Genomic DNA, 72,089 nt, shown 5'->3' with positions numbered 1-72,089 from the left:
TCAATAAACTTCTTATTACCCTCAAGAATGTTCTTAAAGTGATGACACATAATTTCAGTTGAGTTTTGGGTAGCCTTTGTCTCTCAATAATCTCTATATCTTTTTGTATTGTATTTGTCCATCAAGGAACTCTAATTGAGTTAAAATAGTTTTCCAGTTAGCAAGCTTGAAAGCTTCATCAAAGGCAATCAGGAAAAAAGTTAAACACCTAGAAACTTGGATTTAAGTTCAGTACATTTAATTATATAGAAAACTAATTATTTTCCCCTTAATATAAAATTTCCCTCTTGACAGTTTCCTGTCTTCTTTGAGATTGGACTTTTGAATGTTTTGATTGGAGTTCTGGAAAATTGAATGAAAAAAAAAATCTTCTCAGGTAAAATGTAGTTTATATTAGACCTGAAGACCCAGATATTAAGAAGTTACCAAAGGGGTCAGCCATTTCTCATGGCTTTGAATTATGCATAACCCAAAATTATTGCTAAGTGTATCGGTGCTAAAACAATATCCACTGGACCTGCATTTAAAGAAATGTCCCATATTCCCTGTGCACTCTTGACATGCTAATAATCCAAAAGAAAATGCTCAGAAGCAGATGGTTTCCTTGATACTGTACCTTCAATCAGTCAAGAAAAATTATCATTTGTAATGAAGTTTACTTTCTGATGAATTAGAACATAGAGCTCCTATTATTATTATTTCATGGATAGTTCATTCTAAATAGGCTGAGATCTGGTAGTATAACATTCAGTCCTGGATAACATTAGTATTTTAGCCAGGGCAATGCTGGTAAATGTTTAACCACTGGATCATTCTCAAAAAAAAAAGGTAAGCATAAAATATTGTTAAGTTCAAGCAACATTATTAACATTTTCTTCATCACTTTACTAAGTCTAGACAACTGGTAAAATGATAAATTGAGCCCTGATGTATAGCATTTACTCATTTCAGAGATAAAATGCTCACTGAAAATTTAACAATTAGACTCTAGAATTCTAGCTGGCTCCAGCACACCACTGATTTCAGCCTATTGTGCTAGAATAGAGAGCTTGACCCTGGGGTGAGTACACTTGAATACTAGTTCCAGATTTTGTAAATTAGCTTGGGAAAATTATTTCCCTTTCCTACTTCTACTCCACCCATACCTTCCCCATTTCTGTTTCCTTTTCATTAAAATATAGTTATTCAATTGCATCTGAGTTGATCCTTCATTTGAGATTTTCTTGTCAAAGATACTGGAGTAGTTTGCCATTTCCTCCTGTAGCTCATTTTAAAAATGAGGAAACTGAGGCAACAGGGTTAAGTGACGGGTATAGGGTCACGAGACTAGCAAGTGTCTAAGGCTGGATTGGAACTCAAGTTTTCCTGACTCTATGCCTCATTATCTACCAATTGGGACTTTTAAAATGGTGGTGGGGTAGTGGAGGTTAAAGCAAATGATCTCCCAAGTCCCAGCTCTGAAATTCTATGGCTCCAGTCCAAATGCTTTTGCCTCCTAAGTGTTTCAGTTTATTGCTCTGAGTCCTTTGAGAAGGCCTCCTGCTTTTTGTTATGCCATTCATTATTTACAATTTGTTTCTTTGACAAAGCTAGGCTCTCAGCTCTCATTGACATATTAGCCAGTGAATTGTAGCCATCCAAAAGGAATTTATTTCTTTAGGAAAGGCATTCCTTTGAGTTCAGAAGAAAGTCACACTTGGGTGATGCTATATATAACAAGGTAGAAAAAAAGCAGTGAAATGGAGGGGGGGAGTTCTTGTCTTTGTACATTGCTACTTAATAGAATATAATAGTTTGTTGTTGATTTTTTAAAATGCAACATTATAACAATATTATTCTTATGTGGAAGCTTCCTTTTCTTATTCAACTCATCTTTTTTCTCTTGCCCTTTCATGAAAAGGAAAGAATCCCTCATCCTGGAAACAGAAATGCAGCTACCTTATCACTGAACATGACATTTGGGTTGCTGTCCACTTTCTAGAGCAGCATTAAGTATAGGCTTAATCCAAGGTAGTGTATTTTGCAATGAATCTGCAAACATTAGCAAAATGGCTGGGTTAGTGTCTTTCTGTAATAGGACATACAAGAGAATGATAAATTCTGGGTCTTGGGCATATCCATTTCTCATACCGAATGACAGTGTGTGTGTCAGTGGAATGACCGAGGCTTTTAAGTACTTTGTGTTCACTCCATTAATAATGATTAAACATAGATTTACTAACACAAGATAAGATAACATTCTAGGATGTCAGAGAAAATGTGCATGGATTTATTTTGTTCTCAGGTAAAGAACTTTTTTTTTAATTTTTATTTAAAGATTCATGCCTGAAGCTCTTGTCATTAGGCTCCTATGACATATGTATTTTATGTCACATAGAGATCAATACACACTGAAAATCACCTTGTAATTTATTCATCAGGTACTTTTTGCATAGTGATGGGATATTAACACACTAGAGGGAAGAGAAAAGAGATCTGGACACAGTGTTGATTCATATCTTTTTTTTTTTCATAAGTGTAGTAAATCTGTGAAAAGAACTCACTAATCCAGAAGACTGGGGGAAACAAAGCTTACTCCAGCAGTCGCCATGCAAAAGTGGAAACCCTAATGAAGTGTAAATCAGAAGGTGTTTGGGGTGAACACTTAAAATGATTTAATGCTTTAAAATGGGCTAGCTGCAATTCCAAATGCATTTCGGAATGCTTTTGGTGATCAAGACATTTCTCAGTTTAATCAGTTGTTGAATTTGAGCAAATGACCTAATCAGAGACCCAGAGTTTGGGGTTCTTATCACACGCTTTGAAGCTAAACTGTGTGGACAGTGTTACTGTGAGCTTTCCCTTAAGTTATTTACTTACACTTTGAGAAGCACAGAAAGAGAATTCTGATGGGACTTCATGGGAAGCATTTTAGCTCCATTATGATTGAGTACAGAAAAGGAACTTTATTAAGAGAAAAGGGGGTGGGGTGGGTAGATAAAATAAATGACTTTTTCTTGATGGGTACAAAATAATACACATGGAGAACAAATGTTCTGTTTTCAAAGCTTCCGGCCAAATTAATTTTTCACAAAGCCAAACTCTTTTGCTCTTTATTCTTGTACCATTATTCTTACCAGTGGTGATTCGTCATCCATTGGAGAGCTCACAGTGTGACTTGAGGGCCTCTAGATGCTCCCTCCCGCCCCAAACCACCCAGAACAACAGTTGTTGAACTTTTCAGTTGTTTTTTTCTATTAGGTGAACTGATAAGTTGGAGGCAGCAGCCGAATTCCTCAAAGCTCTTGTCTACCCTTCACCAGAGAAAATGACACAATAAAGAAGATTGATATCAAGGTCTTTTAGATACTTATGCAGGGAGAAGCTTCAGCTAGTATCCATCACATCCACAATATTTGTCAACAGTTGTGCTAAGTGAGCCAGGGGAAGTCATTCAAAAGAGAAGAGCTCTCCATTTATTTTAACACCAGTACTGATAATAGTATTAAACACTAGACTGGTTTTTGTTCTTTTATTAGCAGGTTATATTTTATGTGGAATGTTTGTGATGATCACAGAAAAGGAATTTTAAGAACATGATACAAAAAAAGAGCAAGTGCATGTTAGTTCATTTTATCCATTAACTTGTCATACCCATACATAAACTCAAAATAGGAGCGAATTTAATTTAGAACAAAAAAAAAGAAGAAACCTAAGTCCCTGGCTATACAATGTCAGGCAGCAGATGTTTCCTAATATTAGATCTATACAGAACTATCATTTACTACTTTTATAACCTTGGGCAAGTCACATATTCTTCGGGTCTCAGTGTTCTCATTAGTGAAATGATAGGGTAAAATTAGATTATCTCTAAGGTCACTTTCCATTCTCAACTTATATTCTTCCTGTCTATACTGATGCTTGTAAGTGAGAGAAAGACTTGAAATGTTATTGGCTGGCAAAACACCAGCAAGTTCTAGGTGCTTTTTGACCTATCTGCATGCAGGTTTGATATGACTGGAACTCTTCATTTTGCTTAGATACCTAGGTTTGCCATTTCATCATGAGTCTAAATAACTGACTCCAGTTTTTGAGATTTTTAAAAAGAAAGTATGCACATCTAATGGGTGACCCATAAAGGTATTTGGGTACTATTTACAAAAAAGTAGGTGTTACACAGAATGATCAACTACTTAAATGAGTGTGTGGCAAGTATAATTTAACTTTTAAAAAGTTGCTATGTTTAGCCAACCGCTTCAAATGTTCATAGAGTTGATAGAGACCATGTCTATGGGCTACCAAAAATTCTAGGGAAAATGTTCACATGGATTTGACTATTACTTCCCTTACCATTCTCTTATCTCTTATCTCCAGTCACCTTCCCTCATCACCATTATCCTATTCAGTTGATTGGTTTGGGGATCAAGATTTATACACACTACACTATCTAACCCAAACTTTGTCAAATGGGATGAGACTCAGATTCTGGCAGACATATTTAAAATTCCCCTGTCTCTTTTGCTTATTCTTCCTCCATAATGCCCAAGTCTCACCTAGGCTACCCTCTCTTTTTATTCTATGTGCTATCATTCAATGACTTGCTAGGTTCTTTTCCTGACTCTCTGAACTTTTCCTACTATGCTAGACTGCATATATTTGCTCTTCCCATCCCACTTTTAGCTTCCTTCTTTCCTGGGTTCTGTCCTATAGAATGTAAACTATTTGAGGGCAAGGAATATTTTTTCCTGATTATATTTGTATTTGCAGTGCTCAGCACAGTTTCTAGCACACAATTCTTAATGAATGCTTGGTGTCTGAATGGTTGATATGAGCATATTTTGTTCCTGAATTGTTTTAGTCATGTCCAACTCTTTGACTCCACTTGGGTTTTTCTTGGCAAAGAAAGACACTGGAATAGTCTGATATTTTCTTTTCCAGCTCATTTTACAGATGAGGAAACTGAGGCAAACAGACTTAAGTGACTTGCCCAGGGTCACATAGCTAGGAAGGGTCTGAGACAAGATTTGATTTCAGGAAGATGAGTCTTTTTTACTCCAGGGTAGGCACTTTATGTAGTTGCCCCAGATTTGAACCTAGATTCATCAAAATCATGAGACCTATGGTAACATTTCCTTATTTTTACCTTCAGGACAATCAAGCAGTATCTTCAGTACCTATGTGATATTCTGAGAAATAATTATAGTAGATTGATTGGAACTTTTCTGAGGGCATCAACATTTAGGGGATAATAACACTGGGAGCAACTGAACTTAGAACATATTTAGGAAGCAGAAAAGAGTAAACTACAAGATAATGGACTTCTTCTCCCTGTTTTCTACAACTGAGATGAACTCTTTAGCCCTACCTATCCAGCTATGTCTGCCATTTTTCATATAGTTGATCTCCACAGGAGCACCCTTATAGTATCCTGGGTTATCTCCCCTATCTTCTACCACAGATCTATTTCAAAGTCCTCCTCTCTACTTCAAATTAATTTAGTTTACAAGGTAGATTTAGTAGTTCATCTCATAAAGTTTATCCCAGGGACTCTCCCTTGGAGAGTTCATAAAGTTTATTCCAGGAACTCTCCTTCACAATACTTTGTGAAACTCTCCCTAGACTTCAAAAGTTCTAGTTTAATGCCTCCATATGATCCAAGAAAACTAGAATTAGAAAGAGCTTTAGAGAACATTTTGTTTAAATTTTTATCCTAGGAAGGAACATACTCAATAATATTCATTATATATGCAGTTATTTGACATACTTTTAAAGGAATAAGCAAAATTCCTCATTTTTAATTACCAAATTAACTTTGGTGGTGGGGTACTCTGCAGAGGGTCTATCTAATGTTAAATTATTGGCATAACTAAATAGTTAAATTTGTAAAGAGTTATGTCCATGTTCAATCATTTTTGTTACCATCTGATGCATGATGAATAGGTTATCTGGCAGATGTGCTTTGATGGCAAGGAGTTCTTTAGAAACTCAAAATACTATTGATAATGTAAGGAGAGCAAAAGCTACAATGGATGGGCAAGCAGACTCCTTTCAATACTGTCATTGTCTTTTAGCAGGTGGCCCTTGAACTTGCTTCTCAGCCAGCTGGGTTATTTACTAATGCTCCGTAGGAAAGATTTCTCTCTGATGCATTCTTGGCAATAGGTGTGTGTGCTCACTACACTTGGCCTCTCTGATTAAAGAGAAGTGTGATGTATGTATTCTGTCTTGCCTAGAAATATTTGCTAAGGGCAGGGTTATTTCATCAATGTTCCTTATTGAGTAAAATTTCTTCAAGGCATCCTGTTTGTCCTTCTGTACTGGAAGCACAGATAAGACAAACCTAATGGGTAACCCTGAAAGCAGAACTATACAGCAAAGGCTATTGTGTCTGCCAGTGTAGGTCAGGAACTTCAACCAACACTTCTGACAGACTTCTTGCTGCCTGGACTGAAGAGCTTAGCTCTCCATAAAGAGTGGGCACATTCTAAAGAGGGCAACTGTTTGCTAATGAACACTCATATCTGTTGTCTCTGCTGTGATAGCTAGAGAAACAATAAGAAATATAGAAGCTTAGGTCAAGCCCTAGTTTTGTAGCCCTGGGAGATTCTTTATCTTAAAGTTCTTTCCTTTGATGAGCTAGTCCTAGATAGATGACATGACTGGGTCACACATTTTTTTCTTTATTCAGATCTGTCAGTAGGAGAAAATCAACATCAGTCTGAAGAATTATGAAGTTTGAGTATGCCACCAAACCTTGCACATAAGCAAAAATTATTAGCAATATTGAGCTAGAAGCTATAACTCACTCTTGTTTACAGACTATAGTGCCCAGGAGCACATAGATGAGTTGTTATGAAATTGGATAAGAAAGATTGCAGGACACATAAGGCAGAAAATATTTTATCAAGGTGACTTCTCTGCAGTCTGCCCACCTTTCATTAAAGTGGGTTTATTCTCCATTGCTTCCTCCTGCTTTACGAGTTGGCAAGAAAATTGGTGGGTTCACAGATCTACTTGAGTATATAGGTGACTACATGGTATCACATTCCAGACTTAGTGAGAGGTATAAAGAATGAAGGGTGCTTTACTCTATGGCCCCAGGAATCAATTCAGTTTAACCCATAAATTAAAGGGTATTGATTGAGTATCTACTATGGGGCTATGCTAGTCAATGAGAAGGAAACAAGAAATATAAGTAGAAATTTCAACAGCAGGGAGCAGCTAAGGCTTTGCCTAATAGTGTTGAAATCAGTGGAAGGGAAGGAGGCATGCTTCCTCTCTGCAGAAGGTATGCATACCTCAGGGTCTTTTCTTTTCCTATTCTTTTCTCACTCAACTGATTTTTATCTCAGGTGCCAGTTTCTTAGTCAGATGTGTGTGTGTGTGTGTGTGTGTGTGTGTGTGTGTTAGGCATAATGTTTAAGAGCTGGACCCAGAGTGAAGGAGATCTGAGTTAAAAACAAACAAATAAACAAAAAGAAACAGCTGCTTATTATTTGTGAGACCATGGGCCAAGTACTTAATTTTTGTCTGCCTCAGATTTCTCATCTATAAAATGGGGCTGCTGCCGTTGCTGCTGGCAACTATCTTTCCAAGTTGTAAGATTGTAAGATTCAGAAAAGAAAATATTTGTAAAGCACTTTGAAAACTCAAAGAGCTATATAAATACTATCTATTATTATTATACCTACCAATAACACAAGGCAGCCTAAGGTAAGTGTCAAATGGATAGTAAAAAAGACAGGTTGTTTTGTAAAATCTCACCATTTGAGAAAGAGAAGGGCATCCTAGTTCAACTCATTACTTAAAGGAATCCTAGTTGTAACATGCCATATGAGTGCTTCATTAAGCCTTCACTTGAAGGAAATCAGAAAAAGGAGAGATCAAGGTGGACAGAGATTGTCAAGAAAGGGTTATTGCAAGACTGATCTTGAAAAAAAAGGATAGAATTTCAGCCACAAAGAGTACAGGGTCATTCTGGATAGGGAGAATGCCAGTTTAAAAGATGCTCTGCTCAGGGTAAGTACCTCATATAGCATTTTTAACTTTGTAAGGACAAATATGATCAGTCCTGATATATAGTTAGCTCCCTGGCCCTGAAACCATGCTCAAGTTTATTCTGCTTGACATGTTCCAAAAATGGATGTTAACTAGATTCCTAGTCAACAGATTTATGGGTAGTTGACAGGGAGGAATAGCAAGTTAGGCAGGTAGAAAGAATGATGATGACTACAGGTGGAAACCTCATTTGAAACATTATAGCCTAGCTATTGATAATCTCTTGTCAAGAAAGTTGAGCATAGTGTTGATCTTCTTGGTATGTATTTGTGATGTGAGTGACAGTAGAATTACATTTTTATAAAGCAAATGTGAGATGCATGATGTATTTTCAAATAATTTTCTTCTATCTGCTCTTTTTTTCCCCTTTCCCCTCACTCATAACATATCCCTAAGAGGATAAGGAATAGTTATGAAAGAGATATTTTTATATTTTTCATTCTCCCAATGTGAAAAAAACATATGACAAAATGGTGCTATACTTGAATATATCACCTCTATTATTAACATTTGGATACCCGATAAATTATTCTTAAAATTTGACATTTTTGAAACATTTCAATTATGTCTTCATGTTGTATAATTTTATTTAGGTGGCTAGGTTTCTCTTATTTACTCCCCTTCCCAATTTTGGTAGAGTGCATTTTTTGTGGAATGACTACAATGGAGTTCTTATCATGAGATTAAATCCCATTTCATTTTAGGAAAAGATATCTGGGTCTCAGATACAAAAAAATCTCATCATTGGCATTGAGAGAGATGGTGAACTTGATATTTTCTGTGATGGAGGAGGATATGTAATTCATTTATATTAGTTTATGTAAATGGAAGTTTTAAAAGATAAAAGAACAATAAACAATTTATTTTCATATTGTTTAGAATTAAAATTTTATTTATCTAAAAAAAAACATTTTACCTACCCATTCTAGCAGTTATAATATTGTGAGACGCTTTGAAGATGCATTCCTGGTCTGGGATCTATACTGGGATTATACAGTTTTGTCCTTGAACCATCTATGGAATCAAAGGCTCCTGAGAGATCGATTAAGACTGTGAAAGATCACATGTTGTTCTTTACTGTTTTCTGAGGAAAATAAGATTTAGACCAGCAGTGATCAATTAGGGAATCATTGGCAGCTTACTTTTTAAGTTTAAGCTTACATCTTGACTCACAATTGGTCAAGAAAAAATCTGATATAATTTCTAAGGAAAGCTAGTACAAGTGAAAATCTAGTAGTTGAAGGTTAATTAATTCCTCCCACTAGATTCCATAGGAAAACTCATCAGCAGAAGACCCTTGATTCTCTCCATAGTCAGAGAGCAAAAGTGGGAGTGGGAGTATGTTTCTCTACATTTCCCTTTTTGTTATCAATGTGAAAAGAGATGAGTCATTCTCTTCCTATTTGGTAGTTCCCACCACTGCCGGGCCACTCCACTTGTACTTTTCAAACGTCAGTGCTTGGTAAATAAATTAATTTTGATCAGTTTTTTTAGAAGTTACCTTTACTCATTTCTGTATCACACTAGAGTCATGGTACAATCTAACCAAATGATCATAAAATTTGTCAGGCCACAATGTCCATTTCCTTCCTTCATTGCATAGAATTCTAGAGTTTTCTCTGTACCTTTTCAAAATGATATCACAAAATATTGGCACTTTAATAATTCAATAAAGAATAAAGCCATGAATTGAATTTCTTTCAATCTGTTGCTTTCTAAAAACTTTCTTAATATATCTACACTTGAGATAGACTAATGGATTATATCACCTCTCCATGTAGGTTTTTTTAAGCTTTCCTTGTCTCAAAGTAACTCATTGAGAAGTGCTGTAGCTGGACCTTATTTTCTTGGCTTTCCAGATATGCCTTCCCTGAATGAAAATTGGATGGTCATGTTTATAGGAAAGCCATATGAGAACTCTCCATCTGGAGAACATTTCTGCCACTTTCACCAAACTCTAAAGACATTTTTAGTGATTTTATGGAATGACTAGAGGTACATATGATAAAATTCCTCATAGAACTGAACACCATGACAAAATTTTCTCTGCATATAAACTCTCTCTGTGTGTGTATGGTATAGAGCTTATGTATAATAAAATTTCCATGCAAGTTTTAAGCTGGGTCTCTCAAAAATCTTAGGGATATAAAAGCTTACAATTACACTAAGATATCTCTCTATAAATATGTAACTATAAATTTTAAATCATGTATATGTAAATATATACATAAATATGCTTATAATACATATGTGTGTGTTTCCTTCTTTGATTTAGGAAGCTTGTGGCAAAATTTATTTCTCAACAGCAGAAATAAAATCATTCCAAGAGCCCGTGCCATCTATTTCTCTTTTTCTTTGAAGTAGGTTATGGTTTTTGCTTTTTGGGGGGTGTGGTGGTTGCATGTGTGTATATGTGTGTGTGTTTAAATATATGTCAATACTTTAAGTAAGCAGACAGGGTAAATAAAGAAAAATTAACTTATTGCATGTCCATTTGGTTTCTCTGATTTCACAGAATATGGGCTCATAAGAGAAATTTATTTCAAAATGTTTGAAAAATGGAATCTTAAAATATATGGCATTAGTTAGTAAGATCTAGATGCTTTTAGGTAAATTTCAAGGTTACTTTTGAAGTATTAACATAAATATTGATACTTCAGAATGTCAGGCATCTGTATGTTGGTATTGGTGATCCTTCCCCTAAGTAGTTTACTTTACTCTTTACCTTAATCCAGTCTTCATGACATGTTGTGGTTTTATCATCTTGCAACCAACTTTCAGACAAATCTCTCTGAACTTAATTATGTGAGTTGGTGAATAACACACAATCTATTCTGGAATATATCTTAAAAATTTACATTTTGATTGAGTCTGCATGGGCTCATGCACTGTTGCTCTATCCTTGAGGACACAGCATGGCCCTTGTGCCACAATGAAATTGGCATTGTGATTTAGGACATCTTAATATGAACTTCTTCCCTATTCAAAACACTCTTCCCTGGGTACAACTCTTTCTAATGTGTTGCATTCTACTAATTGAAGAATTTCAACTGGATCTGTCAACCTTTTAAAAATATTTTTAGGAAATATTTTAAATATTAAAAAAGCTGAAAACTAGGTCAATATAAGTGGTTTCCTCCTATGCATCTACTTTTATGAATTTGAAATTTATTCTTAGAAGCTATTACATAGATGTTACCAGGTTGATAAAGAAGTACTATCATGGAGAGAGCACTGGACCCGAAGTCTGGAAGACCTGAATTCAAGTCCAGCCTCTGAAACTTACTAGCTGTGTGTCTCTTTATCAAATTCACTCATCTTCTATTTCTTCAACTTCATTGGGGAAAATAATTATGCCCATCTCCCAAGTTTGTTGTGGGGTTCAAATGAGATATGTGGAAAGTACTTCAAAACATCTTAAAGTGCTATTTAAATGCTATCTAGTTATTATTAAGAATCCTGTTCTATTGGGCTCTAAGCTCCTTGAAGGTGTTAGTTGTTTTAATATACAAATATTACTTATATTTGTATTTTCAGTTTTTGGCATAGCCTGAGATGTTATAAATGCTTCATTCACACATACATGCGTTTATCTAATTCTATAAAGTCCTCTTTTTGGCATTTAAAGTTCTTTACAACCTTGTCGTCTATATTAATTGCTTCCATCTTGTCCAATTCTTTATGATTTGGGATTTTCTTAGCAAAAATACTGGAGTGTTTTGTCATTTTCCTTCTCCAGATCATTTTACAGATAATGAAACTGAGGCCAACAGGGGTAAGTGTCTTGCTCAAGGACACACATCTAATATGTATCTAAGGTCAGATTTGAACTCAAGTAGATTAAATCTCTCTGATTTCAGGCCAGGGACTCTATCCACTGCATCTTTTAGCTGTCTACTCTACACAACCTGAGCTATTTCTGCCTTTCTAGTCTTCCTACCTCTGCTCTTTCCTTTTTACACACACTCATTCTTTTGGTCTACTAAGTAACACCTTGTACACCTCCTTCTTCGGACTCTGGGCATTAACACTGGTTGTCCCAATGCCTCAAATGCTTTTCCTCCCCATCACTGTTGTCCCTCTTCTGTTATTTCCTTTAAGATTTGACTCAAGATTCAAATCTTACTCTCTGCAGGAGGTCTTTCCTGGTCTCCCAGCCCCTGATAATGCTTTCTCTATGAAGTTACTTGTTTCTATAATTTCTCTGTCTTTCTGTCCATCTGTCTCTGTCCGTCTGTCTCTGTCTGTCTGTCTGTCTCCTTCTCTCTGTCTGTTTCACTGTTTCTTTCTTTCCTTCTCTCTTTCTTTCTCTCTTTCTTTCTTTCTTTCTTTCTTTCTTTCTTTCTTTCTTTCTTTCTTTCTTTCTTTCTTTCTTTCTTTCTTTCTTTCTTTCTTTCTTTCTTTCTTTCTTTCTTTCTTTCTTTCTTCCTTTCTTTCTTTCCCTAACCCCCTCTCTGCCTGTCTGTATCTATGTACATATAGCTCTCTGTTTGTATGTATGTATGTATGCATGTAAATGGTATATATGGTAGCATGGGTCATTAAATGAAGATGATGTATAGGTAAGTTAGGACCTTAGTTTCCAATCCTATGATAGGATAAAATTGGGTCACTTGGGTAGAGGGAACTAGGGAGAAATGGATGCCTCCTCATGTCCAAGATCACTTTTTAAATAGTTAAAACTTATAGGTGCATATTTTTGTATGTTTTCTCTCTAGCTGGAATGTAAGTTCTTCAAAGGCAGAAAGTATTTTTCTTGTTTTTCTTTGTATTTCTGATACCTAGCATAGATATGATGTTAAATGCCAGAGGCAGGATGAGAACCTATGTCCAGCATTGTTTCCAGGATACTACATTGTGCTTAGTATGTTTGTATCTGTTTCCTCTTTTGCAAAGTTAGACTCTAAAGACCTTTCCAGCTCTAACATTCTATGACTTTGTTATTCTATGTCAAATTATTCTGATTATGAATATGTATATACACTTAAATATCGAGCATTGGTTTCCTACTGGTTTTCTATCAGATTCATTCATTTCCTTAAAACTTTTATTTCTGGGCAGGCAGCCAGACAGATTTCAGCTGCACTGTCCTTTCCAGATGGTAGTACTTACCAGGATTGCATTTGAATCCTACTTGAATCAGAGATTTTCAATAAGAAATACTATTGTGGAAGAAGAAGGAATTGTCGACCTTACCAGTATTTTGGGTTCACTGATCAAAGCAAATGATTTCAAAAGCTTTGGGCTTGATGAAACCCTAAACGCATTTTGCCACCTACCCTCAACCTTCATTGTAAAAGCTATTTCAGGTCAGAAAATATCTCATGCCATTTTCTCAAAAGGTCAACCTGAGACACTGGACACATTCCAACACAAGTAATTGCAGCCTGCTTCCTTGACTTCCCTCCCCTCCCCACTTCCTGCCCTTAGCTGTTACTGTTTTTGTTAGCACTGTTAAGCAATGCCCTGATTTAACCTTTGAGGTGGTGAAACTCCAGTGGCAGATAGATATGGTGGATAAGTTTACTCAGTTTTTTGGACATATCAGCATCCTAGAAATAGTTTAATAATCTGATAGGGATGTACTATTTCATTGGGCTTATCCCCTTCTAACCTCACATTGTACAATGCTTTACCCTTTGTGACTATAGAACTCAATTGGAGAGCCAATTTTCATAGTAGAAAAGGATACTAAACTAGGAGTCATTAAGAAAGAATTATATTTGGACCCTTCTTAATTTTTTACTACCTTATTGACCCTGGGTGACTCATTTGCCTCATCAGTGCCATATTATTGTTGTTCAGTTTTGTCTGGTTCTTTGTTACCCTATTTGGGGTTTTCTTGGCAAAAATACTGGTATAGTTTGCCATTTCCTTCTCCAAACCATTTTACAGATGAGGAAAATGAGGCAATAAAGGTTAATGACTTGCTCTCAGGGTCACATGGCTAATATGTATCAGAAATTAGATTTGAATTCAGGAAGATGAGTCTTCCCAACTTCAGTCCTGGCACTCTATCTATTGCATCACGTAGCTGCCTTCGATAAAATGTAGGTAAGAATAATTGTGTGAAGTATATTTTAGCAGGATCAAGAGATATGTAAAACTATAGCTTGCTATAATTATCCAAATCAGCAAATAGTTATTAAGCACTTATCGATAGCTTGGTGTATTGGAAAGGAGTTGAATTAAGGAGAAATTTGGGCTCAGATTGTTCTTATCCCACTAGCCACTAGATGTGTAACTATGATCCAGTTGCTTCTCTTCTCTGTCTTGATTTCTTCATATGTAAACGTAGGAAGTGATAGTCTTACTTAGCTACCTCACAGGGTTGTTGTGAAGAGGCAATTGCCTAATAAATGGAAAGCCCTAATTAAATACTATGGTGCCATGTAATTGCCAGCTACAAAGATGATAATGATGATGATGTTGACTGAAGAAAAAAGCACAGTGCTAGGAACTGGGGATACACAGATTAAGTCAGGGCAAGCTTTGCCCTAGAGAATCTTGCAGTCTAATAGAATTGTTATTGTTCGCTTGTGTCAAACTCTTTGTGACTCTGTTGGGACTTTTTTAGTAAAGATTCAGGAGTGGTTTGCCATTTCCTTCTCTAGTGGATTAAGGCAAACAGAGATTAAGTGTCTCATCCAAGGCCACACAGAGTGTGGGGCCACATTTGAACTCAATTCTTCCTGACTTCAAGCCCAGCACTGTATCTGCTGAGCCATCTAGCTGCCTATCTAACAGAATACCAAAGGCAAAACCATGTTCCTTTGGTATTGCTTTCTAAGACTTATCTCAAACCAGTGGCATTACCAGAGCCTTACTTACATATTTATTTGCACCATCAGGAGCTGCCGGCTCATCATTTCCCAAGTGGTTTCCTAAACCTTATAAAAAAAAAATCAGAGTAGGTTGTTGAATGGGAATAGCCAGACAATCCATGGAACGCTTTTTAATAATGATTAAATGACATTTGTTGAATGATAAAATATATTTGCAGAATTTTCTTCCTTTTAGATCTCTTTTTGCCATAGGGTATGATTACATATTGTAAATGTACCATGTGCTAGTAAGAAATGTGTTCATATATAATGTATGTGTCCATATGCATAATATGAATATATATACATATATATATATATACATGAATTTAGTGTTACCACTCTGAAATCAAAAATGGAACTCTCAAATCTATTTTTCCCATCATTCTGTTCTCATTTTTAATTTTGTTAATAATTGCCAATTATAGATGAGGAATGTTGCCTGTACAATTAAACAAAGTCATTTTGTTATATTTTGTTCCTATTCATCTTTGATACTAGGGAGTAAATTGGGTAGTGATTCTGATGTAACAAAGTCATAAATAAAAATTCTTAATTAGAAAAATAATGGTTTCTTTACACATTTCAAAACCATATGAGTACGTTAGTATATTTTAGTAGGAATTACATCTGGGCATTTTTTCCAATCCTTTTATTTTAACTTCAAATTCATTACCCTCATCTCTTCAAAATATTTGTATAAGGAATGTTCCTATATTTTGATGAAATTACATTAAGATGGGACATTATAATTTTCTAAACTTACAAACCTTTTATTAAGTTTCACATGATGAAAGTTCATACCAACATGTAGCATTAAAGTAAATTGACTGTTTTCTGTACCTTCACATGGGAAATAACTTCTAGTAAAATATTAATTGGTGAAGAGAAATTATTTGGAAAAAGTTGGTAGTAAATATTTGTGATATATGGACCAGTCAATCAATATCCACTAGTCAAGATTTTTCATGATGCAGGTGCAAGTTTTTTCTTTAAACATAAATTGGTCCAGTGTGACTTAGTAATGGATAAACATTTTCATTTGCCTGATTGACTGATTCTCATCTTTAAATCATAATGTGAATTGGCTCTAGTTGTATCATTTCTATTTTGGCTCAAGCTATTATGATAAGTCTATGTCTCCTAAGAGAACACTTCTCTATTCTCATTGCATACATGTTCTTGCAAATAAATTAATTTGGTACCATAATTTCCCCACTTTACATGAGTCTGAGATTCTTGAAATAGCCATATTTATTATCTAGATCTGAAGTAAGAAAAAATCTGGATGTGGGGTGTGTGTGTGTGTGTGTGTGTGTGTGTGTGTGTGTGTGTGTGTTTGTCACTGCTAACCTACCGCTAACCCCTGAACAACATCTGTTCCCATCTTGCCATCCATTCAGTTCCAATCTCACCCTCCAATCCCTGACTTTCTACCTCTTTTCCTGGGAACAACAATCAAATGAAAATTACCTTTGTTCCTGGTAAGGGCATAGCAATCTAAGTCTTATGACTGTGTTTAGATTCACGTGATTCAGCCATTTGACTGTCTTAGTGGAAGGAAATTTTCTTCCCTGGATAAGATTCATTTCAATTCTCTCATACACATCTATGGCAGCCCTATCCCTTCTAAATCTCTTTTCCATTCTATCCTTCTCTTTGATGATACTCTCTGGAACTCCCATTCTATTGTTAATCTTGTCATATTAGATTTTTTTTTCTATCAGGTTCCTTCTAGCTTTTTGCAATTACAGAACCAATGCACCCTTGACAATTCCCTTCAGTAGTGCGTATGACACATCTTGTGCCTTGATTCACTGGGCTAAGGAGAAAAAAAAATGTGTATCCATGCCCCTTCTTTACCACCAGTGCTAAACTTCTCTTTATTTAAAATTCATTTTATTCAGGTATCAGAACTTGGTGGTCATTACTTACTGCCAAACCTAATACCATTTTAGCCTAGCTGCTGTCCTTATATGATGGCATTTGTTATCTCTATGCCTTGACACGGGCTTATTCCCACACATATTCTCTCCATTATTTATTTCTGCCTGTTAGTTTCCCTGGATTACTTTAAGCCTTGGCTCAAAGGCCACCTTTTGTAGGAAGTCTTTCCTGGTCCTCTTTGCTGCTGATGTCTTTCATTCTACCTTCATTGACTGGGCCTGCTTATTGGATTTCTGCCTACCTTGTTAACATTTACGTTATTGTGGATACAGGGACTATTTTGGCTTTTTCTTTGTATTCCCAGTGTTTAGCACACTTTCTAGCACATAGAATATTACTAATAAATTTCAGTTGATTATTAGCTTCTCATTCAATTCTGAATCATAGCCCTCTGCATTCTGCCCAGTGGCTTCATACCTCTCCCATAAGACTATTCACCTTGGCCCTTGTATCACCTGCGTATGGTACCAAGGTGATACCCCACAACCAGACTTTCAGATTACTTCTACTGCTGATCCTTCCTTTTCCCTAGTGACCAAGCTTTCTTTAATGCTTTGTCTTAGAATGTAAGCTCCTTGAGGACGGGGACTATGTTCCTTTCTTCTATTTGTACACCTATTGCTTAGCATGTAACATACTAAATGTCTAATAAATGCTTTCTCAAACTCATCTAATTAAGAAAATTAATTCTACTGATGCATACCATTAATTTGTCTTTAATTTCTGATTTTAGAGATTTGCCTGGGGGGTATTAAGCGTATTAAATGACTTCCCAACAGTCCCATGGTCAATATGAGTCAGAGGTGGGGTATGAACCTGAATCTTCTAATCTCTGAAGTCACTATATTTTGGACTCTTATTTATAAGTACAATTATTTATTTATTTTTTTTAGGAGTATGATATTCTTTACTGTGTATCCTGGGCAGCTAGGTAGTGCACTAGATTGAGTGCCTGGCCTAGAGTCAGAAAGACATCCTTCTGAGTTCAAGTTTGGCCTCAGACACTAGCTACATGATCCTGGGAATGTCATTTAACCCTGTTTTCTTCAGTTCCTCATCTTTGAAATGAACTAAAGAAGGAAATGACAATCCACTCCAATGTCTTTGCCAAGAAAAATCTGAATGAGTGTCACAACGAGTCAAACAAAATTTAAAAATGACTGAACAAAAATGAGTATACTTACCTCATAGATAAAAACTATCTTTAGAGAGAATATGATTAGTATTTCTGACTGAGGCTCCTTCTCTCTCCACACTGTTAAAACCAAAGTACAACTTTCTCAAAGGAGTTTTTCTAATCATCCTGGGTTTAAGGAAGTTTTTGTTTCAACTGGTATTCATATAAACCACATTCTATAGTTTTTCTCTTTAATATGCATGTCTTTGCATCCACTGCAATCTATCATCCACATAGTTGCCAAATTAATTTTCCCAAAATGCAATTCTGAGAGTTCCCTATTTTAAAAACTTAAATGACTCCCTAAAATCCAATAAAATTTGGTTTTGGTATTTAAAGTTCTCTGCAACTTGGTGCATTCCTTCCTTTCCATTATTTTTCATATCCTCCCCTCTACACATTCTATGATCCACTCATATTAACCTACTTGTTGTTTCTTATTCAAACAATCCATTTCTTTTCTTTGTCTTTGTACTAAATATCAGTGATGCCTAAATTATTCTACTTTCTTGGCTCTCAGAATCTTTGGTTTCCTTCAAAGTTCAGCTCAAGGATCATCTTCTACATAACAACTTTTCTGGTCACTTCACTTTCTAGTGCTTGCACTACTAAGGTTATCATATCTTTTTTTTTACTATGTATCTTACCTGTGAATATAGTTGTTTAAGATAGAGACAGTTTCTCCTTTTGACTTTACAGTCTTATTGCTTAGCATCATGTCTGGCACATAGATTCTGAATGAATCATTGTTGATGGATTGATAGTCATTTGGATCATGAACCCAGGCAGCACCATTCACCTGGTGGTAGCTTACCTGGAATTCTGGCAAAACACCTGGGAAGAAATAAATAGACTTAAAATGTAACTTTATAAATCCAGGTCTCTAAAGTGTTGACAAACGAGGCAGGCTACCTATCCAGACTTGGCTTTACAACGGGCATTCTGTGTATGAGGTATTGATTAAAACTTTGGTATTGATTCTTTTCTGGGCTATGTGTGAGTGAACCTTGCTTTATGGTCTGTCTTTCTAAGGTGCTATGTGAACAGTAGCTTCTTTTCTTCCAAATAATAAATACAAGGAAATGTGCCCAATTATCCTTGAAGGTGAGAAAGCTAGAAAATATTCCCCAATTCATCAGAGTGATTTGTGCTCCTGAAGAGGCAGGGTTGTCATCTTCTTTCTAAGTACTTCACTTGGGGCTTGGGCAATTTTTTCCTTTGTGGACTTCTGTTTATTTATTTATTTTTGCCCAACAACTTTGGTTAGATAAAAATATGATGAGATGGTGTGATTTATAAAGCTCTGCTTTTTCCAATGAAATCTAAAATCTTTACAACCTCATTTTTTTTCTTACTGGAGATTATTGGGCAAAAACACCAACTCATTCATCTCATTCCTCTATTTCTTTGGGTACTGTCTTAACAATTAAGACACATAGTTTTACATTGCAAAATTTCTGGAGATCATAGCTCAAGTTTCTGTTTTAATTCACAATAGACCCTTTCACGAAATCTATATTTCAGGCCCCTACTAAGGCATTTTTTAAGCTGGAATGCACATTTTCCCCATCACTGCTTATTGAAATCTTTTTCTTCCTTTAAGACCTAGCTCAGGAACCTCTTCTCTTAACCATCTAGCTAAAAGAAAGTTCCTTTTTTCAAATACTTTCAGAGCCCTTTGAGTGAACTTCTCCTTTGCCCTTCTCACATTTTATTTTGTATCATAATTATCTTGCTCCATATCTCTGTTAGATTGTGAGCTCTGTGAGAGCAGGGAAGGTTTTAAACCTTTGTATTCTAGTGCTTACCTTAGTGCTTGGTACATAGTATACATTTAAGAATTGGTTGTTGCACCGAATGATTGTTGGTGCTATAAGGGGGAGGGAGACCTGGGCCAAAGAGCTATGATTTCAACACTTTTACTGTGCCAACTCCTATTTTCCTTGCATGTCAGCAATTTATAATCTTGGGAAGTTGCCTGGGACTGACAGGTTAAGAGACTTGCCAACATTTACACAGCTAGTGTGTATAAAAATCATAACTTAAAAACCTGGGTCTTAATTACTACAAGGGCATTCTGCTATTCTTTTGAATTTCTCTCTCAGATACTACAGGTTTCTTAGCTTATAAGCTCGCTGAGGACAGGTACTAGGCTATTTTTTCCCTTTATATTCCCATTACCTGGCATTATGATGTGTATATAGTAGATGTTAATTAATATTTTTTGAATTATGTCATTGACTTATACCTGTCAGTCTACTTTTGTATGTCTCTAACGGACAACCTAGAACCTATTTTTCCTTGATATCTGAGGGCAGATAATTATTTCCCCCATTTATTAGTTGGCAGAAATATATTTGATTCTACCAATTGCCTTCTGCTGTTACATTTCCACCTGGAGTGTGGCTGGGAGAAAAAGATGTGGTACATACATTGAATTGGCAGTTATTGCTATATCTGGATATGCAAGGAATCTGACAAATACTGTAGAGGACTTCTGATCTACTCTGCCCTTCACTAGCTTAGCCCCACCATGAGTTGAATCACCGTGTAGTACTCATCATTTACATTGGTTAGAGTAAGAGATGTTCAGCTTGTGGAATGTGTATGTTTGTGTGTATATTTGGTTCCTATGCCTTCCTCCAAGACACAAAAAGAATCTGCAAATCTAGAGTGTGTGTATGAGGAAGGTACCTTGCAAGGAGGAATGATGGATTCCAATTCAAAGGAGTGAAGCTGGGTAAGAAATGAAGAGATGGCTTGTCTTGGAAGAGTCCTCTTTAAAATAGAGGTTTTGCTCAGTTCTCTAGCCCTCCATTTAGAAAAGCAGAGTACTGAGGGAACTGGTGAGGTGTGAGTACCAAGGCTGATGCATCTTGATGGATCATGAGGTCCCTGGGAGCATAAATAAAATGATGAAATCCAGTTCAAAGGAGTATAACTGGGTGGGAAATATTTTCATTTTTACCTAGTGAATAAAGTACTTTCTTTGTAAACTATGAGCTGTTATACAGTTTTGAATTATTTCTATTATTTTTCCACATCTAAATATAAATATATATGTATGTATCTACATATATATAGTTTGATTTTTGAATATGAGTTGGATTTTTTACTGCTGGATGCTTGTTTTTCAGAGGAACATCTCTGATAGCAATCCACAATTTTATGGAGAAAAACTTTCTGGATTGACTTAGTGCTGACTTTCTATAGAAACCCAGTGAATGGCTTATCCATGAAGCTGCTTCCCTATGCATTTTTATTAGCCTAGGATTCTTAGAGTCCTAATAATATTTCTCATGGTGAGAAGTGGAAAGGATTGGGGTCCCTGGATATACTTATCCCTAGGAAGGGAAAGAACTCATATCATTGTGCTGTGCTGGGCACAAATCTCAAGGCATTTGTCTGACTGAATAAAGCTTGAATCTGTGATCTGGAAAGAAGTTGAACTCTCTTGAGTCTATGTACTCAGGTCTATTTCTGATCATCTTCAGATGATTTTTGAATATTAAATCTGGCCCACAGGTTGCGAGAGAAGGAGTACTAAATGGTTTAGATGGGTTGCGAACAGCCAGGAGATGAGCAGAGAAATCTCCATACCACTCTTCTTGCTGTTAAAGAGACTTCCTTCAATTGGAGATAAATAATTGCAATGGTATATATGATGTTGATGGACATCTGCTGGAAAGGAGCCCATTGTATTTATTTGATTTCTGTTTGTTGTCAGCATCTTAGCAATCACTATGAACTCTACTACAGCAAACTGTTGAAATAAGTTATTTCCAGTCAGTAATGAATGCTTCTCTAATGTGTTACTATTGAAAATAACAGACACTGAATGTGAAACTATCTGGCATGCAGTTCATTATCTCCCTAGTCAGGGACTGAATGTTGTGAATATTGTTGGTGTTTGAGGTAGAATGTTGCAGAGCCTCAATGCTGAAAAGCAAAAATTAAATTTCATTTTGAAACAACATAATGATATTCCCTTGATATCACTCATCCTTTTATTCAGTTGGAGAATAGGAGCAATCCAGTCTATAGAGTGTATAGCATGTGCTAGGGAAGTTAAAATTGGTCATGCATAAAATTAGAGAGAGGATATATGGTTCCACTGGCCTTTTATAATTCAACGTTCAATTATAATTCTAGTTAATTAATCTTAGTCTATATATTGAACTACTCTTTCAATTTAAAATCAGGAAGACTAAGTATAACCCTCGCTGAAGGCACAGGTAACTAAGTTAGTTTTAAGACAGGTGGCGAACAAATGAACAAATGGAAAAAAAGTGAATAAGGAAGCAAATGAACGAACCAGTAGATGGAGGGATGGAAGGAAGGAAAGAACACCCCCATAAGTAAACCACAAGAAAGACACCATGGGGGGGATCTGGTTTTTTATAGATTTTGAGTTTGACTCAACTTGAGCCAAGTATACTTAACCCTATTGTGTTAATGTTCTTACTGCATTCTCCCCCATCCCTCCATTCTAATTTTTGATATAACTAGTAATCTAATAGTAGGTGAATAAGCATACCAAGCCCCCAGGGTTGAACTATATATTTTGGAAAAAAAGAAAGTTCCCATGGTTACTAGGTTTAGTTAGTTTTAAAATCCATAAAACTTTCTGAATTCAGAAAGGGGATGAGAAGAAAAATAGGACATTATAATGGGATCCCAAAAAGGAGAAAATATCTAAAGTACAGAGGAATCTCTAATGCCAGTACTGAAAAAAGTATGAGTAAAGTGAGGATATAACATTTTATTTGTGCTTTCTCTTTTGTCTTTCTCTCAAAACTCAAAATCTCTTTGGGGTAGAGAGGGAAAGACCTTCTGACCCTCTTTCTTTTGCCTTTTTATTGTTATTTACTAGCAGTGTCTTATACTTAGTAGGTTACTTAATAAAAGTTTGTTGAATTAACTTGAGACCTTAATATATAAGACTCTAATTTCAAGACATTTAAAAATAATCTTTTCTATTTTTCTTCATTTTACAACTAAAATATTCTAACCAGATGACAGCACTGGACAAGCTCAGTAGCCTAGACTCAATCAGCTCTATCTAGATTGCACAGAAATGATGGAATAGAACAATAGAATATAGTAGAATAGACTGACCTTACTGTGGCCTTATTTATAATAATCTTCTAGTTCATGGGGAGAACATTCTTGCTAAAAGAAAATAGTTTCCTCGAAGCAATAGATTTTGCTGAAGTGATCTGTCAGAGTTATTGATTCCCTTTTCTTTCCTAACTCTAGGTATAGACCTTGATGTATTCCTATATGTAGGAGGCTCTCCTATACTACAGCAGTTTTACCTTAACATAAATATGGGTTCATTATCAGATATTATTGGGCAGAAGAGTGTCTGATCATATCCATTGGAGAACATATACAGAAAATGATGTGAAATCAGCTATATTTTTCTATTTGAATTAGCTCTAGTATAGAATAAATCTATTGTGGTATTTCTAAATCTATGAAATATGCTTACAAAGATAAAAGTCCATATAGATTGAATAATATAGCATACCTAGATTAAAATTTCAGCTTCAAAACTTCCCATTTTTGTGACCATGAGTAAATCAGAACTGAGAAATCTTAATTATCTCTTTCCAAAACTAGATCAATAATATCTAAGATCTAATTCATAGTTAGTATCAACAAAGTATTTTATAAAACTGAAAGTGCTTTGCAAATTTGAGTTATTATTTTAATGCCAATGTACTCAAGTATTATTTAATACAATTCAAATTGTGAGACTTTTGTTTCTTAGAACATAATCAACACTTGATGATTATAAATTTATAATTTTCATATACCAGATTTGTCTTAAGTGACCTTGCAATATAAGCATAAGTTGAAGTTGCTAGGAGCAGAAAACTAAGAAGAGAAAAAAGATCTGTCAACAATCATTTAAGTGCTTACTACATACAAGGAATTGTAATAATGAATGCTGAGAAAACAATGGCAACAATGGGGAGCTCAATTCTAATGGGTTAGACAACATACAAACCACTATGTTCATATTTATAAAAAGGCAAATTGCAACTAATCTTAGAGGGAAGGCATTATCAGGGGCATAGGAGGCAAAGGGATTTGGGAACACATCAGTAAAAATCTGAAATTTGAAAGAAGTCAGTATCACTAGGAGGAAGAGAGAAAAGAAGAAGGAACATTCCAGGCCTGAGGGATAGCCCATGAAAAGGCCTATGTGTGGAGACAGTGCTCTGTGTGTTAAACAATTAGGCCAGGGTTTAGGATTACAGATTATTTAAAGAGAAATAAATGTAAGAAAGATGGAATGAGAAAAAAAGAAACCAGGTTGTTAAGGACTTTGAAAGCCTAAGAGAGAAATTTCTATTGATCCTAAAAGTGGCCACTGGAGTTTATTGAGTATGGGGTATGAAATGAGAAGGTGGAAAATTCCAGGGATGATGGGTAAGTAGTAAGAATGCCAAGATTTAAAACCCAGAGTGTCTTGTGCGAGGAGCAACATAGAGGCTGTTGTCACTTAATCCAGACCTAGAGACTTGGGAATCCTAGGTTCAAATCTGACCTCAGACACTTCTTAGCTGTGTGACCCTGGGCAAGTCACTTGACCCCCATTGCCTACTCTTATCACTCTTCTGGCTTGGAGCCAATACACAGTATTGATTAGGGTTTTAAAAAAAAGAGATCATTGGTCATTTTGAAGAAAGCAATTTCAATTAAATGATGATATTGGAAGCCCTATTGTAGAGTTCAGAAGAGAGACAGAGTGGGGAAAACCTGCAGACACTGATTGTAAACAGCTTTCTCAAAGAGTTTAGTGATTTTATTATTTTCCTTTTAGGAAGTAGAGATATATTATGATAGTTAGTATGTATGGATAGATCAACTGAGGATTTTTTTGAAGAGAGGTAAGACAAGATCATATTCATAAGAGGCAGTGAAGTATCCCTGAGAGACTGAAGATTAATGAGAGAGTAAGGATAACAGAAGAAAGCTATGCTCAAATATTTGGATGACTGCTATGGGGAAGAGGGATTAGACTTATTCTGACTAGCCCCATAGGAAAAAAATAGGACTAAGATGTTATGAAGGCAAATTTAAGGTGTATAGTAAGAGAATACCTTTTAAAAATCAGAGCAAGTTCTGCAGAGGGACAGGCTGCCTTGGGAGTGGGTAGTTGAACATAAAGTTAACCATCTGACATGAAGGGATGGAATCAGAAAAAGTTTCTTATAGAAGCTGGAGTTTTAGCTAGGGCCTGAAGGAAGCCAAGAAAGCCAGGAGAAAAGATGAGATAAGGGAGAGTATTTAAAGCATGGGGACCAGCCAGGGAAAATGTGGAGTCAGAAAATGTACTATGATGTGTGAGTTAGGCTAATGCTGTCAGTTTTCAGAACATGTGGAAGGGAATAATTGTAAGAAAACTGGAAAGAAAAGAATAGGATTGACTGTGAAGGGATTTAAGAGTAATACAGAAGTTTTGGTATTTGATCTTATAGGAAATAGGGAGCCACTGGAGTGTATTGAATAAGAGGGTGGTGGGTAACTGATCGACACTTTAGGAAATACACTTCAGTAGCTTAGTGAAGCAGGGATTGGATTGGGGTAGATAAGGTGTAAGAAGACTGGAAACTGGAGCAACTGAAGATATAGTCAGAATTACTTTAGAACACCAAGTCATTTTGGTCACTGTTCCTCCCTACGATTGGAGATGGGCAAGCTCCTGCCCTTCATCTCGTGCCCACTCTCTAGAAACTCTTGCTGCTACTTGCTCCTATAGATATAGTTGTATTTACTTTCAGTCATGGAATGATGCTCCTCAGAGAATAACACTATCTCATGAGGTCAGTGCTTGAAGGAGGAACTCCTCATTGTAATTCCCTCTCCTGTGGGATGATTTTTCCTATACAAACCTACACAAGGCTCATATGTGGATTCCTAGTCCCTGATGTCCAAATAAAAAGATCAAGTTTATTAGTGATGTCTTGTTATAGGATCAACCTCACCAGTAATTATTATTTTCATGATTGGAAAAGGCTAACATCAGAGCAACCTAGTGGTAATCAGTGCACAAAATGTAGTTTTCCACATGTCAAACAGTTATGGTCATATATAGTCTAATGAACCTAAGAAATGATGGAAATAACCACTGCTTTATTATAAATAAATAACAATATTAAACAATAACAATAATTACAACTAAAGTTTACATAATACATTAAGGTTTACAAAGTGATTTACATTTAATATCTCATGTTTTTGTCATAACAACCCTGTAAAAATATGTTATTCTGGGTACCATTTTACAGGTGAGGAAACTGAGTCTGAGAATTACTGAGTTATTTTCCAAGGGTCACAATATTATGATTAAGAAAGAATTTGAATTTGGGTCACTTTGACTCCAAATGCAATACTTTTTCTACTACTTCATCTAACTGCTTCATGAGGTTTCCAAACATTTCTTTCCCACATCCCTTCTTAAATCATAAACCCATTTTCTAATACCTGAGAACATGTGCTCTCAAGCCTAAGACAGATGTCACTGAATAGGAATTTTGTCATGATCCTCAGTTAGCATTTCCCTTTGTGTGAAACAAAAGTGTTTAATGAGAACAATAATGATAAGAAAAATTATGATGAAAATAATAGTAGCTATCATTTATGTAACTCTTTAATATTTGCAAAGAGTTTTACAAATGTGATCTTATTTTAACTGTAAAATCCTAGAAAGATAGGTTTTCCATTTATTATTCATATTTTACAGATATGTAAACTGAGGCAGACAGATTAGGAGACTTACCTAGGACCATTCTAGGAAATGTTTGTGGCCATATTTGAACTCAGGACTTTCTCACTCCAAAAGGAATATTCTAGTCATTTGGCTTTCTGTGACACTCTTTAATTCCCATTTAGATTCCAGATCATATATTTTGTAATGTCCCACCGTTTTCCCATCAGTATAAGCAGGTGAATGTTTAGCAGGGCAGATGGATGGGCAATTAGCTTCCTAGGGCAATAAATATTTATATAGAAACTTCTGGTAAAATCTTTTATTATTTTGCTTGTACTCTATCCATAGTAGGAATTTTAAAAATTACTAGCTATTCCAGTCTATGCATTAATAATAATCCTTTTTAAAATCTCATCTCTCATTCCCTTTTAGGAGTTCAAGCTGTTACCCATTAATCCTTTTCATCTTCTTGTAAAGTAGTTAGCAAGTTGGTAAGTTCCATTTCTTAGTGGTTAGAAATGGACTTCAAAGGGTGTTTGCTCACTTGTCCAAGGCCACAGTGTAAGAATGGAGAAAGGAGACTTTCTTAGAATCAGAATTTCATCTTTCAGGTTCTGTTATGTCTACTAACTCACTTGGCTTGTTAAGGTGGAAAATTCTTGAGAGAGAAATTGGAGAACTAAGATTGCTCACTTAGATTTGTGTCTGTTCTGAAGGAGAAGCTATTTTATACATTTCATATCTGAATTATAACAGGACATATGTGTAACTAATGGCACAGGACAGAGTAAAGCTATGGGCATTTTGAAACTGTACAGTGTTTTCATATTTAAAATTATGTTCTCAATGAGAATGACAGCTGTCAGTCTCAGATTCATTTTCAACTGGAAAAAGTCATGTTCGGTTTAGTCTGTGCTATGAAATGCCCTTCTAACTTGGAAAAAAAAATTGTCAGCAAATATTGCATTTAAACTGGGCATCTCAAAAGAGCATCAAGGATTAGAAAAGAGGAACTTGATTTGGTAGAAATGCTGCAGCTCAGATCAGGGAGGTTTACTTTCTAGAGTGCAGGTTCACAATGCTATTTGCTTTGGCCCATTTCTACTTTCTCCTCACCATTTAAAAGCCCTCAAATAGCCAGCTTGGCCCTTGTCTCTCTATTCTTGCCTCCACTCTCAAGTTCTCTAAAGTGAACTCTTTGAAAGATTGGTCCAGTTAAAACTGAATTAAAAAGGAAGTCTTTCATTAATGATAATGACACACATATTAATACTAAATGACTATTATAGTATAACAAAATCCCCAAAGGATGAATAATTTTTGAGAGATCATTATTTTATCAGTATCGGTTTTCATCTGAAGCCTTTTAACCTTTTTTTGTGTTTTTTAGAGACTATACAAATTATTTCTTAATTTAATTCCACAAACATTTATTAACCACATAATATACCCAAGTCTCTGCATTAGGTCTTAATATACCAAGATCAAAACACAATAGTCTCAACCCTTGAGGAACATTTGGGAGGAATTATGCTAATGATTAATATAAGGGCTGGATCAGAAAAGTTCCTGGGTAAAAGGTAACCACTGAAGTAAGTAAGGGATTTGATAAGGCAGAAGTGAAGAGGGATTATATTTAGCAAAAGCATAGAGATGGGAGATGGAATAGTCTGACTACAATGTAGTTGTAAGTTAAAGTTTTCCATTTATGCCATTACTAGCATATCTATTTTTAACAGAAAATAGGTCTTTGATTTCATCATTTAATAGATGTATTTTTTAAAGAGGAAATGGTTAATAATTAGTCATTCCTTAATAGGTTTTAACATGAGGCTAATTAATCAGAAAAGAGGACTAGCATCATTAATGACAATATATTGTGTGAAAGGGTTGAGACTAATTCATCATAACAATGCTATTTGGATTTCATTAATCAGCCAGGCACTGTTTCTTCTCACATTTTTGTTATTGTTCAGTTGTTTTTCAGTTGTGACCCCATTTGAAGTTTTCTTGGCAAAGATACTGGTGTGGTTTGCCATTTCCTTCTCCAGCTCATTTATTTGTATAAAGTTCTTCAAGCAATTTTAGTTTATTAATTCATTGTAGGAAACCACTGAACTGTCAGAAAAAAGTAGTGGCATATGCCAACTAGTACCTCTACTCTGCAGGAATGGTTTTGTACCCAAGGTTACTGGAAAATGTGCACCACTATAGGAACTTGGATCCATAGGAATCAAAACCTAGAAATCAGAGAAAAAAAAACTAGTGATTATTCTTAAACCCCACCTTTAATTGTCTAAAGTTGTCTTTACTGAAAACAAAACAAGAACAACAACAAAACCAAATTTTTTTTTCTTCTAATGCATTTAAAATTATGCATCTTATTCCTGTGGTTACAATGTAAGGTACAATTATTATTTCATATCCTAGTAATTTGGAAACGATGAGAAATTCAGAATATTAATGGTATCTTTCTGGAAATAATACTCTCTCAATTCTTTACATGGTCTCCTATACTACTGAATCCATGATCTCATGAATGATGATATTCCCTCTCCTGGTATGTATTTCAGTCCTTTAATATCTCTTTATTTTGTGCCTTTCTCATGAAAACTTTCCATAGATTTTCAGAGAACATCTACATAGAATATTAAAGACTATTATCATATTTGTTTTTTGTTTTTTGTTTTTTGCTTTTGGAGTCTTGGGAGCACCATTGTCATCTCTTGGGCTATGGACCAGGTTCCACTGAACAATAATTAATTGTCTACTGTGTTTCAGACGCTATTCTAGATGCTTGGGATGTAAAGAAACAAATTAAATGGTCCATATTCTTCAGGAGCTTATATTCTATGAGAATTATAACAACATTTCCTTCTCTGCTTATCCTTAATAATGATCCCTAGCCATATAGTACTACTGAAAGAATATTTGTTTTAAAGCGGTATCCTTATATCTCTGGTAGGAAGAATGGGACTATTGAAAGCTCTGATTTCCAAAAGAAATCAGCTCTACTATTGTTCTCCAATTCGGTGTCAGGCCTAGCTTTTGATGTCCGTGGAGTACTTGTCCATAATACACATACTAATGCACTCATCTGGCAGATTGCCCTTTGAGCTGCATATTCTAGAAATGTGTGGCTATCACACACTTTGCTTTTCTAGTGCTAGTAGCTAGATCAATTGCTTTTCTATTACTGTGGATTCCTCTGAGGGGGATATGTAGTGTTCTAAGGCTCTATGCAATTTCTGTGATGTCATGTGCAAATAGGAACACTTACAGAGCCTGATAATCAATTGGCAATCCTTATTTTATTTGAAAGTTATACCTGTTTTATGGCAATAACAATCCACCCCTGGGGAGTTTATTGTTCCCTTCCCTAAAACCTCTGCGTAAACCTCTACTTTGATTGATTTAATGCTCAGGAGATGGATGAGCAAAATTATCTTTGCAGTTATATCCATCATAGTCATGTATGATTTAGATGCATACATGAGAGACATGTCCAAGGAGAGCTCTCAAGGCTGCATTTTGCTCTATTGAGCCCTTAAAATCAATTGACATTATTTCTGGCAAGATGGAAGAGAGAGAGAGGTTGTATCCTGGCCTAACTCTCACTACTGCCACACCAGAAAAATAAGAAATATACTCAATAAAATAATACAGATGGAAGAGAAAATAAAGAAACACTTTTCAACAAGGCAATTACTTTTGAAAAAAATTACTGGAGACTGTGTTATCAACTGATTCTCCCTACTTGTTCCCAATCTAACCTACTCTTTAACCATTTCCCTATAAACATCTCTTTTGTGACCTTCCTACTTGGCAAATTTTCCCTTCAACAATGGCTAACTTTACCCTACACTATTATTCTTTGAAACTATTTAGGCCAGTGATAGAGAAAGCAGGTAAATATGGATAGGAATGAGTTATAATGAAATCCTTCTTTGGTCCTGGGAAGGGACTTATATAATAAAGTTGAAAGAAATGAAAGATGGGTATACAGTCAGATGCCCCTTCCTCCTTGAGGTTTCCACTTAGCATGTATGTAGCCAGACTTGCTGTGCCTGGGCTTGAAAGCAGCAGAGAGTTTAATTCTTTTTTTAATCTTGTCTTGATGACTTTGGGAGACTATGGGAGAAATAATGAGAGAAGGAACCTGAAGGATTCTTCAAGTTGCACAGGTTATCTTTCTTTGTTGGTAGCCAGGTGATACACTAAACAGGATGCTAAAACTGAAGACAAGAAAACCTATCACTTAACTTCTCTGTCTGACTCAGTTTCTTCATTTATAAAATGGGAATAGTAACAAGAAGTGCCTCTAAAGGTCTTTGTGAGGATAAATTAACTAACATTTGTAAAGCACTTCGAAAGTGTTTAAGTGTGCTATAACTGCAGAATGGTAATAGTAAACTGACATGCAGTTTATGCCTCAAAGAGTTTTCCTTATAACTCTTCCCCTACTGGTAATGAAATTATCAATCCTATTTTATAAGTAAGAAAACTGAAGCTAACAGAGGTGGAGTGATTTGCCCAATTTCATTAAATTTGTAAGTGATGGATATGAGTCACAAATTTTGGTTGTTCGACTTGGAAGTCCAGAGCACCGGAAGCTATTATTCTAAGTCGGTGTATAACCTTTGCTTGTTATCCTTTTTTTGCAATTGTGCATTTGCCAGTCAACATATATTTATGAAATATTTTGATGACATTGTGCTTAGCCTTCTAGAAAATGTATATATATATATATGTATATATATATATATATATATATAAATCTGGCCCCTTCCTTTTTAATCTAGTGAAACAAATATTAACAGATTAAAATGACCACTAATAAGAGTATCAAAATAAACCAAGTAGACAGCAAATACTATAGGAATTCAGAAAAGGAAGAGATCATTTGACCTATTTATATAACGCTTTGTGGATATACAACATTTTCATATATTTTATCTAATTCAGCACTCAAAACATCTTTGATATTTTTTGTTTTCACAGTATTAGTAACCCCTACCCTCATTTTATAAATAGGGAAAGTAAGAATCATAGAGATTGACTATTTCAAGATTAAACAGTATTGAGATCTATACCTGGGATTCTCCCTGAGCTTCTGAATATATCACATAACCTCTCTATTCCATTGGCAAGGAAACTACTTGCTGGAAGATCTGTTCCATCACTTCTTGATTTTTTCCTAGGAAAACAATGTAAAATAGAAATAATGTTGTCAGAAAACATGGTCTCCTTGAGCAAGTTACTTTTGGATAATTTACATACACACACACACACACACACACACACACAGGTTACATTTGGGGGCCCTATTTGTTTTATGTACTAAATGTGGGGCAATTAGGTGGAGCAGTGATTAGAGTATCTAACCTGGAGTCAGGATGACCTTGAGTTCAAATTTGACTTCAGACACCTACCTGGGATATGACCCTGGACAAGTCATTTAACCCTATTTTCCTCAGTTTCCTTTTATGTAAAATTAGCTGGAGAAGAAGGGGGTAAACTGCTTCAGTATCTTTGTTATGAAAATCCCAGATAGAGTCACAAAGAGTCAGACACCATTGAAATGACTGAATGAGCAGAATAAGAAAGATTCTTATCATCATAAATGGGATTCTTAATGTATGCTCTATGAATTTAAAAAAACCATTTCCTTAACTACATTTCAATGTAATTAATTTTATTTGGAATCCCATACATCTTACTTTCTGAATTTAAAACCATTATTCTGAGAAGGGATCTACAGACTTTTCTAGACTCAAGGGGATCAATGACAGAGGGAAAAATATATTTAAATCCATAATTTTCCATTTATCTCTTGGCATTTAAGTCCTCTGACCTTTGACTTTTTCCTCAAATTGCCAGTGTTATGATGTTCAACTCAATCCCTTTATTCCTCCTCCCCTCTTGTTTCCCTCTATTGTCCATGAAGGAAAGAGCAAAAAGCCTATTGTATTCCCTGCTGCCTCTTCAAATCTTGGCCAACTAGGAATCAAGTTCAAATGTTAGTCCTTCATCCTTCCATCTACCACCAAAGCTGGTAGCACCAATACTGTATGCCTACAATAACATCCCCTGCTCTTATTCTTCTTTGTTCTCTCAATACTTCAGTTTTTCATAGTATGAGGATTCTTTGGGGAAGTAAGCATAGGGTTTTAGGGAAATGGAAGGGAGCAGGAAAAAAATAGACAGGGATCCCTTCATGAAAAGAAGTGTTCAATCAGAGGTTAGATGAAGAAGTGTTATAGATTAGATTCATCAGTCAGGTAAGGTGTTGGAATAGGTTAAGTAAATTATAGCTCTGAGATTCTATTATTCAATGAATGAATATTGAAACAACTCATCAGGAGGTATCATTTGTTAATCTGTGGAAATTCCTAATAAAAGATGTTAAAAAGTGTATGAGTCCTACAAAGAAATAATGGTCACTAGGAACCAACACATAGATTCACTAAGAAGAAGCAATCCACATTTCCTTTTTGGTATCATTATTATATTGATAGATGAAGGGAAAACCAAAGATTGCACATATCTTCCTTTCTGTAAAACATTTGATTAAATCATGATAGCCTTGTGGAGAAATGTGATAACATCTTTCGTAGGATTTTTTAGCTTCTTAAACTGTTGGACACAAAAGGTCTTGAAGGACATTTCTAATAGTAGTTCACAGAACTCTGTATCCAGGTCTCTTTTGCTCATTTTCTTTATCCACATTTTGGATGAAAGAGCCAAAATTGTCAACTTTAAAGCAAAGAAAAAAGCTAGTAAGGATAACTAACATGTTAAGTCTCAGAATCAGGGTGGAAAGATATCGCATATTGAAAGGTCTGGACTAACCATGTGAGATTTAATAGGAATAAATCCATAATTTTCCATTTATCTCTTGGCATTTAAGTCCTCTGACCTTTGACTTTTTCCTCAAATTGCCAGTGTTATGATGTTCAACTCAATCCCTTTATTCCTCCTCCCCTCTTGTTTCCCTCTATTGTCCATGAAGGAACTACACTTAAGTTCAAAATATGAAATGTATAAGTATAAGAAATGAGAACATCTCACTAGAAATCCATGTAGAAAAAGCTCAGGGTTCTCAGAGAACAGAAAATTTAATGGGGCAATAAAATGATATGGTTTCCCCAATGATAAAATAATTTTTTATTTATTAATAGAAGAATACTTAGCATAGAAGAGAGTAATTACTCTATACTTATCAATATTATTATATTTATTTCTGGGAATCACATTTTAGGAGATTAACTGACAACTAAAGCATTTTCCAAAGTGGAAGAATAAAATATTGAGTTGAGAATCAAGATTTCAAGAATAGTTAAAAACACTTGAAACATTGGTCATAGAGAAAAGAAAGCAGTGTTTATAAGGCTGGAATGCAGAAGATAGATTCGATTGTTTTCTATATATTGTTTCCAGGGGAATAATGAGTAGAAATTATCAAGAGGAAGATTTTCATTCAATATAAGGGAAGGTTTCACCCCTGTTTTAAAATGAAATGGACAGAATTATGAGAGTGAACTCCCTTTTACTAAAAGGTCCCCCAAAAGAGAGAAGATGACAATTTATTAGTATTATAGTAGAAGGTCATAGATTTAGATTTGGAAGGGCCCAGAAAGGTCATTTTTTCAAAATATTTATTTTTGGGGAGAGGAAACTAAACTTTATAATGTTATAGTCAAGTGGGCCCGAGTTCATTCAGGAAATAAATAGAAAAGCTAGTTTATCTTCTGCCTCCCACCTTCCCTTTTCCCCCTTTTCCTTCACCTTCTCCTTCCCCTGAGTTTCTTTTCTACTACAACTTGCTTTAATTCCTCCTTTAGAGGAGATGATCTTTCTATTGCCTTCCAGGACTGTGGCTATTTGTCTTTTTTAGTTAAAAAAGGTAGGGAATTAATGATTGACAAGAAAAGCCAAAGGCAGGATATAGTGAGGGATAGATGAACAGAAGAGAGAATAATTACAAAAATGTAGAAAAAAAGAGGAAGGAAGGGAAGAAAAGAACCAAAGAAAAGAAGATAAAAGAAAAAGAGGAAGGAAGGATTCTTTTTTCCTTTTCATTTTTTTTCTGAGGAGGGGAAATTCAAAAGGAATAGTATGGGAATGAGTATCAGAATGATTGGTATAAGAAGAAAGACTGTGTGTGTGTGTGTGTGTGTGTGTGTGTGTGTGTGTGTGTGTGTATGTGTGTGTGTGTTGATGATGGTGGGAGAAAAGCAGACAGACATATTAAAGAAGCCAAGTTGCTATTATTTAAAATGTTCTGTCAGTCTGATTAAAAAAACAAAGTAAAACAATAATACAGTTAATTCCAAAGTCTGCTTTACAGATTTTCCTTTTCTTAGCGAGTCACATTTTTATTGTTCCCTTGCAAATTGATGATAATCACTGCAGGAAGATTGCATTTCTAACATAACATATTGTTATCATACTGTACAATTCTATTATTTATTGTGTTGTGCCCCCTTATTTATTCCTTTTGTCGAGCTAATGTGCTTCTATGAAAAAAGCTGAGAAATATATTCCTGGATAATGGGCTTCTAGTCAAAGGTGAAAAATGCAGGCTCTACTGTTCTGCCCACCTGACATAATTAATGCCAGCATTTCATTAATTGGGACTCACAGTTAGGCTGGATCAAACACTCTTGTTTACATCAAAACAAGATTATATAAGTAATGTTAAAAATGGCCACCTCTTTCCAATTGCTATATGCTATAGGTTATTCTGCTCCTGAAATCCAATTCCTCACACAATCTGCAAGATATGCAATTTACTGATTACAGAGGAGGCTTCAGGCGACTACTTGTTAACTTAAAACATGAGCATTCACTTGGATATTCTCAAAGTCATTTTCTTCCCGTCATGAAGCTTTTACCTGCCAACATTTTATCAACATGTTTTCAATGGGAAATTCATTTCATATTTGCTCCTAACAACAGCTCAATAGCCTGCACATCTCCAATTTGATAGGTCAGGATGTGTTGCTGTGTACAATTATGATAAGGAAAAAACTCCCCCAGATGCCAATTGGGACTTTTTCATTCTGGTGTACACAAGTCGGCACTTCTCCATATCGCTGCTTCCTGGGTGTTATATTCCAAATTGTAGTCTCTAACTTTACAAGCATATTTTCACCCCAATTAGAGAATCCCAAGTCTATTCTGAGCTTGCCATAAAAGTGTTTAATTGGCTAAATAACAAGAATTAAAAGTATTGAAGTGGGTGAGCAGACTAGTGGAAAATCTTTTGGCTTTTAGAAGCTTTGGAACTTGATTTTGAATTAAACTCAGATGCTATCTGCCTTGTAAATCCCTTACATGCCAGTCTATTTGAAGGTCAGGTAGCAAATAGCATTTGATTTTTACTTTGGGAAATCTTGCCTTTATTTTGGGTGACAGAGCAATTGGATGTGGTCAAAGAATTGTCCCGTGGCACTTAAACTTGCTGCTTAAACCTATTTAACTCTTTTCAATAAATATTTCTCTAATAACTCCTGTATTATAGGAGCTATAATAAAAGATAAAGTACAAAGAGTTTATATGAAATTCAGTTCAATAAAAAATATATTAATCCAGAACTTACTATGTGCTGGACTCTGTGAATAGGTATTAGGAATACAAAAACAAAAAGGAAAAAAAAGGGAAAAAACATTCCTGTCCTAAATGAATTCATAGTTATTTGGAGATAATTTGAAAATTAAAAAATCATCTTTTCTTCCCATCAGTTGAGGGGCAAGCATAGAATTCTTCTTTTCAAACCTGTAGTCAAAATAATTAGAAGGGACTTTGGAGAGGAAATGCCCGTATTTTACAGATGTGCAAACTGAGAATAAGGGGAGTTAAATGTCTTTCCTCAGGGTATTTACCTGAAGAACTAGACTAAAATTTGGGTCTCCTTAACCTTCGTCCAGTGTTTTGTCACTCTACCCCATCACCTTCACCTCCAGAACTGGTGAACTCCGTAATTATCTGAGAACTCAAATGGTGGATGATTTTAACACATTCCTGAATATCAACATGAAGAAATAAAATGCATGTAGGCCATATGCTGGCCATCAATCTTCACCAGATCTCCCCCATAACCTAGAAACCTACAGTAGCTGAAGTTAAAGAGAATGAAAATATTTAAGGTAAAAAAAAGATAGGTATTGATCAGAGCAATTTATTAACTTCCTATAATATCTTATTATAATATTTAGCACAATCTTTTAAGTACTTGAAAGTTTTATGCCCCATAATTTCAGGTTATAAAGTTAATGATGGCCAGAAGCGATAACACTTTATGGCATGATGAAAGCCAGAGAAGGAAAATCACATTGGATCCATAATGGTTTCTCTAATAGGAACTTGCTGATTACTCTGTAAGTAACAGAGTGATAGAAAGTGAGTTAACAAGAAATATCCATGGTAATTTCCAAAAGGCCTTAAATTGATTACACTTTTTGCTTCTTTACACACAGAACAGAAACTCTGTCATTTAAAGCGCTTCCCACATGCAGTCTAACAGAGCATCAAAAGGCCATAGATTCAGAGCTGTCCATCAGTCCTTCAGGACATGGATTCTCGATGAAGAAAACAAGACAGAGAAGTTCAATTGCCCAGAGTCACACCGCAAGGCAATATCTGAAATAAGATTTGAACTGGGATCTAGCTGACTCTCCAGAGAGAGACAGACAGAGAGAGACAGAGACAGACAGACTAACTCATTCTTTTGACAGTTTGGTGAAGCTCATGAGCCCCTCACTCTTTCTCTTCTTTCTGGGACCCACTTCTCTGGTTTCCCAACCTGTTTTCTTTCTTCTTGTTCTGAACTCAGAATCAGATTCAGTTTCCTCCTTCCTCTGCTCTCACTGCATGTTTTCAACACATATGATGCCTTTCCCCTCGGTATCACCAGGAAAGTTGAGAGTGGGCATGAGATGGTACAAAGAGCCTAACTAAGGCCACATTATTATTAGTGGAACATTTACCACTGCAGCTTGCAACAAATCAGACTGAAAGTGTAGGTAGCTAGTTGACAGATTTGTTGGAACTGAATAAATACTGAGAAATTGATAGTTAAAGTAAACTGGAAACTGAGACACTGGGAATTGAAATTAATAAGGACCTTGGTTGGAGTTACTTAGGAAGGGATAAAAAACATATCTGAACTAATTTTAAAGGAAAGGTTGTTGAAACCAGCCATTAAATTTTCAATAGCTGTAGATTTTATAAATTTGCTATATTATCTTTTATTGAAGGTGTTGGTATTAACATAACATTTCTCCTAGTTATAGGTAGAGTTTTTCTTAGCATATGTATTTATTTGTTTTTCTGTTTAAAGGAGCTGAAAGGCTCCTAAATATAAAGACCTCAATAGTAGGTAGGAATAGATAGGAAGGATTATAAGTAGAAAAGCATTGGCCATAATGGAAGAAGTAAGATTTCATTTCACAAATAGTATTATTCCATTTAACCTCACTACCTCAGAAGGAAACAAGGTTTCTCTCTCACAGAAATTTCACTGAAAAGGGCTTTAGGAGACCAGTATTTTTCTCTGGCTTCTTGACTTAGAACTTCCATGACCAAAGTAGAGTGCATATTGTTTTAGTTCTCTTAGAATCCAATAGAAAAAATTTAAAAACAAAGTTGAAAAAAGATGAAGTGAAACAAAAATGTAAAGTGTTAATTAGGGATAGTCTTGAGATGAATTAACATTATCCCTAATGATGAATAGTTCAAACCGAACTTTGAAGTTCACTTCTACTTTGCAGCCCATTGAGTATTCAATTTATTTCAGAATAGTCCCATCTACAGAAGATAGGCAGAACTAAGATATTTCAATGGATCTGTGATCTCATAAATGTGTATTCTTCTAGTGATACAAATCATTGCTTGTCCGAGCCTGACGATCCTATGTGATTCTTGTCCATTTCCTCCTGTATATTGTTAAGGTGAGCATTGGGATGGGGCACCCATCCAACTTGCTGTAGACCTTCCTGAACTACTGTTTTTTTAAGAGAAAATATCTTGAAGATTTTGGGATATTGCCTGGATTCTGATTGAGCACATGTGTATTGTTCATTTTTGGTTGCCAATATAATTTTGTTTGCTGATTTTATACATTTTGTGATGGTAAGGATCTTGGTAGGTTCATTGTGATCCTCTCTTTTGCTCTTTGGGTGTGATTTGTAACCTTTCTTATTTGTAAATCATGGTATTCCATGTTTTGCAGACATAAAAGAGAAATAAAAAAATCTCTATTAACAAGATGGGCCTTGATTTTTTTGAGAAACCTAGAACCATTGAAGAACTGTATGATTTATTAATGGCAATCTAGATCATGTGTTCTTTCTGTTCAATTCTGAGAAACCCTCATTTTCTTCTAATGATTCTAATTTGATATATATATATGTACTGGAACATAAAGATGATACTAAAGATGATAACATTGTTCATTAACATTCATATAACATTTTAAGGGTTGCAAAATGCTTTATAAATATCATTTTACTTTCTCTTCATTATGACTCTGGGAAATAGGTGCTATTTTTATCCCCATTTTACAAATGAGGAAACAAGTATATAGAGATTAAGTGGTATCATCAGAGTTACACAGCTAGTAAATGTTCCAAATAGGATTTCATCTCAGCTCTTCTCAATTCCAGGTTGAGGAGTCGTCAGTCGACTATCCATTACTTCACCAGGCTACTTCTTAATTAGGTTTATGAGTTGTCCATTTATCTGAAAGTTATAGTCTGGATAATAGGTATCATCAAAACAATTAGTTTATTTTATTTTATCTGGAAAATTTGACTGAAATAATTTGAATGAACATTTATTTCCATTTTGGAGGCTCATCAATGTTCCAGGATAAGATTTTACAGTGTCTTCCACAAAAAGGATAATCCAGAAGACCTCACTCTCTATAGAGAATCTCTCTTCAATTTGGAATCTGCACTCAACATTCTGCAAAAACAGGGTTGGGGCGGGAGTGGGGGCGGGGGGGAAAGGCAAGCACCTTTTCATGTCTCTCACTGTTCTATGTTTTGCTGGAGAAAAGAGGGTTATTGAATAAAGTTATCTTTATTGCTAGAGAAGTTTCATAGGGCTATAAATTTGGCAATCAAAGCATCTTGAGAGGTCATCCAGTCTCTCCCTCATTTCCCAATCAGAAACTGAAACTTGGAGAGATGTAGTTATTTCAAAAGGTCATTCAGGTGTGTGACAGAGCTAGGGTTTGAACTAAGGACCTCTGACTATAAATCTAATATTTTTTTCCACTGAACTACCATGCTTCCATCTTCCAATTAATCTTATGTGAATTTGACAAACACATGGGAGAAATCTTTTCAGAGAGACCACTAAGATGGTATTTCCTTTTTTGGTTTGAATTGTTTTCTTTTTCATAATCAATAAACTATAAGGTCAATGGAATCTTGAATCCTTTATCTTTTATTTAATCCTATCAAGATGTCATTTATTTGTCAATGTCATTTGGGAAAACCTACTTACTCCATTTTCTTATCTGTTTCAAGGATATAATTGGTAAATGGCCATAATACTGTCCAAAGCTTTGTAAAAATGGGAAAGAAGACATATGTCACCATTTATTGGTATTTTCTTGCCACTAGTGGCAAGAAGATAATAGCCAATAGTGGCCAAAAATTATTTTTGTTTACATTGTTCATATATTCCCTTGCCAATAATGACATCTGAGATTTTATTTCTCACCTTTGACATCTTCCCCTATGGAAAATATATGAAGAGTAGACCCCTTTTGATGTCCTATAGTTTTCTCCAGTAAAGATATACTCTGTTTATCAAATAACAATTATTTTTCACTTTTTATGTTTAGCTTCCTTCTAATTTCATCATTGAATGCTGAAAAAATGGAACACCAGTTATTTAGAATGGAACCTAGTCACTTCTATGTTACATGCAACATCAGAGTAAGTCTTTATTGTAGGTGATAGCCTACCCAACAGTGTTATTTACTGAAGTATTACAAGGTGTTTGTTATAAAGTTGTCAGATATCACAAGAATGTTTTATCTCAAGAATCCCTCAGACAACATTATATCATATGTAGTAGAAATATATTGTAATTGAAGTAAGAGAACTAGTTTTAGTTGCTAGGATTGACACTTCACCCTCCTTTTCTTTATCTAGACCTGAACTTTGACTTATTTTACTCCTTCAGCTCATTATTTTTATGTCACAAAAACACATTGCCAGTGAACCAATGAGCATAATGTGTCTTTGCAACATATTGTTAGAACTTAAAATCTAAGCAACCCCAAAGTATCAGAGCCACATCTTATCTTTCTTCATTGAACTGCCAGTTGGTACTATCCTTTTTCTCTTTATGGAAGATTAAAACAGGAATTATTCATTAGAACAACATTTTCTCTATTTTTTGTGCTTTACATACAGTAGGTCATCAGTAAATGTTTTTTGGATGAATGAATAAATGAAATCTATAATGAAAAGAACAGCTCACCATATTACTTGATTACTATTATAAAACTCCCCTGTTTGATAGATGATTGTAGTCTAATCTACTATTATAAATATCTGCTTGAGTGAATTTTATGAACAGATATTTCTCTACTGGTGAATATTTATATATTCTCTTGTCAGAAAATGAAAAAATACAATTCATTCATTGAACAAACATATTAAGTATTTACAAATGTGTATTAGGTTGTTAGCTCCTCATTCAATTATAAACTCTTTGAGGGCCGGGACTGTCTTTTGTCTCTTTTTGTATCCTCAGGACTTAGTACAATGCCTGACCTATAGTAGGCACTTAAATATTAATTCAAAATTGATTTATGTAATGGACCCTGCTAGGCAGAGCCTCTTCCCATTAAAAATATACAATTATACATACATACATATATATATGTACATATATATATATATATATTTTCACATAGACCCTTAGAGTTTCATCAGAGTATGAACCCAAGATGTAAAATCACCCCTACCAATGCAGTTTTACAGGTCAAATTAACAAGTATTTATTGAGCACTTTGTGCCAGGCACTGTATTAATCGTGGAGGGGGATACAAACAGGCAATTAACAAAACAAATAAAAACACTCTCTTTCCTCAAGAAGTTCAGTCTAATAGGGGCAAAAACATAGCCATGCAAATAATTGTGTACATTCAAGCTATAAACTGGAAGCAAACTTGTCTATAACTTATAGTACCACTTCGAATTTTTCTTTAAGGAGGTGCTCAGTCCAAAATGGATCCTTTGTTGTGACTCTTAAGTTCTTCAAGACATACAATTTGTGTATGTGTTTCTGTGAAGCAGCTCAAGTCCATGCTCACTGGAGGTAATAGAATTAAGCATGCCCTCGGTCTTTTTTTTTTCTTTCTTTCTGTTTTTCCCTTCTAGTGAGATGTGTGATTGATTCTTTGATAAAGGGGAGGTACAATCAGGCTCTCCAATTGTCCTCATGATTGGAGTAAGCAAATGAGAGATGTGTTTTGCATTTATCTGTGGATATGTCATTTTTTCCAGAGGAAGATAAACTCATTTTGTGGGCAGAAATTGTTTTTATTTTGCCTTTGAATATATAGTTCTGTGTTTGACACACAGTAGGTACTTTAATAAGTAATTATTGAAATAGAATTGCATTTGAATTGGGTTTGAATTTGATTAAACAATCATGATCCAAATATACTTTGATTATATCATATAAGTTCCAAACAGCAAATAAGCAAGCACATTGATAATTGTGCCAAACTAAATTATTATTATACCATTAATTATTATCCTTTCCTTTGTATGACTATTGTTAGTGCAATTACTCTTCACTATTTTGTGGTTGTGGAAGACGAAAGAAGCTGTTCCTTCTATGAAGGAATTCATATCTACTTCCTGAATGTGGATTTAATGAGCATTTATTTCAGACCTAGAGTCTTGGTTTTCTGCACTTCTTCCTATGATTTAATTTGAAAAGTTTAACTATGTGTATTAAGCCTTTTGGATTAGTCAACTTTGCAGTTTGATCACTTGTCACTCCCTCTGGCAGAGTTGTTTCCACTGTCATCCTAGCTTTAAAAGAAGTCTGAGATTCATTATGAGATCTGGCACAGAAGTGCAAGTTTAGGAGATAAGTTTGATTTCCCTCCCTCTTTCAATACCTTAAAAAGCTATTTCTGAGAGGCAAATCTGGAGGATGGATTTGATTCCTAGAACTAGTTTAAAAGCACAAAGGTAAAACTTCCCTTAGGCAAGGTGGTTGAGGAATGCAGGGATCAAATAATTAAGTTTAATTGGGTTAAGCAGAGCAGGCTGATTATCATAATTAATTTAGGCTCATGATTGGCCCTTGGGGGAATATGCCTTCCTGTGTGTGCCAGGTGAAAGAGATGATTGCACTAAAAGACCATAGAATAGTGGAGGAGGAAGAGATGTGTATGCAGAAAAACCATCAGGTATTAAAAGGTTTTGGAAAAGGCTGGGGCATAGCAGCATTAAAGGGCTCATGTGGTGGCAGAAATGTAGACTTCTCTGCTATTAGGGCTACTTGGGATAAGTAAGCAATCCCATTTACCCTTATGCTTGGGACTGTGTTAATTCCATTGAAGCTTATGAGAGGGAGATAGAGAGACCTTGAGGAACTGTCTTCCTATCTAGAACTATGTAAGCTATACAAAGACAAGAGACTTAGGAACAGTTTACTCAATACTTCATGGAGTTCAAAACAGGGCTGTGTAAACATACATCATGGTAGCCTGGAACAAAAGTTCCCACAGTGGCATCCATCGCCAGGTAGGCAATAAACATTTATTAAACACCTACTGTGTAGTAGGCATTATGTTACAACCCGGGGGGAGGTGAGCATTGAGCTGCATTTTGGAGGGTAAGACAAGGGGAAAGACCATCAAATATTCAACTGTTTTGGTGAGTTTAAGCTGAATTTCAATTCAAAATGAACTTTTATTAAGCATCTGCTATACATACGGTGCAGGTTGGGAGAGATAAAGTGCTGAGTTATGATATTTCATTTTCCTGAAAATAGGTTTTAGTTTGAAATATATCCAATAGAAGCTTAAGTAAATCATGTGAAACATATTTAGCCTCCTCTGCAGCATGACTGCAAAGAAGGGAACTGCTACCAGGTTGTGGACAGTGGTGTAACATCCATGATCTTACCTGTGGTTAAAGCTGCCTCATAGAATTCCACAGTGCCCCCCAGAATGTCACAGTGGTGCTCTGGTTAGGGAATGTAGGCCAGGGAATTAGAGCAGGTTTATATTAGGAAGAGTCTATTGGCTCTTAGGAACCAAGTGCTCTTTTCTAGGGCCTTTCAAGATGGGATTGATTTGGGATTAGCTCACGAGTCTATCTTTAAACATTATTTTTATAACATTAGTCATTAAAACATCAGAATACATACTGGTTGAAACACCAACCCTTTAAAATGACTATATTAAGTAAGATTTAAAGAAACATAAAATCTAAGCACAGTTCATTAATTTAAAATTGGAATCAAGGTCATTCAGTCCAACCTCCTCATTTTATAGATGAGGAAACTGAGTACAGAGAAAATTATTTTGCCCAAGGTCACACAGGATAATAGTGATTCAAATTTAGGTCCTATTACTCCAAGGACAGCTCCTTCCATTGCGCCTTATTTTCATTATTAATTTTAAATTCTTTAAGTCATAATTTAACTTGATTTTAGAGGTCAGATTAGAGTTTTCAATACCAGATTAGAGGCCTAACTGGGCTTTTCTCTTGGGGAGTAGTAGGATTTTGGAGAACTATGGCATGACCTTATTTAGAAGAAGGTCCTGGAAAATGTGAGGGCATAGACATTTTTGAAAGAGTCTACCACCTTATAGTTGCCGTGAGAAATTTCAGAGATATATGAAATTTCATATATCTCAAAAAAAAAGCTTTATTTGACAATGCTACTGAACTATCCATATAGAAATAGGGAAAAAATGATGTTATATAATTACGATAGAGAGAGCAAAGAAAAATAGGATTGTTGGATAAAAACAAAATGATAATGTAGTCCAGCTGCTCTTGAGTATGCCCAGTTTGAATATTGAATCAGCTCTGAAAGGAGCATGTCCAGTTTATACATGAAGTTAGCTTTGAGGAAGCATCAGAAGTCCAGATGATCAAGTAATCCAGTCAACATAACACAGGTACTAAGTAGCAGATCTGGGGTTCAAACTAATGTCTCCTTAGGCCAGTTTAGCATTCTCACATCAAACTTTTTTTCTCCATTATTATACTGTTTTAATCCTATCTCTGACAATGACTAGCTTTATGACAGAGACAGGTGCTTCTTATCTCCTACCTGCAATTTCCTTATCTATGAAATAAATGCTGTATTCAATAGTTTCTAAGAATTTTTCTTGGCCTAAATCTAATATACTATGATACTTAGCAATAGCCTTTTGGGATTATATCATGTGATAAAGGGACTCAAAATTTATTGGCAACTTAAGCATATATTCATACATCAAAAATGCAGTCTTACAGTTTTAGTCTGACCCAAAGTCTGTATGCAGAGGGTAAAGAAAAAATGGCTCCACAGCAGTGAGTCGGTATAAAGTTTTTAAGGAGTATCAGTGAGGGCAATATTAAAGCTGACCTTCGATAGTATCTTTATTAATGCCCTGAAAGGAGTAACTAGCATATTAATGAAATTTCCAAGGGATTCTAAATTGATTATTCTTACAGACAGCAGCAGAGGAGGAGAAGGCCAATAGTTCTAATATGATTAGAGAAGCAAAATACATGATACAGCTTGATTTGATTGAAATATGCACACTAGTACACTTTCAGGAGTTTGAAAATGTTTTCTGAATGCCTTGAACAGTTCAGTCAACAATAAGTGAATACACTATAAAGCACACATTTTGGTACAATGAGGCAACACACAAAATTGTAGGAACAAATCTACTTCATATTTGAATTGCATTGTGGGACAGGTTGGAAAATAATACATATATTTGTGAAATGTGATAGTGAATCAAACAATGACATCAAGAGACTTATTTGAGACTACAACCATGCCTTTTCATCTTCTAACCTTTCATTTAAAAAAAAAAGTTTTCGTAGCTTTAAAAGGGATTACAGTCTAGGAAGATAAGGATACACAATCAATCTAATGATACTTATAAGGCAGTGTCAAAAAAAATCCATTCTTTGGAAGAATTAATAGTAAAATATGAAATTTCTAGAAATTTAGAAGATATTCTCCATAAAATGTAAATCATCACCAAGATCACGTTAGGATTTTATTTGCTCAAAGAATAACACTTTTCAATTACCTATATGACCAGTTTTAAGTTAAATTTAAAAATCATTCAGTTCAGTCACAAATGGTTTTCATTTTAGGAAATGAAATATTTTTTGTTGTTGGCTATTAATAATCAATTGTCTAGTGCCAAGCCTGGTGCAAGGTAATGTAGAGGCAAAGGAAAAGAAATTACATAGTCCCTCCCAAAGCAGTTTAATATGTATTCCTTAAAGAAATAATTTAACACAAAGTTAGTATATAGCTTGCAGGTTGGTGTTTCTAAGAATGTGGGGTAGCTTCAACATAAATTTCCTTGGGGAGATTGTTGTTGAGGAGTTAATGAGGCATAAGTGAGTAGAATTACAGGAACAGAGGACAACTAGTTCAAAGGAAAGAAGATGAGAGATGGAATGCCTTGTATGGAAAATAAAATTTTAGTTAAGTTTGTCTTAGAGAAAAAAGCAATGTGTACGTAAAATAAGCCTAGAAAAATAGGTTGGTGGCAGATTGTGAAGTACTTTGGAAAAGGAGATAGAGGAAGAGGAAAAATTATTGTATTACTAGTTGTTTGTTTTCTCCTATAAATGAGTCATTTTCAACAGGGGATAAAATGCTTCTTTTAAACTGCCACATTGTTGGTTCTTAATAAATGCTTGTTGAATTAGTGATTATTCGTTTTATTCACCAGATGTGACTTTGGTTAATTTTGGTCTTTTACCAAAATTCAAACTCTCTCAGTATGAAGATTTGTCATTTCTCTGTACATATTTTAGATGGCTGCAGACTTATGAAGGAGACTCCTAAAAGAAAAGTTTTAAATATGATTTGGGCAACAGCTATATCTCTGGAATGACTGTATAGTTTTTCTATGAATGGCATACTATGCCATTTTTATGTCTAAATTCTAGTGTTTGTCTAAAAGTCTGTGTACTCATACGTCATTTATGCAATTCAATATTGAAATGATCTGGAACTATAGACTTCTGCATTGCTTATGGCTCCATAAATTTACTAGCCAGTGCTGGACTTGACAATGAACCACTCTAAATGTTATTATTAAAAAGACAAACATATCCATCACTAAATATATATATATATATATATATATATATCTTTTCACCATGAAATATATTTAGGAATTTCCAGAATATGTGCTCAACTTAAAAAGCTATACCTTCTGTACATATATTCAAATGTAAAAATTATAATTGATCACTAATTTGGGGAAAAGACTCACAATTATCAAGGAAAGATTAATTTGTGCTGTATAATTTTTGTATAATCAAGGATTTAAAAATTTTTGGAGAAATTTCAGGAAAAGAAACTTGCTAACTCCTTGAATCAAGAAAGTGAACTGTTTGGAAAAGATGCCTTAAAGAAGCCTGTAGAAACCACATGCTGCATTGAAAATCCAGAATGAACTTTGGATATAATTAATTGAACTAAAGGGGGTTGAACACATTTATGCTGAATGTAAATTGTTATGCCAAAGGGAATTAACCCCTAATTGGCTTTTCATCAATGTACCTACAAATCATTGGTTTTGCTCTCTCTCTCTTCTATTTCCCTCTTATCTCCAACTATTATAACTTCCTCCTAGAAAGTACAATATTGTATGTACCGTTAGCTAGAAGGTCTTTAGAGGTATAAACTAGTTATGTGAAATGATTCATTGGGGAGACAAGGCATATAAATCTGGGAGCTTTCATCATGCTTGTCTTCCAATAGAATCATAGGGGGATTCAAATCAAAAACTTAAAAGTATCCTTAGTAGCTAGCTAACCATTAGGTAAGAGAGCTCACAAGTCATGTACTAGTTCTCACCACCAAAGGCCACAAGCACTGCAGTCCTTGGGCAGTGGTAGGCAAAAAAAATTGAAAGACTGTAATTTGTTTCTATGAAGAGAGGGAGAGACAGGAAATGATGTGGGGAAAAAAGGGGCATAAAAGAAGAGACCAACATGGTCTGACTCTCTTTCCTGCCTTGGTTTTTGGAGAGACTGGTTCCCTGGAGACCATTCTTTCCTTGGCTTTTGGAGATACTCTTCCCTTTGATTCTGCTTTGGTGAGTAGAGCTGAAGAGAAGACATACTTTTCCAAGGAGTCATTCTGTATTGGTGGAACTCTGGCTGAAGACACTACCAGGACTTCTGGCTGAGGACTACTGGGAAATCCATGTGGACATAGGGACTTAGGGAAGCCCCTGCTAGGGGCTGAGCCTGACTTCACCTGACTTAGGTCTGGTAGACTAGACCAGGATTTGTCTCCTTCCTATATTTCCCACTTTCACTATCTCAACTTTGTTGTAAATAAAAGCTGCTAACAGTCATTTTGACGTAGGGGCTAATATTTTATAAATGAGGACCACTTTTATAACTCTTATATTGAGTCAAACCTAATTTAACTCTTACAGTGTTCATTTCACTGTGCAAAGGCAACAAACTGACTAAATAACAGAACATTTTTAATATGTTTCAAAAAAACAACAAAAATTCTCAGTCAAGGTTTAGGTGAGTTAATAATTCAGTTATTCAGAAAAATCTATTCCATAGTCATTTGACTTATAAAAAGTTTAACTCTTGTAACACAGTATTGAAAGATTCCTTGTGACATCAAGAACTTGAATCATTTGCATCACTCATTTGGAAATGTGGATTGTCATTATTGGCCCTTCTGCAAGAGTATCTTCTAGCTCATAATTATTTGGGTTCACAAAATTATAGCAGTTTAATTTACACAGTAGGTTTATATTATTAAGGATATGATGTATCACCATGGAAAGGCTACTAGTTTTGAGATTAAAGAGCCTGGGTTGGAACAATGTTTGTCTATTTACTAGACTTGAGCCAATGAGACCAATTACAATGTTTTTGATAGGAAGGTGGTGGTTGTGTGAGTTCAAAGAAAGGGACATATACAAATGATTTGTTAAGATACAATTGGCAAGATTTATTGTTAGATTGGAAATATGAGGTAAGATTAACACCAAGATTGGGATCCTGAATAAGTGAGAGGTTGGTTGTGTCCTGAAGAGAAATAGGAAAAATGGAATGGGTTTTGGTGAAAAGATGTTCAATTCTCTTTAATATAAGCTGAGTTTGTGATGCCTACCAGACATCTAATTCACAATATCAAAAATTCAGTTGCTAATACAAACTCTATCTCAGAGACAGATTGAGGATAGTTTTTTTTAGTTCTGAGAAACATGCATAGAATAATATTTGAACCCATGGATGGAGGTGAGATCACTAAGGGTATGTGTATGTGTGGGGGGTATGTATGGGTATTTATAGCTATATATAAGGATAGCACTTTGGGTCATACATAAATAGATGTAACCTAGGCAAAAACCCAGCAAAAGAAACTAAGGGATAGCCAAAAAGATTGGAGGAGAAGCAAAAGAAAATGGTGTCTTAAAGATCAAGAGAGGAGAAAGTATTGAGGAGAAAAGCTTGATCAACAGTGTCAAATGCTCACAGACATCAAAGGCACTAGATTTGGGAATTAACAAGTCAAAGTTAACTTCAAGAGCAAAATGAGAAGTCATATTGCAAAGGATTTAGAAACAAATACAAGAAAAAGAAGTAGAAGCACCTGGCATAAACGGCTTTCTCAAGAAGTTTAGCAAGTACTGATAGACCCAGTACAATAGGTAATGATAATAGTTGAATTGAGGAAGGAGACATGAGCATATTTGTAGGGATCAAGGAAAGAGCTAGGAGATTGGGAAAGGTGGAGGTTAAAGTTTAGAATCAGAATGGGGCAAATAGTGGTAAGTAGTTTGCTGGGGAAAACTGGAAGATGTGATAGAGAGTATATGTAGGGTGTGTGTGTGTGTGTGTGTGTGTGTGTGTGTGTGTGTGTGTGTGTGTGTGTATATGTGTGTATGTTTGCAATGGGAAGGTTATAAGTAATGTGAAGAAAGAGTGCTAGGAAAATAGTCTCAGCCTTTTTAGTGAGAATCTTCAGCTGAGAGGGTTGCAGAGGAGTCCCGAATGATGAGAGGGTTTGATTCTGTTGATAAGTGAGAGAATAAATCTATTAAGGAAGTGAAAAAAATGTTTTCCTTAATACACAAAGCACCCAGCTGATGCTATATTACATAAATTCATAGTGGAACCAATCTATCCTTTTTTGTAATTTTCTCCAGCTGTGTTCAGCAAATAGGTATTTAAGTGGAAAAGAAGGGAACAAACATAAGTAAAGGTAAGTATCAGAGTGTGTCAGGAGCATAGCCATAATTAGGACTCTCTGTACTAGAGCAAATAGCAAAAATTGGGCTTAGTTCAGGAAGCATGAAACTAGTCCTTAGTTGAGGTTGTGGCTTGAGGAAGGTGAGTTGAAAGAATAACATTAACCCCATCCATCATCTGGTAGGTTCCTATTTCAATTAATTATTCTTAGCTAGGTATTAAACTTCATTTAAACTCCAGGTGGATCAGTCCCATGCCTTTTAAATCCCATACCCTACAGAGGTAGCTAGATGGCTCAATGGATTGAGAGCAGACATAGAGAGAGGAGGTCTTGGATTCAAATTTAACCTCAAATACTTTCTAACTGTGTGAAGCTGGACAAATCACTTAACCCCCATTGCCTAGCCCTTTCTGCACTTCTGCCTTGGAACCAATATTTAGTATTGATTCTAAGATAAAAGATAATTTTTTTTCGATTCCATACCCTATGGCAAAATGGTAGCTATTCCACTTCAGCTTTGGTTCAAGAATATAGGTTAGTCAATAACTCTTTGAGTGCCAACCATATGCCAGTCTCAGTGGTAAGATTAAGTGAAGGAGAGTGTAACATGAGTCTGGTAAGGTAATTTGATGCCAGATTGTAGAGGTCCTTAAAAGGACAGTCTATAGAGATTAGATTTTTTTTTTAAATAAGCAAAAGGAGCTGTCAGAAGTGATTGGGAAATGGGAAGAATATGAATGGAGCCAAACATGAATATTTCTTGAGGAGATTTGTAGTGCTGATCAGAGTAGGGGGTGATGAAGTTAGGAAGCTATGGCAATATTCTTTGTGAGTATTAATGAGATCCTGAATTAGAGGAGTGGCAGAGGAAATTGTTAGATGGCACATGAGAAGAAAGTTGTGGAGCAAAATTCGATAGGTCTTGGCAACTGATTATCCAGATAGTAATAATAATTGCCTCTTACGCATGAATTCTGGCTGAAGCGATAGAAGGGCTACCATTCTGCTAAGGAAAATTAAAGAATATTCTATCTTTTCTGAGCTCACACAGAAGTTCTGCCTGTCATTTGGTGTTTTCGAAGATGTGATTTGCTTCAAATGCTCTGTCCCATTAGGACATAATCCATGTTCACCTATGCTTGTGTAAGGGGCAGAGCTGTTGTATTTAGGTAGTTCAGAGGTTAGCAGTTAAAGCAGATTCTCCTTCAAATTTAATTTATTTTCATTCTTATTTTTAGAGCACACATCAAATCGACCATGAAAATAATCCCTCTGCATGCTTTCACTGGGCTGAATTCACAATCTGGCTAATGACAGGATCTCTGCAAACTATACAAGAGGAATTAAAAGCTTTTCAGGATCCTATCTATTAAATAGTTGCCCCAAATTTACACATTCATAATGTGAGCTCGGAACTATAGCTAAATCTGCACAGGGATTCCTTATTTTTGGAAAGTCAAACTGAGTGCTGACATCATATAATTTTAAAGTTAGAAGCAAAGAATCACCCATTTCTCATTTTACAGATGTAAAAATTGAGTCTTGCTAAGTGATTTACATTTTATTTTCTTATACTTACAGATTTGGAAGTTCCTGAAGTTACATAAAAGAGAGCTTTAGTTATTCTATTCAATGAATGATGAAAGTCCCCCTCCCCATTATCTTATAAAATTATAAAATTATAAAATAGGGGAAAAGTATGATGACCAAATATAATAGTTGTAGAAACATCGACACCAGTAAGGTATTGTTTATTATGTAGACACATTTTCTTGTGGCATTTATTTACAAAAGAATTCAATTTGTGCTTGTAAGTAGACTCATGGGGGAGGCAGGGGCAGCAAAGGGTAGGGGGATGGAGGAGGAAACAACCAAAATCCATCCAACCTGCTCCTTGGTAAAGTAGCATTGTTCATAAGAAATAGCCTGAATGTCAGGTTTGGCATCTGCATTATGAGAGGCATAATTGGATTTAGTATATGCAATTAGAATGGGAAATTGTGCTGCCGAAGCACTCTGCTGCAGCTTTTGCTGGGAAGGTGGTGTTAAGCATTTTGTTTTGTACTTGGAAAATCTGCCGTGACAGTGCTTCATAATAGAACCAATTATCAGGTAGGCTGTTACACATAGCCTTCCAGACCCCAATTTAAATAGAAACCAGTGACAATTCCTTCTGTGAAATAGTCTCCATAACACTTAAAATCATCCATATGTGAAGACCTACATGCTTATCAAGGGTTCAACAAGAAATAGAGACTTCTTGTTGCATAAACATATGCTTTGAGGTTGCAATTTTTACATTTATAACTTAAGAGAATGGCAGATATTAACACTACCTTCTAACACTGAGTCTTTAATATTTATCAGCATTATTAAGCCCTTGGTCTTATTGTTTCACTTGATCAAAAAAAATGAGGAAACATGCTTATTGCTAGAAGATAAGTTCAATTGATACATCCTTCCTTTGAACCCAGTGGGGCAAAAACATTTGATCTTCTTTTTGATAATGGCAATGCTTGTTTTCTAAAATATTAGTATACTTGATTCATTTAAGCATTCATAAAAACCAAATTGACTAGTCCAAGAACAAGTAAAGGTACTTGACTACAATGTCGGTTTCAACATGTTAATCATGGATAATGCATTTTATACATTACATACAAACCAAATATATTTCATTATTATATGTATCATTCTTCTTAAATTACTAATTGATGGAGTAGAGAGTTCAAAATCTCAATTCAAAAATACTTTCAGATGTTTTCATAACTGCTCAACTACATACAGTGTTCATTGAAGTTTGAAATACTTTTCTTGCTTTCTCTTCAGATTTGTAAGCCTTTGATTTAAATAGGAGATTTTAAAAATGACATTTAAGTTGAGGATTTATTGTAAAGTTTTAAATTCTGGCATTTAAGACAGAATGATAGGCTCAAGGGCAAGAATATTATTTTTCAACCCAGCATTTTACCTTGCATATAGTAGGCTGTTAATAAAAGATTAATGTATAGAACTTGAAGGAACTCTAAAAGGTCAATTAGTTAATTTCCTTGCTTTAAAGAAATAATTTACCCAAGTTATTCTTAGTATCCTCTCACATAGAGACATGGATGGAAAAGAATTTAAAAACTATGTTGTAACACATTTCAGTTCAAAAGAAAATATTCTTCATGACTAAAAAAAGAAATCATTCTCATTGTAATTTGAAGTGATTTCCTCTTACTCAGGTGTTTATGTAAATGGAAATTGAAAAGTCATCTTCTCCCATGGAGTAAGGTTTAATAGATTTAAAATGTTATCACTCAATCAACTTTGCTTGTTCTAGATTAGATTTCCCAATTTTCCCATTACTCCTTACTTTCAAATAAAATTCATTTGTTTTCTCCCCCTTCCACCTCTACCTACTAAAAGAGAAAAAAGAAAAAAATAAGACTTGCAACAAATATGCCTCATTAAGCAAAAAATCCTCAAATTGTCCAAGTCTAAAAATATCTGTCTCATTCTGTATTTTGTCTATTATCTGTCAGGAGGTAGATAGCAAATTTTCATAGGTCCTTTGGAATCATGGTCCATCATGACAATCTAAATTCTTAAAGCTTTCAAAAGTGTTTGTTTTTACAATGTTGTTAAATTGTCCTGTAAAAGCCTTCATTGGTGTCATGCTGTTGTGTGTTCATGAGTCTTTCCATTTTTTTTAGTTATTTGTAATTTAAAGTCTACTGAGATTATGAGCTCCAGAATTCATAGCCATATGGCATTACAGAGAATATTGCTACTAAAAATATGAGCTTTTCCAACAGTGATCAATTTTGGTATATTTGAAAATGCAATATAATTTCCAGAGTGGTCTCTTCCTCATTTCTTGTTAGGTTATTGCCTAGTTTCATTATATATGTGTGTATATATATATATATATACACACACACACATATATATCCAATTACATGTAGATACAATTTTCAGTGACTGTTTTCTGACATTTTGCTATCCATGTTCTCTCCCTCCCTCTCTCCTCTCCCCTTTCCCTGAGACTACAGAAAATATGATATAGGTTATACATGTGCTATCAAACTATAGATATTTACATATTCCTCATGTTATGTAGGAAGACATATTGGTTATATTAGGAAAAAATCATGAAGGAAATAAAATAAAAAATGATTTGATTCAATCTGCATTCAGACTCCATCACTTCTTTCTATGGTAGTGTATCACATTTTTTATCATTAATCCTTTGGAGTTATCTTGGATTGCTGCATTGCTAATAATACTTAAGTCATGCACAGTTGACCATTATGCATTATTACTGTTACTTTATACAATGTTTTCTTGGTTCTGCTCACTTCATATTGCATCATTTCATATATCTTTCTAGTTTTTTTTTAATGATCATTCTGCTCATCATTTCTTATGGCCCAATAATATCCCATCAAAGTCATATACCTTAATTTTTTCAGCCATTTCTAGTTGATGGACATGCTTTCAGTTTCTATTTTTTTTACCACCACAAAAAAGAGCTGCTATTAATATTTTTGTACAAGTAGGTCCTTTCCCTCTAGCTTTGATATCTTTGGGATACAGACCTAACAGTGGCATTTCTGAGTCAGAGCCCTTTGGATATAGTTCCAAATTGCTTTCCAGAATAGTTGTATCAGTTCCCTGGTCTGCCAATAGTGTATTTACTACTGCTCCTCCAATATTTATCATTTTCCTTTATTGTAATATTAGTCTGATATGTGTGCTTATGCCTCAGAGTTGCTTTAATTTGCATTTCCCTAATTAATAGTGATTTTGAGCATTTTATATTACTAAAATAATTTTTATTACTTTGTATTATCTGGATTCAATACTTGAAATCCCCATAATAGCAAAATAAACCTATAGACTACCTTTCCAGCTGCAGAGCACAATAGTGGCAATGTATATTTTGCATGTGCTGTTTTTCCAGTGTGAATGATTAAGTAGAATATATATGTTCCTATAGATTTTATTGAACCATCTGTAGAATATTAAAGTTAAATGAAAGTAATATAATTACATTTGTTTCTCACAATTAGGAATATTTAGAGAACCATACAATTATTTGTTCTTTTGTTTTTCTTTGTTCAAACATATTTCATGACATGTCAAATATCTTTAGTGAAATATATGCCCAAATCTATGCTTATGTACACACATTCACACACACACACACACACACACACACACACACACACACACACCATCGTTTGTTAATAATAAGTTGATTTTTAAAGGGATTTCTCTACATATATCTTCTATGAATTTGTATGCTTTTGTTATACATGTGAAAGAAAACTAGTTTTGGAGTAGTCTTTATAGTTGTATTTTGTCCCATTATGTTCGATAGTTAAAAATATAAAAAAAGATCAAACACAGAATACAATAGTCTCCAAACCATCATTTAACTGAAATGTTTGAATCCGAAGATGTTTCTTATAAAAATTATCTACAAATATTTCTCATTTTTCATCAAATGACTTTGATCTACTCAAAAACCATTTTCATAAAGATTGAATGTATTTTAAAAAGTAGCCAATACACCAGTAGATGTTAATGTCTTTTCAGTAGCTTTTACTCAAAGTACTACTCGTACTCTTTCCCTTTCTTCTAGAATCTTTTATTCTTTATACTATATTGAGAATTTATCTCTTTGTGCCTTTGAAACTGTAACTTCAATATCATTATCTTTAGGTGTGTTTGTGGATATATTAACTAGAGTTCACCTATTTTTTCTTATTTAATATTAATATTTAATAATAACATTTAATATTGTTTTGTCTTTGCAAAATATATTGAGAACAGAAGTCATTGTGTCTAAATATGCTAGTTATATTGTTATGACCAATAAAAAGAGATCACTAGAACTCTAATAGAACTCTACTTCTGCAAGAATGTTAGTTGCTGTTTCATTTTCATCCATCAATACTTTTAATTTAATCTGGTTTATTTTAATTTTTATTTTCTCTGCAGCTTTCAAATACTTTGTTCTGTGAAACTATTAGTATTAGTATTTTACAAAGAAGCTAGGTGGTGCAGTAATAGGGCACTGGACTTGCTATGAGGAAGTCCCATGTTCAAACTCTGTCTCAGATACCTATTGCTGTGTGAATCTGGGTAAATAAATTACTTAACTGTCTCAGTTTCCTCATCTGTAAAATGAGGAAGGTGAGACTATATAATAGTTTGGATCTCCCATTTTGGGTGAGGATAAAATGAGACACTTATAAAATACTATGCAAATTTTAGGGGCAGCAAATGGTACAGGGGATTGAGGGCTGTGCCTAGGGTCAGGAAGACTTGAGATCAAATCTAGCCTCAGACACTTATTAGCTTTGTGATCCTGGAAAAGTCACATAACCCTGCTTACCTCAGTCTCTTTTTTGTAAAACAAGCTGGAAAAGAAACTAGCAAATAGCACTAATCTCTTTGCTATAAATGCTTTAAAGGAAAGTAATATAATTTAATGATAATACTAATTGTTGATGTTATTGTTCTTGTAGTTACTGCATGTTCTTTTATAAATGAGTTTGTTTCATAAACTGAGTGTCCTCAAAGGCTATAGTATATTTATGCTTGGCAATGAAATGTTTGCAGACTAGGCCAGTTTCTGGGCTCTTTCAGGCTCCTCATTGTGTTGATTGTTCTTCATTTGTTAAACTTCTCTAAGAAATACTTAGAGTCAATGTCATCACTACAAATATGCAGTTGCTCGTACATGTAGCGCTACAAATGTATATATGTAGTTCACAATGTAACATATGTGCTACAGGTGAATTCTAGACATAAAATAAAATATAAACACCTCAATAATGTCACACTTTGGAATCATACCTTTCCCTTAGGCAAGTTAAACATCCCACTTTTCCCTAGGCTTAGCTTACCTCTCCAACTTGCTTTCACACAGCACATCTAATTTCCAGGAACAGCCAATTATCATAGGCTTGCAGTTAAACTCTCTTAGGGTCCTCTACTCATCACTCTAGGTCCTGAATCTTCATCCAGTGTGTTTTCTATTCATAAAACTAGTCATTCACAAGGCAAACATCAATATCCATACTCTGAATGCTATACATGCAACTCACAATAATGATGCTTTTTTGGGGATCGTAAATATAAAAATTTACTTAATAAGACAAAAGAAATTATGAAATTTATTAAAACACACATACCCATATTGACATATGTAGATGTACATATATGTAAATTAATAAATCACCATATACATATGAATCTTGGTCCTACTCTTCTACTATTATTCTTAAAAGCTAATTGAAAAGTGAGTCCCATTTTTACAGGAACCTGGTAGAGACAACACAAAAGAGAGGAAAACTCATATGTTTAGGGTTAACTCACAATTTTGGACTCCAGGCTTCAAAGTTATCTGTCTATTCAGGAACATCTGCACCATCCAAGACCTTCTCCACTCACTGCTTTACAGTTGATCTTTATCACTCCTTGGTAAGGAAAATCTTCTTATGTTCTCAGTTCAAACATAGTCTTTCTAGGTTTTCAACTAGCCATTACTCTAAAAAATGTGTTTAGAAAGCTAATAGCTTAATGTGCTCAACAGTTCTTCCAGAGAAATTACAAACACCTCTACAACCCACCACAAGTTGTTGCTTTTACTTTTTAAGCCAGAAGTGTCAGCAGAGAGCAACAAGTCCCCATGGAAAGCTTAACCTTTCTCCATCTCAACATGGTGCTGAATAGCAATAGCTGTCCCCACAACTCTTGGCCAATGGAATAATTTCTGTTTCCAACTAATCAGAAATCACTCAGCTAAAAACTTTGTTCAGCAGACTGCTGCTAACTTCGATAGCTGTAATAGGGCTGTTTTTCAACCACTCCAACCCTTTTCTGGTATTTTTACTCTTCCTTTATATCCAATTTCTGCTGTTGCTGCTATGATGTTTGACTTTCTGCCTTTACTCTGTCCAGTGGCTCAAATGCATGCCTTTGGGCATGCAACTCACCTTTTACTTAAAAGGAACAACAACAAAAACAAACTCCTAAGATTTTATCTATCAAATCAAGACCTTTAAAATCTTATCACATAACATAAATGTTTCTATTTGTCATTTTCTTAGTTTTGCCCTCCTTAGTCATAAAACAATGCTTGAAAATTAGCTGACACTATCATGCTTTGCAATTCTGAAGCTCTCAGAATGTCAGTATGTCTCAGTGCTTTCAAAAATGTATTTTTCCACATTTATATTTTTTGAGTTTTTAATGAATAAAAGATCTTTTTTATAACCTTTAACTTTCCATATAGGAGAGGCAGTATACCACATTGTTGACAACAAGTTTTAAGCCCTTATTTGTACAATGTAGATAATTTTCTTTCAAAATTTTCTAAATCTTGTCTGAAACCTATTTATTCTTACACATATTTTAGCAATGCATATAAAAATCCTTTTTTCCTACTTGTATTAGCTATCAAAATATTTACCTATACCAGTGGCATGATCCCACACTCTGACAATTAATATAAATTTCTTCTTTTATATATACATGCAACATACTTTTTCTGCCCTTTTGATCATTTATTGTTCTTTATGAAAAGGACTTCAAAGAGATACTATGTCTCACATTTCCTAAAATTAGCTTAGAGGTACTGTAAACATGTCTTTTTTTTTATCCTGTCTTCTAATTTGGTGTTTACTTTAATCTTTGTTCTAGTCATCCAGTGGTTTGCCTTCCCACTGACTGTTGACTCTGAAGTGACTTCTATAAATATAAGGTTATTTTCAGTTCATTATATTGCTTCATTTATGTGAGATAGATATTAAATATTTACCATATCCAGTACCCTCTGTCTTCTTGAAGTATATTCTTATGACGTAAAGATGTGAATTTTTTGATTACTCCATAAATCTTTGTTAGATTCCATTTAACATGTGGTTAGGGATTGGACCTTCAATGATGTAAAAGATTCCAAAATAAGGAAGCTCTCTCTCTACCAATGCTAATCAACACCTTTCCTGAACTTATTGTCTTAGAGAGTTACCCAGAATTGTCAAAAACACCTCAGGAAGCTGCATTGCCTCAAGCACTTAATGTGTGGTTTTCTAAGTCAGTATGCAGCCCACAGGAATCCTTATGTACAGTCCCATCTCCATTTGAGGCTGGCCTAGAGCACTGACTTTTTAAGTACCTTGCCCAGGGTCACAAAGCCAGTATGTGTTAAGGCAAACTACTTTCCTTATTAATATCAAATCATAATTTAATATTTTTACTGTATTCCTGTTTGCTCACTTTTCAAAGGAAGTTGCCAAGAAACAAATTGTAGAATGACTTGGAAGATCTCATCAACATCCATAATAACGTATCTTTGCTTCTTCATTATCTACATGGGCTTCAGTGTGTAACCTGCACTTATGTGGATGGCATTCTCTTTGCTTAAGCTTATTATGAACAATTAAGGAGAGATGATCAAGTCTTTATTGCATAAAATTTCTTGTTTTCTTTGATTCTATGATGAAACATTTGTGTGGTGCTAGTTGACTAAACCTTCTGTATGTCTCCTCTTTGTATTCTTACTGTGAAAATGTCAATATAGTATGTGTAGTTCAGTTTCTTGAACACCATGTATGCTTAGTTATTGCATAAAGATAACTGTTCTTTAAGAGTACCACCATTTACCGTAAAGTTTAAACCCTAAGAATAGATGGATACTAGGACCTTCTCACCTCATCGATAAAGTGGCAAAGTAGGTCCTTGAAAGACTTAACAAGTCCATAATATCATGATTGGGAGAATTTAAAGAATGGGAAAAATGTAAATTACAAAAGAGAACAAGAAATTTTAGGGAGCTGGGTAGAGAAAATATAGTAGATAAAGGTTTTTATTTTAAATGAGCAGAGAGAAAAATAATTTGAAATGGGGGAAATGTAATGAAAAAGTTAGAAGTTCCATATAGTACAGAAGAAAGAAATAACAGTTTAAATCTATGTCATTTCAAAAAAGTAGCTATTTTACTTCCAGAAAACACATTTAGCAAATTCCTTCCATTTTGGCAGAATTTGAATCATTCTTCAAAATAACTGGGACTATCTTGATAAAAACTGAGGTATCTACTCTTTGTAATGCCCAAGCAGTTTAGTTTTATATGGACAATATTGTCTCTCAATTCTCTTTTCCACTTTCAGAGAGAAAGTGATAATGATTAAAACATAAAAGGAAAAAAAAATGGTTTTTATTTCTTTTTCCAAGTGTCCCTTTGACAGTTTCACTCATTTATTCATACATCAAAATTTTTCTCCTATATTTTCTATACACACGTTCAGAACAGTGACCAATAGAATACTTTTAGACATTCTTAAAACTTTCCTTTCCCATGATTGTAGCTGATTTGTTTGTGTATCTGTGTGTACGTGAGACAGAGAAACAGAGAAGAGAAAAACAAAAACAGAGAGAATAAATCTCAGTCTCTATTTTCTACAACTATAGATATAAATAAGAGTATATTTTTCAATTCCTTGTATTATATTATTTTAAATATAAAATATAATGAATACATACATTATAGGTGATATAATAATAAAATATATTTAAGCCATAATGAATTATTCCACACCTACTCATGAGCTCATACTTGTCTGTGTTTGTCTTTTAATTGAAAATAAGTTCTTTTCTTCCTTCCTCCTCCCCTTCAGAAAAAAAGGCTCTGTGTGTTTGGGGCACTTTAGAAATGAATTGTCTCCACAATGCAGAACATGCCAAAGCAATATTAAAGCTGCAGTGAACTGATAGCTACAGATTCAATCTCGAGCAGCCAAGGCCCTCTAGGCTAGCTTTGAAAAGCTCAAATACACACCACTGTTCACCCATTCTGCATGGAATAAAATATAACTGCCTGAGAGTTTCCTATAATTATATAATTCATTCTCTTTATCTGAAAATGAGCTCAGTCAGGGAAAGTGAAATTTTTTTGGTACATTCAGAAGAACATAGCACATGTAAGGACTTAATTTGCTTCTCATTGGTAAATTATTTTTGGTGAGTTGGTGTAACATTGCTCAGTTAAGTGCACAAAATTAGAGTAAAATGCGAGTCTACAACTGTGACAGATTGTGCCTTTGTGGGAAAATTAGCACGAAAGCCCATTTCCAGTATTATTTATTGAATGTGAAGCATTTGTCACTCTCCCCTTAAAGTTTTCTCCATCACAAATGACAGCTTAAAGAAAAGGGAATCATTATTTTTCTATATGTGACCTGACATGACAAAAGAAAATTGTGTCCAGAGTTCCTAGACCACACTAAAATGTGCTGACCTTCAGATTATTGCATGATAAAGCAAGCACATAGCATTCGCAATCCAGGCTGAACTAAACAGGGAAGCTTCTCTATTATATGGAACATAGGGTTTGATATATAAGAGTTTGATTTATATTCAGCTTTCTAACACATATCTATCTATTTTGGAAAATGCAGCGTGCTAGAGAAGCATGCCAAATTCTATTTGTTTCACAAAACCTAGATCTTGCTTTCTTTATTAAAATTTCAATCAAGTCTCTAGGTGTGAATATGTGTGGTTAGGAGGAAGTTAGATGTGGTGTATGCTATTGATAGTTAAGAGCCTTCTCAGCGTCTGCCTCCTCTTTCTCCTCCTCCTCCTGCCTTAGAAACTGATAAAAAAAAAGGACCCAGGATTGAGATAATCAGATTGAAGAAATGTTCTATAGTATAGAACAAGTTTTCTGTTGAGAATAGTGAAATCCATATATATTTAATTTCTTGCTGCCAGGGTTGACATGGAATAGTCTATTGATAATATAATATCATATTGTATATCCTTATATCTAATAATAAAATATTTTATATTATAAATATACATATTGAATTATGCCATGGTGTGTGCACCTTATCACATGTATAATATCCATATGTACATATAATACAACATGTGTTTGTATTTAAAGTTATTAATTAGTGGGTATAACATGAGTGTGCTTAGTTGGCATTCATGTATACCTTTATGTTAATAACACAATAATTCTGAATTTCCAGTTTCTTGCCACCACAAGGAATGCTGCTATAAATATTGTAGAACATTTTGGTTCTTTCCTTTTTCCCTGATCATCTTAGGAAACAAACCTAATACTGGTAACAGCCTGAGAGTTTCCTATAATTGCATAACATATTCTCCTTTTCTGAAACTGAACTTGCTCAGAAAAGGAGAGGATTTTTTTTGGTACATTCAGAAGAACTTAAGTATAGGATAGTGAGGTGTCTCAGCAGATTGAGAGCCAGGTTTAGAGACAGGAGACCCTGTGTTCAAATGTGGCCTTAGACACTTCCTAGCTGTGTGACTGGGCAAATCACTCAATCACAATTGCCTAACCCTTAACCCTTACTGATCTTTTGTTTTGGAACTAATACTTGTATAGATTCTAAGATAGAATGTAAGGGCTTTAAAAAATAACAGAACAAATATAAAGAGTTAATTTGCTTCTCTTTTTCATTTGCATTTCTCTAATCAATAACGATTTAGAACATTTTCCCAAATGGCTATATATTGATTTAATTTCTTCATCCAAACACTGTGTTCACATCTTTTAACCATTTATCAATTGGAGAATGGCTCAAATTCTTAAAAAATTTGACCAAGCTCTCTCTATATTTTATATATAACCACTATCCAAAAAAACTGTCTATAAAAATTTTCCCAATCATCTGCTTTCTTGGCTACATTAATTTAATTTGTATAAAACCTTTTGAATCTAATATAATCAAAATAATACGTTTTATATCTTATATTGCTTTCTATATGTTATTCATAAATTTCTGCTATTCATAAAACACAACATTATATACAGTAACAGAAATATTGTTTGAACAGTAACTTATATATGGCCAAATCCAGAGAAAGAACTGATAAATAGAAACTAGCAAAACATACTTTTATATACACATATCTGTCTGTCTAATAATGACTTCTCTGGTACAGGGAGGAGATGGAAAGGAGGGAAATAGATACCTGAGAATTTTAATGCAACAAATTTTAAAAAGAATAAATAATTATTATGATTATTAGCAGGTGCTAGCATTTATTTTTATTGACAAGGCAAAGAGATTAATATCTTTCATGAATATCGTGTCTGTTAGCACATTAGTTAGCATAGTTAGTTATTAATGTATATGTTATATACATTAAATGGTATAATTAAATATGTAATTATATTGTAATATCTTAAATGACATTCAAGAAACATTTTTCTTAATGTGTTTGTATTTATCTGAATGTATATTAAAATAGTTTAATAAATGTGTACATGTATACAAACATACATATGAATATGCATCATTACATTTAATATAGTCAATCTTTATAAATATACTTATATACACATATTGGTACTTTAAAGATATAATTACAAAAATTATGACCATCATGTTGCTATATGGTCACCCCTTTATTATTAAAATAAACTCTTCGAGGGCAGGGGCTTTCTTCACTTTGGTATTTGTATCTTCAGAACTAAGCACAATATTTTGCATACAACAAATGCTTAATAAATGCTTTTTTTTTTAACCTGGAATGGAGAGAGTCTATGACCTCTCCTTTGATAATATCATTTCTGTTTTCATATAGGAAAGAGTCACACCAAGAGGATAGGTCTGAGCTCACTGGTATCCTTTGAATATACCCCAGTTCTAACTCCAATTAGAAAAGGTCCTCTTCACTCTATGGATAGAAGCTCCAAACCACTAACAATATCTGAATTTCTTCTAAAATCCAAATGGGAAGAGCATGAATGCTATTTCTTATATAATTAATAGCATATATGCTCCACACCATATATATATATATATATATATATATATATATATTCCTTAGAGATTGGCCCATTGCCTAGGTCTGTTATAGGAGAAAAATTGTATTGAAATGTAGAACTCTTTGAAAATGAAATGGTCCAACTCCTTAGGTTGTGAGTATCATGTTATTGGAAATTGTAGGCTCATAAGATTTAGAACAAAACATTCTAGAGACCTAGTCAAACAGCTCCATTTTATAGATAAAAAAATAAGAGAGGAAAACAATTATGTATTTAGGGGTTCAAATAAATACCAGTTGTATTATACTCTATCTGTTGATTCCACCTCTAGTACACTCATATGCTTTGTTATTCAAACAGAAGCTAGAGACAGCTCTGAGGGATTTATGGTAAAGATGCTACCCACATTCAGAGGAAGGACTGCAGGAGAGGAAACATATAAGATAAACAATTGCTTGAATGCATGGACTGAGGCGGACATGAATGGGAAATAGATCCTGAACAAGGACACATGTTACAACCAGTGGAAATGTGCGTTGGCCATGGGCGGGGGGATAGCGGGGGGGGGGGGTGAAGGGGAAAGTAGGGGCATAAAGTATGTAAACAGATTAAAAACAAATATTAATAAATGTCTAATAAAAAAAATTAAACAAACAGAAGCTAGATGGTGATTTGTCAGGGATTCCAGTGTGAATGTAGGAGGAAGGCTTCTCTGTAATTGGAGGTCTTTAAGAAAAAATTGATGACCCCATGTCAGAAGTTTTATAGTAAAGGATCCTTTTATTTATAGCTTGGGCCAGTCCCTTGACATCCCTTATAGTTCTCATATTCTGCGACTTCTAAGGGTCCTATCAACTAAAAAATTCTATGACTCTTTCCAATAATCAGATATTTCCAAATTATATGGGAACCTAGTAATAATAATGAGTAACAATTAAAAAAATACAAATAAATTCATTTTAAGCAAAATGAAATGGAGTGCAGAAATAGAATCCTAAGAGTTGACATTATTAAAGGTTGATGAATTCAGTAAAACTCCAGAAACTCCTGGATTGTCAACAAAATTCATTATAACCTGACCACAACAATTATTACCCCAGAGTAGACTAAAAATAATTTGAGTTTGTTTTGCTCCTTCCCATGAGAAGGCATTTAGTTTTGGAATAGTAGAAAGAGCCCCAAGTTATATATGTATACATATAACTTGCTATGTCTGTTAAAGACATATGTGTAAGCAATTATTCTTAGCACTATGGTATGTGGCATATGTGTAAGCATATATTCTTAGCACTGTGGTTTGTAGTTAGATGTACAAAAGACACTTAGATTTTAGGAGATTATATAATTGGTGTGTTAATAGACACGATATTCATAAAAGATATTTTCTCTTTGCCTTGTCAAGAAAAATAAATGTTAGCACCTGCTAATAATTTTGAAAGGAACCATAGCACCAGTGCTTGTATTTGAACTAGCGTCATTTACGCCTTTGATCAATTCCAAAGGCTTCCAGTTATTAGACCCTTTAGAGTTCCCAGTTTCCCATTTTCTAGGCCAGATTGCTAAAGGAAACTCATAAAAATGGAAATTCATAAAAGAAATAACATTATGCTGCCGATGTTGAATGGGATGGAACTGCTTGGCCAGCAGTCCAAACATGGGAATGGGCATTTTACAATATTGTATATGAACCTTCCTCATCCATTTGCATTGAGTGCATCTGGGAAAACAGCTACTGCAGCAAAGATACGCACGAACTCAAATATTATAAGACAGTGTACATAAGAACTCAGTAACTTTCATGCTACATTTAAGTGACTTTAAATCTAGAACTTATTTAACTTTTCTTTTTTAAAAAAAAATACCAATACTATAAAGCCAGACTCAATTCATAATCTTCCCTAACATCTCAAATTGTATATTTTTGTATTATCTAATTGACTTGTTTTGTTCCTTTAACAAAAATAAAAACCCACTTAAATGCACTGCATCATTCATTTCGCCTTTCTGGAAAAGAAAAAAAAGTGAGAGGAGACAAAAACAGCAGCTTCAAATATCTGAAGGCTTGTCACAGAGAAAGGAGATAAGACTTGCTCTGTGTAGTTCCAGAGAATAAATGTAGGGCTAGGAGAGAAAAAAAAATGTATGAAGACACCAATTGCATTCAACAGCATCATACATTTATTTATAACTGTATCTCAAGAAGATGGGCTGCCTCATAAAGCAGATAGTTGATAATCACCAATGTGACTCAATATGTATTTTGTATGATAGATCTCATAGGAAAATTATGGCATTTGAATGAAAAAAAAACTTTAGGTTGGCATTTGAACCAAATAACCTCTAAATTATTTTTCAACTTTATGATTCTAGACTGTGATAATGAGACATATAGAAAAACTAGATGTCAGAAAGGGGGAATATGAAAAAAGTAGAAGTCTTGCCTATTCTTCAATTTCTTTAACAAAATATAAAAGATTGGTGTCCTTGTTCACCCATTTATCTATTTCTCAAAAGATAGGTAACTGCAAATGTAAGCTTATGGTTGGCCATATACTACATTCTTTGAGGAGGTATATTGATGATTGTTCTAAGGATACATGTTGAATTGCGGTAAGATGATAAATTAAAACATCATAAAATACCCTAACTTCTTAATCACACTTTCACCCCCCTATATGAATAGCTAAAATTCCCTATTTAAAAAAAAAGATAAACATAGAAAAGAAGGGAGTAAAAGTAACATCTTGAAAATGAAGTTATGTCCAGAAGAGGAAATGAACAGAGAGGGGAAAATACTCTACCTTGAAATGGAAATAATGGAATAAAATAATGGAAAAAGAAGTGAGAATAAAGAGGAAATTAAAACAAATTAATGTAAATAATAGTCCGTGAAATGAAGCTGAATACAAACCAAATTTTTTAAGTTGGATAATGGGTGTATTAAAGAAAACGAAGCAGTATGGAGAATTAGCAAAGAAATGCCTAGTGTTTATAATGGCAAAGTGCTTTATAATGGTAAAAATTAGAAGACAAGTTGATAACAAAAGTCAATATCAAGAAGAAAATTGGGGGCAGCTGGGTAGCTCAGTAGTTTGAGTCAGGCCTAGAGACTGGAGGTGCTAGGTTCAAATCTGGCCTCAGACACTTCCCAGCTGTGTGACCCTGGGCAAGTCACTTGACACCCCCCCCCATTGCCCACCCTTACCACTCTTCCACCAAGGAGCCAGTACACAGAAGTTAAGGGTTAAAAAAAAAAAGAAGAGTATCTCAAACTGAAAAGCAAATCATCAAAACTTACTTAAAACGTAGCAAAAAAAAAAAAAAGAGCAACTATAAAGAATAATTTGAATATAGAAAGTATTTAAAACTTTATAAGCAAAGATGATAAAACTAGAATAGTGAGCTTAGGGAAAACCATCATTTGAATTATTGGGTGACCTGAAAAATATGATGAAATAATCTGACCACGATTTTTCAGGAAATTATATAGCAAAATTTCTTACACCTAACATAACTCAATTTTATACAGCACTGTAAGGTTTGCAACATACTTTCTATATATTATTTCTTTTGACCAAATAAGTCCATATTGATAGAATTCACTTAGAAATGTCAGATTCAACTAAATACTCACTAGTCTCATTACTGCTGAAAGTCAGTGCTTTTATAATTAGAGAGAATTTAATAAGGAGTAACTTGAAACTTTATTAAGGTACCCGAGCATAAAAATATTTTGTCTGATCCATTTATTCTGTAGCTGTTTAAAACTGTATTTACTCTCTTCCTTCAGGACTTTAGGTGGCACAGTAGATGGAGTACAGATCTGGAGTCAGGAAGGGTTGGGTTCAAATTATCTTTCATATATTTACTAGGTGTTGCTTGAAATGTCACTTTACCTCTGCCTCAGTTTCCTCATGTATAAAATCGTACCTCCTCAATGTGTTATCATGATACGATAAATAGTTGAGACATTATTTGTAACATATTTTACAAACCTTAAAGAAAAGTATCAATGCAAAATATTATTCTTGCTACTAATAATTATTTCTCACTGCTATCTTTATTTTAAAATTTTAGTTGACTGTTTATGGTGGATTACTCTTCTTTGGTATTTCTATTTGTGTGTGTGTGTGTTAGAATAGAAGAGAAGGTTTTCAGTCTTAATTTTGGTTCAGCATCAAGGATAAGAGACAAAGCTTTGTACTAAATATAAAATGATTCATATACAAAATACTTGAATATACAACCGATTCATACAAGAAGAATGTATTCTGCTTTACTGTGAAACTATAGGGCTCTTATCCCTAGTACAATATCTGGCACAATGTTTGTTTTATTGTTATTCAGTCATTTCAGGCATGTCTGAATCTTTGGGATTCCATTTGGGGTTTTCTTGGCAAAAAATATTGGAATGGTTTTCCATTTCCTTTTCCAGCTCATTTTTCAGATGGGCAACTAAGGCAAACAGGGTCAAGTAACTTTCCCAGATTCACATAACTAACAAGTGTCTGAGGCCAAATTAGAACTCAGGAAGAGGTATTTTCCTGACTTAAGACCTCACACTCTATCTACTGTGCCACCTAACTATCCATTGTTTATTTAATTGAATTGATGCAAGGAAGTTAGTTACATGCAGATACAGAATGATCAGTAGATAATAGGTAGATATTAGGGGCTTTATGGTTTTACTCAGTACTGAAGACAAGCTGCCAATTAATATATTGAACAGACTACTTAAATGGCATGGTCAGTTATCTATGTGATAATAAGTGTTTCTCCACATTTTCATTCACCTCTGGTACAAAGGTCATAGAGTAAACTTCAAAGGAGAAAATATGTTGTATAGGTAATTCACTTAGCCTATATTCTTTCACTGTAGAATTTGAGATTTTTATGTCTCTGTAAGAGTTTATTTTTTCATAAGCCAATTTGTTCATCAATTTAAAATTACCTTGATGTCTCAACATCCAATTCCTGTTCTTTGTTAAATTCCCATTGCATTACTTATGTTACCAAATGATTTTAATTTTGAATTATAGTTAGTACATTATGTCAAATGAATATCTATATTGTTACTAAAAAGTCCATTAAAGACTGGTTAAATTCCTGTTGACTTCTCTGTTGTTTTTCTTATTTTTTCTCCAGTACTTACTACAGTGCCTGGCACATAATAGATGTTTAATAAATATTTATTGAAGTGAATTGAATTGAACTGTGGCCCCAGGAGGCTAAATTCTTGAAGAAATTGTATAACCAATCCCTTGCTTTTCATGCTTTTCATTCATCTGATATTTTAGTTGAATTGAAAGAAGGAAAGCTAGAAAATGTTCCTTTCTGGGACTATGTAGTTAATTGTTGAATTAAGAGGAAACCCAGGGGGGTACTATTGACATATTAGAATATTTGTTCAGTCTTGACATTATCCTCTACTCTTCACTCTTGCTTACCCCATGTATCTAATCAGTTGTCAAATCTTGTCATTTCACTTCCATAAAATACTTCCCTTATCCAACCTCTTCTCTTGATTCATGCAGTCATGGACTCAGTTCTGGTCCTTATTTTCTATATTGCAATGATTTTCTAAATGGTTTCCTTTTCACAAGTCTCTCCCTTCTTTAGTCAGCCTTCCCCACAGCTATCTTGTACCGATCTGTATGACTCACTGGTTCAGTAAATTTCAGAGGTTTCCTATTGCCCCTAGGAAAATATATAAACTGCTCTGTTTAGCTTTTAAAACCTTTCACTTAACCTCCCTTAACCTCAGGTAATTCTCTGAGACATAACTGAGTTCAAACTTTATCAATAGTGGAGACTCCTACAGTGCCAAAAATCAGAGATCTTTGGTAAATTGGCAGGAATAGATTTTTCTACAGTGTCTGACACCTTCAAAGTGCCTAATTATGGAACAAATGAATAAATGTAGAGCACATACATGATATTGAAACATCTTGTATTTATGTAGCATCTACCACTGATCAATATTGCACTAAGTGCCAAGAGGTAGGAAGAAGTAGGGTCTGTACCTTATGAACTAGAAACTTAGAATTCAGTCAGGAAGATAAGAAAAGAAAGTAATGAAGAAGATAAAGTGGCATCAAAAAGTTGAAAGTGAAAATGGGAAAGAAGATAGTTGCTAAAGCAATATGCAAATGTTATGTTAAAATAATTTCTACAAAGAGTTTAGAATTCTCCAGAATAGGCACTTACTTGAATATTGGTCAATAAAATAGAAAAAATCTTCTTTCCCCCTCTCTTTAAAAGATAAAACCAGTAGACTTTCAGATATTTATCACACTAGTCATCTCCACCTGATATGAATGAGAGCCAGCAGAGTTGTGAATTGTGCTAATTGGTCAGATGCACAAAATGTACTTTAAAAAACTTGGCATTGTTTGGAAATAATCAGGCACTTCATTAATATTTAATATGGACTGAATTCTAATGGGACAGCTTGTGGCATTCACAGTAATATCCTAGGGACTAATCCTAATGAAGTTTATGTACAATAAATACCAAAGGCAATTACTTTTGTGCTGATGTATTCTCACAGGCTTGAATTCTTGTTCTCCTCACAAATTTGACATTGGTCTCACCCATAATTCATCCTAATACTATCTCATTTTAATTCTCTACTTTTTACTCATGCCAAACCCATCATTCCTATTGCTGTCCTAATGATACGTTCATGTATACACAGTTTATTCCTGAAATTCGTAAAAGGCAATTTACTTTTATTTTAAAAAATAAATCTGTTTCTAAAATGATAGGTTTTGTTTTTTATCAGACCTGTGATTATGTTGGTTTGACTTGATTTAAATGTGGATAGCATCCCATTCCTTAATGCCTTCTCAGGACCTTTAGGTGCTTGTACCCACAGTTTAAAATAATGACCACTAGATGGCAATGATTTATTTTTGTTAGATGATAGGAGATACCAGAGCATCATTTTATATAATTTAAGGGAAAGAGGACCTTAGATTCATCTTCTTCATTCTTTATAGAGGAAGAAATTGGGGAAATGACTTGCCCAAAGTCAAAGAAAACACACAGCAGAGTTGTGACAAAAACTCAAACCTGTTGCTTATAGATAATATTTATTATAATATTACATCATCCATTCTTATAGGTATAATCCTAAGCAAGACAAACCAGGAGAGCTGTGGATTTTGAATATTAGTACCAATACTAACAGCCTATGCTACAAATACCCATATACATATATTTGTATTATAATATATATATCACTTAAGTACTTAAATCAGTATGGTACAACACAAAGACCACTGGCAGTACAATCTAAGGACCTGTGTTTAATTTTCACCATTAACATTTAACTTCCTATTTTGCATTAAACAAGTCATTTACCTCCCTGTGTCTTATTTTCCTCATTTGTAAAATGAGGCGATTGGGCTACATGGCTACATGGCCTCTGGATTCCTTTACAAGCCTATATTTGTGATTCTGCGATGCCCTATTTTTGTTTGTCATGAGAAGAAGCGTTCACTTCAGCCTCCATTAAGTGCATTCTATATAAACAGATCAACCAGAAACTATAAATAAAAAAAGAAATGAGTTGGAATTAGACAGCAAATTTAATTGGTAAACACTAAGAGAATAAAACACAGAACTAAGCTGTGGGGTTTATGGTCCAAGAGTTCTTTATATAGGGCAAAGATATTTACCACCTAGAGGCAGGGGTCTGAACTAATCATTTTAGTTGCTGCCAGTCTTGCAACTCATGATAACCAATCTAGATCCTCATTAACTCACTTTTTAATTATTGTAAAAACCTATTAATTTGTCACCTTTCCACCTGTCTCTTTTTTCATTGTAATCTATCTTCCACATCACACTAACTGATTAAATACCTCTTTCATCATGCCAGTCTCCAAAGGTCCCTCCCCACCTCCCAACTGCTGGATAGAGTCCAAAATCTTCATAATGCCACTATTATCTGACGCCATCTCATCTATCTAGCCTTATTATCCATTTACCCCCCACAAACCTTTGTCAACTCTAGTCATATTAGTCTTCAGAAACTATTCAAAGAACACACGTTCAGCCCCTATGCTCCTCATTCCATGGAGTTCCTGCAGACTCCAA

The sequence above is a fragment of the Gracilinanus agilis genome, chromosome 6 (genome assembly GCF_016433145.1).
Source record: "Gracilinanus agilis isolate LMUSP501 chromosome 6, AgileGrace, whole genome shotgun sequence".
In the NCBI taxonomy this organism is placed as follows: Eukaryota; Metazoa; Chordata; class Mammalia; order Didelphimorphia; family Didelphidae; genus Gracilinanus; species Gracilinanus agilis.
The sequence above is the reverse complement of the archived record's forward strand: the minus strand, read 5'-3'. Positions refer to the sequence as shown.